We start from the raw sequence: 72,089 nt of genomic DNA on the forward strand, positions 1-72,089 counted from the left end.
ATGCGGTAGCGCTATGCATTGAAGTCATGCGACAGTGCTATGCGTTGATGGTCTGCGACGGCTTTGCTACACGAGATTGTGCAACCGAGGGCGTGCGATGGAGCGGCCTACGGTATGCGATCGAAGGTATGCGGCCGATGGTGTGCGCGTATGCAGCCAAGGGAATGCGTTAGTAGTAAGTGATGGCATGCACAATGGATACGTTGGATGCAGCGGCCTTGCTAAGGTATAAGCGATGCGATGGAACGAGCTAAGGTGGATGCATAGTGATTTGCCCTTGCGTTGCTAAGGCTTGCAATAACAAGGTAAATGAGGTGGGTTGCATTAGTTATAAGAGATGCGATGGTGTTAAATTGAGAACCAAGTCAACCCAAAGGTTTCTATGTGTTTGCTATGTGCTATGTGTTGGACATGTGCTATGCGTTGGACATCTGAAGGCACGTGGGGGTATAGAACAAGCTGGTAGTATGCATTAAAGGAGTGTTGGTCATTATCCTAGTTGAATGCATATGAAGTTGGATGAATGCATATGAAAGATGAACGCATATGAAGGATGGTCGCATTCAAGAACGTCATCCGAACATGTGGCTTGTTGGGAAGAAATCTTAAGCCTTAAGCAAATGAACTGGATGCATGAGAAGACATAAAAAGTTGAGGGCTATGCGTTGGTAAAAGGGGAGTAAGACATCTTGGGTTGCGCTGACGCAAGATTACGTTGATAGTGTAAGGAAAATACATTTGGACATGCAGCCAAGTAGGAGGTGTCGGCCTTAAAGCAATCTTAGACGCCTATAAATAGAGCCAAGGACTTTATATGAGAACTAAAATTCTCTTCAAAGGACATAAAGAATAGTGTATACTATGCGTTGGTAGCAAGACCATGCATTGGTCAAGTGGTTCTAAGAGGGGAGATGTTATCAGACAGAAAACATAGGAAGTAACATCAACTTGGGACAAGGAGTTCTCCTAAAATACTCATGCATTTTATGTGATTCTAAAGCCATTTGAAAGCTATGTGAGTCTAGTTTTCAGGGTAGGGCTGTCGGAGAAGAAGCTCCAAGGAATCGGGCTGGAGAATGAAGAAAAAATAGAGAGGTCGAGTTGTCGGGTAAGCTGGTCCAGTCTTGATGTTTTGATGTTTCCGGCCAAACCACGAGAATATCTGAGCTAATATTTTGGTCTTGAGACATTTTAGAGTATATTTGTAGAAGAAAGTATCTCGAGATAAAGCTTAGAACTATGAGTAATCTGAGCTTTAAATTGAATCCGGATCGTAGGGTTCAAAAGGGAGCCTGAGGTGACCAAAGAACTTCTAGAGAGGAAAATTCCTAAACGATCAAGGTGAGTGACTAAAATATTTTCAATGTTTTAAAAAACTATGTGCTAAAGAAAGATCTTTCAGATTATAGACATGTTTTCTAAGTTTTATAAAGAAAATCATTGTATGACTAGTTTTATTTTAAACTCGATACCGAAGGACGGTTGAGAAGGTATCCGAGTAGCTCGATACTGAATGACACAGTTGAGAAGGTATCTGAGCAAAAGTACCCAAGTATGGGGTAGTTCTTTTGATAAGAATCAGTTTTCTGGTCACTCAGCTAGCAAGCTCATCTCGGTTTTCAAATGTTTTTCTTCCCAGGTAGCGAAAGGTGAGGAGTTCCAGGGTGCTGCTAAGGTCAAGGTCTGCGACAAGCCACAGTTACACTCCCGGAGGGTTTTACAGTTGTTGTTGTAAACTTTTTAGTTAAATCTTGGAGTTATATAAACATTACATTGTTGTAATAAAATGGGCCTACCTAACCAGTTTCTATTATCTCCTTGACTTAATCAGTTGGTTGTTGAATTTGTTCATTGGTATCAGAGCTATTTCCGCAAGAGTTATTAGGCAGTAAGTGTCAACAAAATGGTTGATAACTGCTATAGTCACATCCTTTGCTAGGCTCAGAGGGTAGTTTAGGGCGAGGTGTGACAGTTTTAACGGAGAAATGTCCTCCAATTCTCAGCTCATCAGCAAACCAAAATGTTCGGGATGTCTATGATAGATGGGTAAGGGCAAATGAAAAGACCCAAACCTATATTTTAGCTAGCATATTTGATGTCTTGACTAAAAACACGAGAGCATGGTCACTGCTAAGGCAATCATGGATTCGTTGTAGACGATGTTCGGACAACTATCCACATCTATCAGACATTATGCTCTAAGGTTCGTTTACAACTGTCGCATGAAGGAAGGAACCTCTGTTAGAGAACATGTTCTAGATATCATAATTCACTTCAATGTGGCAGAGACAAACAACGTTGTCATAGAGGAAAAAGTCAAGTCAATTTCATCATGAAATCTCTTCCGTAGAGTTTCCTACAATTTCGTACGAATGCAATGATGAATAAAATTGAATATAATTTGACAACTCTTTTAAACGAGCACCAGACTTACCAATCTCTTATGAAGAGTAAGGGACATGAAGGAGAAGCAAATGTTGTTACCTCCAAAAAGTTCCAAAAGGGATTGTCCTCAAGAACAAAGTCTAGACCTTCCATTTCATAGAATAAGAGTATTTCAATGAAGAAGAAGGGTAAAGGGAAAAGAAAGGCTCCTGTAAAACACAAAGGCAAGAGAAAAGTTACAGACAAAGGAAAATGTTTCCACTACAACAAAGACAGGCACTGGAAAAGGAATTGCCTCAAATACCTTGCTGAGAAGAAAGCTGAAAAAGCAAAACAAGGTAAATATGATTTACTCGTTGTTGAAATATGTTTAGTAGAAAATGATAACTCTATTTGGATACTTGATTTAGTGGTCGTTAACCATATTTGTACTTTTATTCAAGAAACTAGTTCCTGGAGACAGTTTGTAGAAGGCGAGATGACTTTAAAGGTTGAAGCAGCAGAAGTTGTCTCAACTAAAGTAGTGGGAGGCCTAAAGTTATCTTTAGGAGATAGATACATTTTTCTTGAAAATATATTTTATGTTCCTAATATCAAAAGGAATGTAATAACTTTTTTTTTTTGTTAGAACTGAAGGACTGTGAGGTCTGATGTAGAAGCAATGATTGATCCTCATTTACAATTTCACAGTGAATTAAAATTCAGAAACATAAGTTATGCATTCTCACAATAAGAAAAACATAAGTTATGCATGCTCTATGTAATAAATTGGTAGTGAGGGAGAGGAAGGATTTTGAAAGAAAATAATTCTAGAGAGTGTTTTTGGGAGAGCTAAAACCTTACAGACACTCTGTGTCTTTTTGGGAGGAAGAAGACGATCATCATTGTAACCTCCCAATCTCCCACGTCCCTGATAAGAGAGAAACAAGGTGAGGGAGTTATATGTAATATCCCGAATTTCAGGAAAATTTAAGTTAATTATCTAAAATTATTGAGTTTAAATTTCCCTTTCATTTGAAAAATTGGGGTTAAATTGAAATAATTGAGAAACTTTTATTGGCTAAATTGAATTTAATTGATTAGATGAATTGATTATCTTGAAAATATTGAATTTTGCTTCCCTTTGATTTTGGATTTTAGGGCCAACTTAAAAAAAAACAAAAAAGAGATAATTAATTTCATGTGGTTTTGAATTGATTTAAATATTTGAAAAAAAAAATTAATTTGTATCAAATTGATGGATCATATGCCCTTTAATTTTGGTTTTTGAAGCCTAAATTAAGATAATTTGATAGAATCTTTGGAGATTTTGGAGATATTGTGATAAAATATTTTATTTATCTTTTCAAAATTTGAAAAAAATAAAAGAATTGAGATTTTTTCGAAATTAAATCAGAGTGAAAAGGGGTAAAAAAAAATTGGGGGAGAAAGCAATTCGATTTTTCAGTGACAGCTTCAACAAAATTGTCGATTGCTAGAGTTTGAACAGTTGGATCGTGCTCAAATTTGGTCAGCCTGTTCGAGACGTATAGAGTTTCATTTTTTACCAGTTGGATCGTTGTTTGAAGTTCTGGTTTGTTCATAAATGCTGCTAAATAAAATCTGTAAACTAGAAATTCCCCTTCTCTCCTACTCTCGTAAACCCTCCTCATACAAGACCCTCACTACCAGCCGCTAACCTAAACAATTTATGTCGTCCGACAGCAACACACGCTGAAGTTGACGCGCCATCGGCCGCCATTGCCTCGATCCTTGTCGGAATTTTGAGGAAAACCTTAGGTAAGACTTATTTTACCTTATAATTTGGGAGATGAAGTTCACCCTTTTGATTTTGGGTTAAATTAGTAACCTCTCTTTGGTGTGAAACTTAGATTCAAGATTTGGAAGTTTTGAGGCATTAACCATCAAACTAAAGACCATTTTGTTTTTCAGAAAATTGGTGAAGATAGGTAAGTTTTGTAAGTTGTTGGATGGTTATTCTTTTGGATTGAGAGTAATAGTGAAAAATTAAGTTATTTATTTTGGATTTAGTTCATAATCAAATTGACTAATTAAATCAAGTATTGGAATTTGTCTTGGACCAAGCCACAACTTTAGGTTGATTCAAGTGTGCTAAATAAGTTCTAAGGAGATTTTGTTTTGCGTTTTTTACCAAGTTGAGGTAAGTAATCTTACTACTGGAACCGCCTTTGTGCCGATAAATTTATGGTTTATGTTGGGGATTGTAAGACTAGTTACCAGGATAATTTTGACTATTCTGAGATTTAAAGGACTGTTTAGAAAAGATATATGAGCATGTGATAATATGTCTAAAGCATGTTAATGTATGTGCATGATTTAGAATTTTTTGAGATATATTAAAAGGACGATATGACCCTAAATTATGAGTTAAGCGACACTACTATGGGAATGTTTTAAAGTTAGGTAAAAGTTGGAGCATTTTGTTGATGTGCTTATTTATGTGATTTATTATGAAAGTGTGTAAGCTATATGATGTATTATGAAATTTCAAATGTTTGATTGTTTACATGAGTTAGTGCATGAAAGTGATGTACTAGAGTGGATCCATTAATACTAGATTAATTACGTATGTTGAGGTTAATTAACATGATCAAGACCTTGATCAAGAGATTTTAGAGAATTCATGATTATGTGAACGTTATATGTAATATGAAGTTAGATGCAATATCTTTTTCTTTTCAGACTATGTGACTGCATGAAAGTGATGCACGTCCAAGGACGTTAGTACATGAAAAAGATGTACTAGGGTTGGTGTGTATGAAAGTGATACATACCTAGAGGGTACTGGGGTATACGTAAGAGGTGCACATTCAATGGGTTATATGTATATGAAAGAGGTGTATACATGACCATGTGTATGAAAGAGATACGCATCCCTATATTTATAGAGAAGATCTGGGGTGTACGAAAGAGGTACATACTCAGTGGGTTATGAGTATACGAAAAAGGTATATACTTAGCCAGGTGTTCGAAAGAGGTACACATTCAGTAGGTTATGTGTATACGAAAGAGGTGTATACGTAACCATGTGTACGAAAGAGGTACACATTCAGTGGGTTATGTGTATACGAAAGAGGTGTATACGTAATCATGTGTACGAAAGAGGTACACATTAAATGGGATATGTGTATACAAAAGAGGTGTATGCATAACCATGCGTATGTAAGAGATTGTGTTTCCTTCAGGATTCACCAGAGGTTGTAGGTCCTACGGGTCTTACTAGAGGTAGTAGACATACTTAAATACAGTAGGATAGAAATAAGATTTTCATGTATTTATGTGTCCCATGAGGACTAGAGCAGTTTATATGTTCCACTAGAGGTAGGCATCTAGATGACATAGATGCCTAGCCTGACCCCAGTAGTGGGGTTACTTATTGAGTATTTTATACTCAACCTTTCTTTATTTATGTTTTTCAGGTAATGACAGGAACGGACCGACGGGTGACGAGAGGGACTTGTGATCGTGCCATATGGGACATGTAAATCGCTTCCGCTTAGTTTACATTTTCAAGCTATTTAAAAGTTTTGATTTGAAACCCAATGTTGGTCAAAATTTTATTTGTTTAAGTTATTTTTTTTTCATTATTTTAGGGGCTCCGAACAAAGGTTTTTCTTATTTGTTATTTATTTTGGAAAACTGTCTTTATTATTTTAATGAAATTTTATTTTCCTCAATGGTCAAAATGTTTTGAATCTAAATGTGTAATTATGTGTAACGACCCTTATCAGAGTACTCACTGACCCCAATATCATCTCCCACTTGCCCTAGACAAGATGTCGCATGTCCACAGACCCAGACTCTCCAGGTGACCCTTGAACACTTTAGTCGTGAGAACCTTTATAAAGTGATCAGCAACGTTGTACTCCGACACGATCTTCGTGACTATCACATCATCGCGATGCACAATCTCCCTAATCAAGTGGTATTTCCGCTCTATATGCTTTCCCCAACGATGACTCCAAGGCTCCTTCAAATATGCCACAGCTCCGCTGTTATCATAATACAGAGTGATAGACAAATCCATATTTGGAACAACTTCCAAATCTGAAAGGAATTTCCTCAGCCAAACAGCCTCTATAGCTGCTTCACAAGCTACTACGTATACAGCTTCCATAATGGAGTCTATGATGCATCCTTGCTTGATGCTTCGCCATACTACATCTCTTCCATTCAGAGTGAACACTGACTTCGATATCGATTTGCAAGTTCTCTATCGGTCTGAAAGTCAAAGTTTGTATATCCTGTAAAGATCAGATCCTTATCTCCATACACGAGCATGTAGTCCCTCGTTCTCTGAAGATACTTGAGGATCGTCTTGATCACTGTCTAGTGATCAAATCCTCAATTGGACTAATACCGACTGACAATCCCTACTGCATAGCAAATGTCGGGTCTATTACACAACATTGTATATATTAAGCTTCCTACAGCTGAAACATAAGGAATCCATCTCACCTCCTCAACTTCTTGAGGTGTCTTACGACATTGATCCTTAGACAAAACGATTCTACACCTGAAGGGTAATAAACCCCTCTTAGAATCTTGCATCCTATACCTAATCAACATTTGATTGATGTACGATGCATGAGACAAGGCTAACCTCTTGTTCTTACGATCCCGAATGATTTAGATCCCTATAACATACTGTGCCTCACCTAAATCATTCATTTGGAACTGCGCAGCTAGCCATTTCTTAATGTCAGTCAGATACCCTACATTATTCCCAATGAGTAGGATATCATCCACATACAGTACCAGGAAAGCTACTAAGTTGTTGATGATCTTCTTGTAAACACAAGGCTCATCAACGTTCTGATCAAAGCTAAATGACTTGACCACAGTGTCAAATCTTGATGGAACACGAGACAAACACAGCGGAATAAGGATCTAATTACACTTTAATTACTTTTAATCAAAAGGAATTTAGCATGCAAGATGAAGGAAAAACAGTAAATTAACTTACCTTTGAAGCTCCCAAAACGCTCTTCCTCGTTAAATCTTGACCTGAACTCTTTCGGACCACCACTAGAGTTGACCTACTATCCTTTGGACTCAGAACCGGGTTGTAGGACCGGATGGATGAAGAACACCGAGAGAGAGAAAGAGATGAAAAATAAGAATGAATATGGGTTTGGGTTTTATTTTTCCAGCAACATTTTGAAAACTAAATTGGCAAAAAGTCAAAAGTTTTTCAACCAAATTCAAAAGCCCATATTTATAGAAAAGGGTCATGCAATAATTGCATGAAATCAATTCATAAAAATCCAACACCTAGAATCCACTATCTAAGTGGGCTTAATGTCTCCACTATAAGCCAACACCTAGCCCATTATTTTGTTAGTGGAATAATCCAACAAAAGTTTGGATTTTCCCACTAACTTTTGTCAAAGGGAAAAATAGTCATTTGATCAAAGTCAAACTTTGACCAAAAAGTCAACATTTTGACTTTTTATGATTTTTTCCTGTTGACTAATTTTGACCTCCCGAGCATGAATCCGTAATTTTCTCGAAATTCAAATCACATTTGAATATAAGGTCGGTCAAAGTTTGACTTTTCAAAGTCAAAAGTCAACTCTTTGACTTTTTACATCTTTGACCATTTCCATTATTTTCGAGCTTCCGAATATGAACGTATTCATATTCTTGATATTTAAATCACATTTAAATATTAAAGCTGTATCTCTAAACTGAAAACCCAACCACTATATCACATATACTTGTCGGTTTCTTTCTCTTTATCTAATTCGAACAATTCGAATTATTCTATCATATTGTTCCAAGTTTATTCCATATGAGCTAGTAGGGGAACCTAACGAGCCTATAGATCATGGGCTCTAACGATCCGAGATTAGCTAGCTAAACACTTTAGACGGAGCTAATCAACATTTGTTAACTAACGGGTCATTCCACTATAGTTCCGTAGTTGCACTCCCCTCACTATAGATATATTTTTGTCCGTTTGATATAACCATGATTAGTAAGCTAATCCTTCACAGGTTGTTCGTAATCTTGGCTGGGTCATACAAACTGTTTTACCCCCAAGACTACATCTTGTTCCTTAAGTTCCACTGATACTCTAATGAACAATTGGTTTAAGGTCCAACCTATAAACCGAACCTCTCTCGGGCCAAGGAAAGGATGGGGCCCCTTGTTCAAGACCTGGATTCAGTACTAAAGGGAACAACCTATCTACTATCCCTATAACGAATAGGAGTGAATTTAATCTTGCACCCTACGTTCCCAGCTATCCGTCTGATCTTACCTCTGAAATAGGAGGCTTATTGGGCCAGCGAAGATGAGCTGCTCTCACCTATGTAGATCTAAGAATAATTTCGTGTGAACAGGAGTTCATAGTTAGCTCAGGATTAAGATTAAGTTACATAGGTCATCAATTAACGAAATAGTCAGTTTTATACATAAAACGGCATTTAGAACGTAAAAAGTGACTATTTCATGGTTCAAACTTATGCAAACTCATTTCATAGGATGCCCCCACTCACATATCTTTATATGAACGATTCAGGATCACATCGTTTGTACTAACTACAAAGTGGGCCGCAACCATAGTGTCCCCAGAACAAGGTGCCCAACCTTATTGATATACTATAAACCATTTTGGCTATATATTTGTACTTGATCCACCTTTATGTCACTATATAAAGTTCAAACTACATTAAATAGCCTCAGGACCTTAGTTTATTGGATTCAAGATTACAATTTTAATAACAACTTTATCGAAAAACAAAACAGAATATGTTTATTAATTTATAAACTACGCGTTTTAGGATATAAAATCCAACAAATCTAATGTTCCATGATCTAGATACTTGTTAGCCCATAAATGGACCTATTAAGTTTACAAACTTTTTGCTCTTGATCTGGAACTATGAACCCCTCTAATTGAGTCATATAGATGGTCTCCTCAAGATTGCCATTAAGAAAGGCAGTCTTGACGTCCATTTTCCATATTTTATAATCATAATGTGACTATGGATAGGAGTATCCTAATAGATTTGAACATGACAACAAGTGAGAAAGTTTCCTCATAGTCAACTTCCTTGACCTGGGTATAATCCTTTGCCATGAGTCAAGCCTTAAAGGTTTGCACATTTCCATCTACACCTCTTTCTCGCTTATAGATCCACTTACACCACATAAATCTTACCCCATCAAGCGAATCAAAAAGCTCCCAGACATTATTGAAGTACATAGACTCCATTTTTGGTTCATGGCTTTAATCCATTCATCCTTGTCAACAACTTCCATTTCTTTCTTAAAAGACAATGGATCCTCGACCCCATCATTAAAAATGACGTTTTAGGCTTCAATTAAACCCATGTAGCGATCTGGTGGGTTCATAACCCTCCCACTACATCGAGGCAGTCTCAACTCTTGAGTTGGTTGACTAGATACACCGACCTCAAAAACTCTTGTTGATCTGTTGGCCTGATCAACGACTCTTGTTGAAACTTCAATAGTCTTAGTCTCACTAGAAATCTCATGGAAAACGAGTTTACTCCATGCTTATGATCCTGGATGTGGTCTTCTTCCAAGAAGATAGCATTTGTAGAAACAAACACTTTGTTCTCACTCGAATCCTAGAAGTATCCACCCCTCGTTTCCTTTAGGGTAGCCTACAAAGAGGTAAACCTTCGAACGCGGTTCTAACTTTTTTGGGTTAGTCACAAGCACATGTGTTGTAAACTACCTTTACGGCTTCTTCATAGCTCAAAAGGTGTTTCAGAAAAACTTTCCGAGGGAACATTATATAGGATATCGCATGCAGCCTCCACTGCAAAACCCCAACATGAGTCTGGAAGATGGTCATAACTCATCATAGACTGAACCATGTCCAACAAGGTTCTGTTTCTCCTTTCTGATACACCATTCTGTTGAGGAGTACCTGGGGCCGAGAGTTGAGACGCAAGCCCACGTTCTATCATATAGTTATTGAATCGGAGGTCCATATACTCTCCATCAGGATTAGATCGTAGTGTTTTCATCTTCTTAACTAACAAGTTTTCAACTTCAGCCTTATACTCCTTGAACTTGTCAAGTGCTTCAGACTTACGTTGCATTAGGTAGAGATACCCATACCATGAATAATCATCTATGAAAGAGATGAAATATTCATACCCACCTCGAGCCCTAACATACATCGGACCATAAAGGTAAAAATATACAAGCTCCAGGCTTTCTTGGCTCCGTAACCTTTTCCAGTAAAAGGTCGTTTGGTCATCTTTGAAGGAACTCTTAATGAAGAGCATCCATGAGCACATTCAGATCTTTCCAATTTCACTGTGACTGAAATATAACATAAACATTCTATCAAACAGTTATGCAATTTACACTAATTAACGACATGCTTTGATAAATAAAAAACAAGGGAATGAGTTCACATACCAGTTGAAGACTCTCTTCAATTTCGAACTCAACACAGGAAGATCGTCTACGAGCTGTATCGCCCAGCAAAATAGTCGGCTACAGCAGCACAATCGTCTACACGAACGATAGCAACACGAACAAGCAAGAGCGGGGACGACACCACCACTTAGAGCCATTGGTATTCTCGGATTCAGAATCCAAAGTGTTGTCCTTGGTGAATTTGGTAGACGTCGGAAGAACAGGCTGATCGTGTAGACGATAAGCAAGTGTGAGAGAAAACTATCGTATAGCGGGCATGCTTATCGTTTAACAAAGCTACACGATCGTATAGGTAACCAAGCGATCGTCTAGTAATAGGTAAATGATCGTTTAGAAAATGCGGCACGCTAGGCGATCAGTTAGGAAAGCTAAGCGATTGTTTAGAGAAAAGCGTGCAATCGTTTAGATGCATGTGTGCGATCGTTTAAGCGATAAAGCTCTATCGTATAGGTTCTTAGCTAAGCGATCAAGACGTTTTCACACCGATTGCGAACTTTTACGAACTCTTTGCAAAATGAAACAAATTTTCATTTTATTCTTCAGTTACAATAACCGTATACGGATTCTCCCATTAACGCACGATTGAGGAGATATTTCCGGCCAATTATCACATAATTAACCAATTTCATTAATAAATGAATATAATCATATTATACTCTTACCCTATAGTTTGATATTATATATCTACTATAGTAATTTCTCCCCCACTTAATATAAATCATATTTATATCTAATTTCTTCCAGAGTAATGTATCTCATACATTTAATCAATTATATCATATATATAATTAACCAGTTCAATTATATCATATATAATCAAACTCCCTCTTGTCAATTTGAACATTTCAAACTGACCCAAAAACAGATTCTCAACTTTGTCCAAGCTACGTAGGGGACCTTATGGACCTATGGCTCGAAGCTCCAATGGTACGTGAATAGTTGACTCAACTCTTTAGCCACGAGATCCCCCATCCGTTAACTGCCAGGCATTCCACTAAAGACCAACAACTGAACTCTTCTTACCATAGATATATTTCTGTGTCCATTAGATATAACCAATCATGAGTACGATGACCCTTCACAGATGCTCGTAAGTACATTTGGGCCAATTTATCGTTTTGCCCTGTAGTTACATCTCACTCCTTAAGTACCACTGATTCCTCTAATGAACAATACAACATAGTCCAACTATGTGTGAACACCTCTCAGGCCAAAGAGAATGTGTTGTGGCGCTACCATCATTTAACGCCTGAAAATTTAGCCCTTAAGGGAGCTATCTATCTACTTGCCCCTGCCTCGGGGAAGAAAGTGAAATTTCATCTTGTGTAGCTAAGTTCCAGCCCAAATAAGACGAAACCCCAAAATGGTAGGTTTGAATCGGCGACCTGGCCACTCGCACTCATACAAATCAAAGGACTGCCCTCAATGTCAAGAGTTCCCAACTCACTCATGATTGAGGTCATGTTACCTATGGTCATCCTAGTGAAATGAAGTTTCTGTCATAAACGGTGTTATATAACGAGACGTTAACACTTCATGGTCAGGTCTTATACAAACTCTTTGTATAGGACGCCCCCGCTCGCATGTCCCCTACACAAATGATCAGGATCAGACCATCTGTGACAAGTCACAACACTTGTGACCATTCCACAAAGCGGGCTGCATTCGTAGCATTACCAGGGTAAGGTTTCCCTCCTATATCCATATACTACAGACCATTTTCGTTATCACTTAAGACATGATCCACTTGTATGTCACCACATACATGCTTAAGTTACATACAGATAACTAGGGATTTTATGTTTATTCATTGTAAAGTAAATAAAACATACAACTGAGCAAAATCAATATGTGAAGTAAATATCATATATTATACAATACAAGCGTTCATACAAACTGTTTACAAACTATAGGACACGAGACTTTAAGTCATCAACCGCACCACTTTATTATCAGAAAAGGAAATAGTATACCCTTGTTCAATGAAACAAGAAACCGAGATTAAATTCCCCTTAATATGAGGAACTACGAAAACATTATCCCGAACAGATAACGTTTCTTGTCAACAAATAAATTCAGCCTACCTACAACAACAGCTGAAACAACCTCACCAGTACCGACTCTAAGAGCCATCTTTCCCTGTGGCAACGTTTGCCAAGAACTGAATCCTTGGTAAGAGGTACTGACATGGTTGGTAGCACCCGAATCAAGGATCTAGGCAGAATCATCATTCTCTACCAAACACGTCTCCAAGACCAATAAATCAGATTTACTATCTGTCCTCCTCTTTTGGAGAATAGTGGGATCGATGTCAAAAAAACTGACAATACTGGTCTTGTCATCCATCCCTTTGTACTCGAAAAGTAAGAATTGGCGTTCAAAAAAATCTTGCAACGAGTTCATGATCTTGCGTGCAATCCATATTCTCAACCCTTTTGGCCAAAACATCAGGTATGCTAGCCAAAATGTAAAGTCGGGCCAATGAATTAGCCTTCATCCACACCTCATATGTCTTGCGAACATTTCGCGGTGCATCAAGGGTTGAGACTTGAGGACATTCCTCAACCATGACAAATTCGAGATCGTTTACCACGAAAAACATTTTACACGACTCTTTCCATTGAATGTAATCAGTCATATTAAAGGCAGTAAACGAAAATCCTAACGAGTTGCTGAAAAGAAAAAAATACATTGAACTACGTTAGGTTTTAAGCAAATACTCGTAAAACAAACAACATCAAATAAGGTTTTAGGAAAACTAATATGAACCCCGTGTGACATCTAGTTTCGCAATGACGCTTCAAAGGTTTAGGACAAAAGCCGCCAAATGGAGGTCAATTATCCTTCCTCTGAATTGAGGAATTCTCAACAGGTCATTAGTACTAGAACAACTCTTGTTCCTATAACGACTAACCATCATTGATTTGGTCAAGAGATCATTAACTTACTTAACAATCTCCTGTAAGTGTGACCCGCCATTTTAGGCCCTAGAGATCTGCCCCAAGCAACCAATCCGAAGGAAAAAATCCAATTGGGACAAAACCTAAAGCGACCCTATCCATTTTTGGAATTCACCTTGATATTGACCAATTTCACAAAACCTATCCAAAGGGGCACACTACCAGGGTGCCACGAAGGAGTACAGAATGATCTCACGGTATGAACCAATGATAGAGACCATAGGACGTGTTGACATACACCCTTCACCCACTTACTATAAACACTTTCTCCGTCTACCTTGATATTGACTCATGCAAACACCATCCGAAGGGGGATGCTCCCAGAGCACCACGAGGCCAAGCATGAATCTCACGGTGTGGACATTCAGGGAGAAACGTGAGTGGAACCATTGATATATCATATACATCTCTTCCTCCTACTGAGTATTTTATAATCTAGGGTTTAGTTTACTTAGAAAAAACACGGCTAAAAATTTTAACTAAGTGACTTTTTAGGTTTGCCCAAGAGTAACTTTTACCTTGGATAGTTAATCAACTTTTGATCATCATCCATTAAATTCTTCAACGAAGTCTTTGACCATTTGTCGCATGCTTGTAGAAAATCTATCTAATTCACCTTTCTAGGTAGGTTCCCAGGTAGGGATGTTCTATTTCCATCAGCTTAAGAACCCCAGCCTAGATAGAACCCGCCTTAGACAAAAGGTCCCTTATAGATAGATTTAAAACAAATTTAATCTTTTATGCCAATCAATTTAATCCTATTAAATCGATTTTAAAAGATTAATTTAGGTTACTAATCTTATTAGAACCAGTGAACTTAGGTCTATCTCAATCCAATTTTAAAACCCTTTTAAAAAACATGAGTTCACCCTAAGTCTGCATGCAACTATTTCTTATCGATTTTAGTTCTAATTTCCTTTATAATGCTTATAAACGGAAACAACCAAAACCACAACGCAAAGCTAAACACATACAAGGCATTCATAACTTTTATAAACAGGCTAAGTGTCATGTTCAATGCATTGTTCATTCATTGCTACCTTTTTATATAATGCTTATACAAACAAGCAACGAAACAAGCACAACATGCTTCCATACACTCTTATACTATGATGCTTATAATATAAAAATGATGCTTGATAATGCTTAATGCATGCAAAAATATAACTCTTATATTTCATAATGCATGCACATGCTTTCACGTAATTTTTTCATGCTAGATTATAACATGTATAATACATGATGCATGAATAATTGCACAACCTAAGGTGGGTTTCAAACTATATGTCAAACACTTTTCCATAAAAACATCATACATCACATGTATAATAAACAAATGTTGATGAACCGGGTAAAATTGCCTCAAATCCTTAAAACTAAAGCTAACTATTACAAAACAAGGAGTCACCGATTCAAACAAGCGAACTGGGTCTTGAACCGTCCGGGCAAAGCAACGCGTCTCCAACTGATCGTGCACCAAACACCCCGTGATCGTCTACATGAAAGAACAAATGCTTTGTTGTATCGTTTACCAATGCTCCCAGAGCTAAACGATCGTTTAGCAATGATCATGTACCTTTTACTATGCGATGAAGCATGAGGTAAAACCGCGATCTTCTATCGCGTTTCGCACAATGAAACTCTACACGATTGTCTAAACGATAACGATGCGGCTAAGACCATCGTCTAAATGATCGCTGAACTGAGCGCCTTCAATATCGTATACCACGTGATCGTGTAGGTAGAAACTATGCAATGAGGCATGCTAGCTACACGATCGTCTAACGTGTGCCTTTTTCTAAACGGTGAGCATCAAATGCTTCTACTACGGATCGTCTACCTTCTAATGTCTATGCGAATGGGCAACCAATGTTACGCGATAGAGTATACGATTTACCCAATTGTTTAGCTAGCTAAACGATTGTTTAGTAAATACTACACGATCATATAGAAAAATCTATACGATTCGTTTAGTTTAAATCCCAACGATCGTTTACCCGAGACTACACGACACGACCAACTTCTTGGTCTTCTTCCTCGCTGAGAACAACATCTTTCATGCTTTAAAACTTCATCACGAACAACTCGACTAACTCAAACTCTTACAATTATAGACTAATTGCATGTTAATTACAAGTAACAAAAAACACAGGGGCCCTTACAAATTAAACACTTTGTAATTGAAAGAAAGCTTTAAATAGAGGCAATTAAACCTATAAACAACCATCAATGCCCATCCACAAATGCATTTCATATTTAAACACAAATGCAGAAAACCCACCAAGACTGTAAAAGAAGTTCAAAACAGAAATAAAATTTGGAATATCAGAAACACCTGGCTTTGATACCAATTGAAGGAAATCGGACATGAGATTTCCGATGAGCAGTGGAAGGATCTTTCCAAATTTCAATCATATATAAACATACATAATTACAGTCACAAACGGAAAATAAATATGTTATGCATAATTGAAATTTCGACATGCTTTACTACACGATCAAGGAGACCATAACATTACTTTCAAGATTCATTCTCAAGATCCCTCGATCATGGAAAGCTCAAAAAATCAGCAACACTGTAACAATCGAACACTCGTACAACATACGGACTGCTACAAACTGTACGATCACAGATGAACTCGAACAAGCGATCACCAAGGTCACAAAACCCTGATACACCGCGAACGGCCTCCACAGAACCTCGACTGTGTCGAGTTAAGTATGACACTGCCAAAAAGTTTACCTCGGTATTCTTGGTGTGAGAATCTAGATTGTGGGCTCTGTGTGGACTTGGTTAGAGGCGAGAAACCGGAAGAAGAGAAATCGTGTAAACGATTGAGTAAGTGGGAGAAGATAAAGCCTATCATATAGGTCGATGCCCAATCGTTTAACAAAAGCTATGCGATCATCTAGCAAAAGCTATGCGATCGTTTAGCTCATTGCCTAGCTGAGTGTCTATCGTGTAAGAACATTCCACGATCGTGTAGTCTCTCCAAGCAGTCGTTTAGTAAATCTGATTTATTTGACAACTATTCTGTGAGTAATTTCCAAGATTGGAAATCTCAATTAACAACTTTTGCAAACCTTACTAAAATTAGGAAAACATTTTTCCTTTTATCTCACGGTTACCATAAAACCACCAATAACCTCCCACTCAATTGATTATTAGAGAAAAAGAGATAATTATCCAATAATTAATATTATTATAAATATAAATGATAACCAACTTACCATACTATATTTATAACCTATAGTTTTAATATTTCATCTCATGAAACATACAAACCATAGCTCTTTTTCTATTTCATGGCACTTAATGTAAATCTCATTTACATTAACCCTCCACTTGATGTATCTCATACACCACATGGATCATATCATATCTAATCGAATTACCTCTTATCAATTTAAACATTTCAAATCAACACCAAGAACTTATCCTCAACTTGAATCCATTGAGATACCAAGGGGACCTTCTGGACCTGTAGCTCGAAGCTCCAACGGTATGTGAATAACTGACTAAACTCTTTAGTCACGGGATCCACCATCCTTTAACTTCTAGGCACTTCACAAAAGACCGACAGCTGAACTCTCTTTACTACAGATATATTATGTGTCCATCTTAACCAATCAATAGTGCGACAACCTTTCACAGATCACTCGTAAGTACAGGTCGGCCAATAACCGTTATGCCCATGTAGCTACATCTAACTCCTTAAGTACAACTGATCCCTCTAATGAACGTAAGTCATAGTCTTACTATGATCGAGTCCTCTCTTCCAAAGAGAAGCTATGACCACTATGTTCAAGCTCCGGAATCAGTTTTTAAGGGAACAATCTATCTACTTACTTATGCTTCGGGGAAGGAGTGAATTCCATCTTGTGTAATTGAGTTCCCAGCTCCCAGATCAGACAAGTCCCCAAAAAGGTAGGCATATTGAGTTGGCAATCTGGTCAACCTCACCCATACTAATCAAAGGACCGCCCACAAATGGAGGAGTTCCCAAAATACTCAGGATTGAGGTCATGTCACCTATGGTCATTTAGGTGAGATTTAAGTCTCTAGTATCGACGGTGTTATACATAGAGTCTAGTCATCTCGTAGACCAGTCTTATACAAACTCTTTGTATAGGACACCCCCACTCACATGTCTCCACATGAATGGTCGGGATCTACCATATGTAGTAGTTTACAACACCTGCAAACCCCTACAAAACGGGTTATATCCGTTGTGTCACCAAGATCAGGTATCCCACCTAAATCCTTATACTACAGACTTATTTAAGTTATCACTTAAGGCATGATCCACTTGTATATCTCATATACATGCTTAAATTTAAATTAGATAACCATGGAACTTTGTTTATTGGATATGAATAAATGCGGAATGAAATAACACTTATTTTATTCATAAACAATGTGTATATTATAAACAACGAGACTCCGGGAGAATTAGGACACCAATCCCAACATGGAACAATTGCCACCATCAGCTCAAAAGGTTGTGACTAATCTGGCACCACCAGAATGGGTGCAGAATTTAACACATCCCTGAGTTTGTTGAATGCTTGAATGCAAGCGTCATCAAAGTTATATGGTCTATCTGCCTCTAAGAGCACACTTAAGGGGTGTGCGAATTGGGAGAATCCTTTGATGAATCTAATATAGAATCCCGTATGACCGATAAAACTTCTCAAGGTTTTAATATTTACAGGTGCAGGGAGTTTGGCGATTGTATCAATGTTCGCCACATCCACTTCAAGTCCTGCTTTGGGGATTTTATGTCCCATCATAATACTCTTCGTCACCATAGAATGGAATTTCTCCCAACTAAAGACAAGGTTGGTATCTTCACAACGCTTTAACAGTTTGCCCAAATTCTCAAGGCAAGTGTTGTATGTGTTACCAAAAACAAATAAATCATCCATTGTGCATTACAAAGCCCATAGGGCATGTGCCAGAATGCAAATGTGTCAAAGGGGCATATGAAAATAATTTTCTCTTGATCCTCTGGAGCAATTGCTATCTGATTATATCTGGAATATCCATCTAGAAAGTAGAAGAATTCGTTCCCCGCAAGCCAATCTAACATTTGGTCAATTAATGGTAGCGGGAAATGATACTTATTTATTTCCAGATTCGCATTTGATAATTTATACATATCCTCCGTTCAATCACAGTCCTCGTAGGAATTAGCTCATTCTTACTATTGGTTACAACCTTCATTCATCCTTTCTTTGGCACGCATTGCACTGGGCTTACCCAGTTGCTGTCAGAAATGGGGTAAATGACCCATAAGTTAAGCCATTTTATTATTTCTTTATTAACCACCTCAGGCATGGCTGGATTCAGCCTACACTATCTTTCCACATAGCCTTCCTTCCCTTCCTCTAACCGAATCTTGGCCAAGGTCTGTACGAGGGACTGATTCCCTGTATATTGGTCAAAGTCCATTCAATGGCCTTCCTATGCTTTCTCAACACCTACAGTAGGGTCATCTCATCATTTGCGCTTAATGCACCAAAGATAATGACTAGCAGAGTGTCGTTATCGACCAAGTATGCGTATTTGTGATGCACCGATAAAGTTTTCAACTACAGGGTAGGGGGCTCTTCCAATGATGATTTTATCTTTGTAGATTCTCTTTCACTTAAACTCAAAGACTCAAAAATAGGCTCAGTCTTAATCACCACGTGGAGTTTTTCTACAACCAACTCACTCTCCTCTTCTTCTCGCAATTCCTTCTCACTCAACTCCCAGTAGTTAACACCGAATATTCGACGCACTGACAGGTTTCCAACTTATCTAGGAATTTCAATGCGTTAAACACATTGAACTTGACTTGCTGATCACCTATTCTGATAGTTAATTCTCCTTTTTGTATGCTGATCAATGCTCGCTCAATTGACAGAAATGGGCACCTAAGGATGATTGGTATTTCCGTGTCAGCTTTGTAATCCAGAATAATAAAATATGTAGGAAAGATGAATTTATCAACTAGTACAAGAATATCTTCGATCTTTCCATTCGGGTATGTTATGGACCGTTCAGCTAGTTGTAAGGTCACGGTAGTAGGTCTCGCCTCACCAATGCCTAGCTTTTTAAAGATGGAAAGTGACATCAGGTTGATGTTGGCTCCTAGGTCTCATAACGCATGGCCAACCTCTTTCCCACCAATGGAGCACGATAAAGTGAAGCTTTCTAGGTCTTTCATCTTGATAGGAATATTATTCTTGAATAATGCGCAATACTCTTGAGTGAGTGCAACCGTTTCAAATTCGTTCAACCTGCACTTTTTGGAAAAAATGTCCTTTACAAATTTCATATAGCTTCGACTCTGTTCAAGAGCTTCAACTAACCAGATGTTGATATGTAGTTGTTTTAACACATCCAGAAATATCTTGAATTGTTGGCTATCGTCTTTCTTCTTCTATCTATTAGGAAAAGGAGGTGGCACTTGTAAGATTTCTCTTGTTTTGTTTTTCTCTTTCACCGCATCAGAAATTGCGATGACGATTTAGGACTTTTGCTTTTGGAGCTTCTATATTATCGAAGTTCAAGGTTGTTGAGGATTCATTAAATGGCCAAAAAAATTGAACTATGAAGATCTGTTGTCAATTCAAGGTTATTAGGGTCAATTGGAGTGATTTGAAGGAACTCGTTTACAAAAAGATCCATGAGCGGAAGCGGATCGTCCAAATTCAATTTAGATTGAAAACACAAATTTACAATAAACACAAACATATTATGCACTTTAACAAAAATTACAGCATGCTTTTTAAACAAAAAAAAAAAAAGGTTCAAGTGATTATACCTATGAAGAACTTTTTTTCGCGTAAACCCCTCAAACTTTCAGGAACTCTACAAACAGCAACAATAACTTGAAGACCCTCTTCAAGTAAATCACAAACCAAAAGGTTGAAGAAACTAAAACTTGGTATCCTCGGTATTCTCAGGGTGAGAACCTAGGAGTGGTGGATTTTGACTATTTTGGTTAGAAGGGAGTTTATGTGTTTGAAGGAGGAAGACGAATAAAGAAGAAAAACTATCGCATAGTAAGATTCTCCAATTGTGTAGTTCAAAACTTCTATCGTATAGGCTCTGTGTTTATTTTGTAGACTCGTTTTTGGATATTTTATTTATTCTATTTTCCATAAGAAATTGCTTAACCACCCACTAAGGTGGTTTGAAAGAAAAATGGATTAATTATCCAAAATAATAAATAATATAAATAAACATGATAACCAACTTATCATATTATATTTATAACCTATAGTTTTAATATTACTTCACATACAATATAAAATATAGTTCTTTTTCTCTATTTTATGTCATTTAATATAAATCATATTTATATTAAATTTAACAACTATGAATCTCATTCATAGAAAATATATTTGAATCACATTCAAATATTTATTCCTCCAATTAAACTATAATGTATCAAATACATTATGTTAATTATATCATATATAATTGAATCACTTTAATTATATCATACTGAAGGAGTATATCAGCATGCAGCGGAAATAACTATGATCAATAAGCATTATAATTCATTAATTTTGGCTGTAAATAAATCATGCTCATATAACAATAAGAATGTTTCAAGCAATACCTTTGTAGAACTTCTTTATTCTCGATTCTCAACTGCAAAACTTCTTCAAATCTCGTTGTGAACCACCTCAAGATATTCCCCACTATTCTCTTGGAGCTTTAGATTGAGTTGTGAGACTCAAAGTAAGCTTGAATGAAGGGAACTTGAATAAGAACTCACTACAACAACCCACTTGAAGAATAGCTTCTTCAACTCGAATTTTTCAGCAAAAACTCAATTGATGCATGCCTCAATTCCACTCTACTCTTCCCTATTTACTATAGGACATTCATGCAAAGAAGAAGGTTGCATGAGGTGCAGCTCATGCTTGGAGATTTGAAGCAAGACTTAAGTGGGTTTAGTGTGAGCTAGTTGAAGGTGTTAATGGAAAAAACCATAATTCTATTTTCTGTTTTTCAAACTTTTCAAATTTTACGAAATGATTCCAAAAATCAATTTGATTTCAAAATTGAAAATATTATTAATTTTACAAAATTAATTTCACAAATTAATTTTCTAATAATTAATAATTAATTGATTGATTAATTTAATATCCAATATTAAATTAAATTTACACAAATTCCACCTTCATGAATTTAATATTTAAATCATATTTAAATATTAATTAAATTCTTCAATTACGTTTAGTTCCAAAATTAAACGTGTACTAATTCCCTTAATTCTAATTTGAACGTTTCAAATTAACTTATCACGCTACTCTAAAGCTAATCTATTTACGAGCTAGTAGGGGTACCTCACGAACCTACAGATCATGAGCTCCAACGATTCAAGATTAATTGGCTAAACTCTTTAAACCGAATTAACCCCTATTCGTTAACTAATGGGTCACTCCACTAAAGCCCATAGTTGCACTTCCTTCACTGTAGATATATTATGTCCACCCAATATAACTATGATTAGTAAGTTAACCCTTCACAGGTTGTTCGTAATAACGGTTGGGTCAAATGTCTGTTTTACCCCCGAGATTACCTCTTGTTCCTTAAGTCTCACTGATCCTCTAATGAACAATTGATTTATGATCCGATCAACAAACCGAGTCCCTCTCGGGCCAGTGAGAGGGTGGGGCCCCATTCAAGACCCAGAGTCAGTACTTAAGGGAACAACCTCTCTACTATTCTTAAAAACGGGTAGGAGTGAATTTCATCTTGCACCCTATGTCCCAGCTATCTAACCGATCTTACCCTTGAAATAGAGGTTTATTGAGCTGGCGCTGTTGAGCCAACCACCGATGCAAATCTGAGGATAATCTCAAATAAATAGGAGTTCATAGTTAGCTCAGGATTAAGGTCAAGTTACCTAAGTCATCGCTTTGAATAGTCAGTCTTAAACAGTAAACAGTGTTATAAAGTAAGAGTGACTGATTTCGTGGTCTGATCTTGTACAAACCCATTGCACAAAATGCCCTCACTCCTCATGTCATAATATGTATGAATTAGGATCACATCGTCTGTAGCACTTTACAACTCCTTGTAACAACTATAGAGTGGGTCGCATCCAATAGTGTTACTAGAATAAGGCACCCAATCTCATTCATATACTATAGATCATTTTGACTATTTACTTGAACTGAATCCACTTTTATGTCTCCACATAAAGTTTAAGTACTCATGTAACAGTCATGGGTCTTTTTGTTTATTGGATTTCTAGTAAGCAATACATATTTTCTATAACAACTAATTGAATTTTCAGAATAAGTTTTATTGTTTACAAACCACGAGTTTTAGGACATAAAACCAAACACATATATAATTAAATTCCCTCTTCTTAATTTGAACAATTAAAATTAACCCAAAAACTAATTCTCAATTAAATCCTTTTGAATTACTAAGAGGACTTTATAGACCTATAGCTTGAAGCTCCAACGATACGTGAATAATTAATTTAACTCTTTAATTACATTATCCACCATCCGTTAATTGTGGGGTACTCCATTAAAGACTGACAGCTACACTCTTCGCACTACAGATATATTTCTATATCCATTGGATATAACCAATCAACAGTATGATGACCCTTCACAAACTACTCGTAAGTACAGCTGGGTCAAATTACTATTTTATCCTTATAGTTACATCTAACTCCTTAAATATCATTGATCCCTCTAATGAACATTAGATCATAGTCCTACTATGATTAAACCCCTCTCGGACTAAGAGAGGGTGTGGCGCTACATTGTTCAAGACCCGAAATCAACTCTTAAGGGAGCAATTTATCTACTTACCCCTGCTTTAGGAAGGAGTGAATTTCATCTTGTGTAGCTAAGTTCATAGCTCCCCAATCAGACGAATCCCTAAAATGGTAGGCATGTTAACTGGTGATCTGGCCACTCTCACCTATACAAATCAAAGGACCACTCTAATAGGCAGGAGTTCACAACTTACTCAGGATTAAAGTCATGTTACCTATGGTCATCCTAGTAAAATGAAAGTCTTTATTATGAACGGTGTTATATAAGGAGACTAAACATTTCGTGGTCTGGTCTTATACAAACTCCTTTGTATAGAATATCCCTGCTCGCATGTCTAATACATGAATGATCAGGATCAGATCATTTGTAGCACTTTACAACATTTGTAATACCTATAAAGCAGGTTGTACTCGTAGTGGCACTAGGATAAGGTACCCAGCCTTATCCATATACCACAGACCATTTACGTTACCACTTAAACATGATCCACCTGTATGTCTCCACATACATGTTTAAGTTACAACGATAACCTTGGATTTTAGATTATTGATTTGTGATTAATGCAACTAAAATATTACATATTTCATAGACCAAATGAATAAACATATCAAATATTATTAATTACATATAAGTTTGTTCATGCAAGATTTACAAACTATAGGACCTTACAAGATTTAGGGCATCGACCCCAATAGTTGGAGTCTTAATTTCTTATTCTCTTGGAGTCTATGGTTTCACCGGTTTCGTTGGTCTGATTTCTTAGGTCTCAGCAAAAAGCTTACACATTGTTCTCCTACTTCATAGTGTCACAACTTGACACTGTTCCTTTCCATTTCCACGAGGAGCCTCAGTGTTATTAGGTAGGGTGCCTGGTTGTCTTTTTTTGGATCATTGGCAATTTACCCTACTTGAACCTCTAGATTCCAAATTAAGGAGGCTTCAGACTAGATCAATGCGTCGTTTTTCTGAATGTATTCTTTGAGAAGCATTTCCAACGATGACAATGCATTCGAACTTGACACGTGATTGTAGTTGTAATGAGGTCGATTCTGGTTTTGCTAGTGGCCTTAGTTGTGCTAATTGAATCCATGTGGATTCCTTTTATGCGCTTGCTGCTTTTGATGCACATTATTCTGTCCAGACTGTTCTCGACTTCCTCCCCAAGAGAAATTATTAGAAATAACACCTTTAAGTTTTCACGTTACAAAACTAGCACCCCTTTGAAAACTCATTCAAATAGTTTTTCTCGATCCATCTCAAGCGAGATTAACCATCAAGGTTTAGTTTAAAAAATTAGCTTTTTCTATTGTTTTGGCCCTTTTGGACCCTTCTCAGTACATCTCGGAGATATTAGATTGAGATTCTAGTAATTTTAACAAAATATTATGTGATCTTCCTAAATCTTATACTAAATCTTATATATTATCAAGTTCGATTATATTTACCAAATATTATATCAAAATCTTACGTAATTTTTTAAATCTTTAGCCAAATTAAAATTTCCAATTTCCAATTCAAATTACCAATTATCCAAATGAATTTTTTTAGATGGATCACAAATGATTGATTTTGATTTTCAATTTTTTGGAAAGATTAATTTTTTCAAAAAAAAATGTAAAATATGGAAAATATATAAAATCTCGTATAAATCTCGGGCAGATTAACACCAAGATCAGTGAATTCTGGGACAAATTAATACCGAGATTTTATATCTTTTCCATATATTACCTTTTTTTTTTTTTTTTTGCAACATTTAATCTTTTCCAAAATTAAAAAAAAAAAAAATCAAAATGCAATCATCCATTTGAAAAAAATCTAATTGGTAAATTCATTTGGAAATTTAAAAATTCATATAGTCATGGAAACAGAAATTGGCCTAAAATAACATAAGAATTGAATATAATATTCGATAAAGATAACCGAATTTAGAGAAAATTTGAAAGTATATATGATTTGGTATACAATTTGAATAGATTATCTAATATTCGGAAAAATTACTAAAATCTCAACGTTTAACCCCTCCGAGATGTATCGAGAAAGGTCCAAAAGGGCCAAAACAATCCATAAGTTAGAAAAAGTAAAATTTTCAATTAAATCTCGATGGTCGATCTCGCTTGAGATCCACCCAGAAAAACTAAATTAACGACTTTTCAAAAAACATGCTAGTTTTGAAAAATGGAAAGTTAGGGTGCTAACAATCTCCCCAAAAGTGTTTGCTTAGAAATCTTAAACAAATAACAAAACCATTTGTTACCAAATGATATGAATTCTCTTACAGAAATCTAGATCACTCACCATCGATAAGAATAGTTAGAATTATGTTAGGGATCTTCAACGGTTGAAAATTTTGTCTATAAAGATTTGACAAATTATATTAGTAGAGATTAAAAGACTATTCCTTGCTAATCTTCAATTTTGGAACACCAATCAATTTTCAAAATGACCTTATGAAGAGTGGGGGTACAAACCACACGAATTTACTTAGTTTTACCCCTAAAATGACTTATATTAATGAATATGTTGTCTCTTACCATTTTTATAACCACGATCTTCTATTTGTTATAGAACTTCGTTTGCATTCTTCAACAATCTTCTTCTCGATCAAAAGATTGAGTCCTCTCAAATAGTTTTTATACCCGTATAAGTGTATGTTTATACTAAGAATTTCCTCATCAGGACTATTTTTTCTCTTTCTAACGTCTTTAAAGTTTATCCATTAAACTGAAATTAAAGTGGAATCAAATTCATAATTTAAGCACCCAAAAAAAACTATGAGAAGAAGAGAAGAGTAAATGCTAATATAATTAATAATTAAATTCCAATTTGGTTATTAATTTTGTTTTTTTTTTTTTCTCATTAAGTGGCACCCAACAAACCAATAAGACTCCGTCTTTTAATTCCTTTCGATTTTTAATTATAATTAATAGAATTAAACTAAATTCTCACTAACAGCTACTTGATTGACTTTGAGTTTCTATTTAAAGCCATTGATTTTCACTACACCTGGGTTAATTAAAGGAATAGAGATGTTTTAGAACTTAATTGGATTAAAAGAGTTGTTTTCAAACTATTTAGGAAAAATGGAGGAATTTTTCTCTTTATTTGAATGTGTCTCTTGATGAAACGCATTCAACATTATTTTATTAATTTTTTTTTATTAAAGAGACGTATTTAAATAATTAAATAAAGAAAGAAAGAAAAAGAAAAGGTGAATGCGTCTCATGAACAGACGCATTCTAACAAAGGCATTTACTTTGGTCGAAGTGCATGGACGCATTTAATAATATTTGGTGCATTTAATAGTATTTGGTCAAAGTGCATTTTCTTATTTGAATAATAAATTTGATTATAAGTACAATTTTCTTTATTCATGACCAGAATAAGATCCTCTATTACGTCTAGATCGATCATATTGAGTCACATAATGTCCACAATTGTCACGGCCTCTTACACTTGATGGTTAGCCCTCCTCTGTAAAGTATATACCCTTACCACGATGTCGGTATGTCATGTACTGATCATGGATCTGGATGACATGTGAAGTTTGCCCTTCTTCCATACTTGGTGTAGTAAGGGTTGTTGAAAAAAATTCAAATGTTGAGAGAGATGCCATCATGGAACTACGTGTAAAATGTCGAGTGAAGTTGCTGGATATTCATTCTGAACATTAAGTTGAATAAGAACATCCTGATGTCTTGTTGGATCACCTTATTCTTCCATTGATTGTGATCCTGACTCAGTCTTGCATACACACAGGAATGAGGGTCATTATACTGTGTAATTTCAAATTTGTCGTGTATTTTACCGCAAACAGCACGAAGTCTCCATGTGTAATTGTTGCCATATCTTTTATACCTAACATCCCATATTGTTTTCTTCGACTCAATGACTTCAAAATTTTGATGTCGAATGATTGAATAGCTCTTCATTGCATTTTTTTAAATCCAATTTCGTATTGAATATCATCCCCTTAAGCAAGGAATCAGACCTCATATTATTGTCTCCCTCCGTTGTCGAATCGAGTACTCGTTCAGGTCTATCTCAGTAAAAGTTTCAAGGATTTCATGAACACCATAAAATTCACCAGGTAGTTGATCTAGATCAATATCATCATCATCATCTATTTCAACTTCTTTGTCGTTTATGGCAATAGTTGGATCATAAGGCTCATCCTCCACATTTTGACTTTCCAACTCAATAGTAGTTTCAATTTCTCTCATTGAGATTGGACTTGAGACATTGGGTTGGGATATATACGGTTTCCAAAATCCAAGCTTCCAAAAACCCAATCTAAGGAGGCTAAGATTGTGCGGTGGGGATTTGTACGCGTTAGGGAGAAAAAAACGACTACTCATAAATTCAAGCTTCCAAAACCTGCACCACAAACATGAGCTTCAAAAATATAGACTTTCAAACCCTGTACCTCGAACACAGTCATTTGAAAGTCTCGGAAATTTGATTTCTAACCTGCACACAAAACGTCTCTTAAAAAACTTTCTTGTAGTTGAGCTCACTTTAGTGTCGTTAAAATGAAATTAAAACTAAACTATAAGTATGAAATTAATAATTTAAGCACCGGAAAAAGACTACGAGAAGAAAAGACAAGTAAACGCTAAATATAATTAATAATTTATAATTATATTCCAACTTGGTTATAAATTTTGTCTTCGTCTCATTAGGTCGCACCCAACAAACCATTGACATTGAGACTCCGTCGTTTGATTCCTTTTTATTTTTAATTATAATTAATAGAATTAAACTAAATTTTCATTAACAGCTATTTGGTTGACTTTTATTTTTCCTTTGACTCTGAGTTTCTATTTAAAGTAGTTGGTTTGCACTTCGGCTACACCAATTCCACTCTACTAAAAATGGAGTCTTCAACGACGTCGTTTAAAGACAATGAAAAGCCGACTGCCGCCTGTCCCACCCGAGGAACTGTATATCCTCCACCACCACACTACGGCGGCGGACACCCACCAGCAGGATACGCTCCGCCCCCGCCAATGCCGGGATACGGTGGACATCTGTCGCCACCACCACCGTACAGCCCGTTTCCACCGCCGTACAACATTGGGCCCTACACTCCACCTCCACAACCCTACGGTTATCCACATCATCCCCCGCCACCGCCGGCTTATGGTTATGCTCCGCCGCCAGGAAATCGGCCGGCGGGGAATGCTCCAACGAAGAAAAAGAAGTCAGGGATGAGTAAAATTCTCGGAATGGGAGCGGGGTTGGTCGGAGGGCTTTTGCTCGGCGAATTGGCGGCGGATGGTGGGGCGGTGACGCCATCGTTTGATTTATTTTCCGATCCGACAGGCGGCGGAGGACTGGATTACGATGCAAGCATGCAATCTATGTCTGATAGTATGGATTTGCTCGGTACCATTGGGTGATATATAACAATAATATCACAGAAATTGTGCTAATTTGTTTTTCATTTTCTAATTTTCCACGTGTTATTTTCTTTTTCTAATTTTGTGTTTGTTTGTGAAAATTGGTTTACGTATTATTTACGTCAGTGTTCGTGGATGGCTGAGCTATATGTTTGTTTCTTCGTCTATGTTTGTTCAAGTTTGATATTTAAATGTGATTTTTGTATCACGTTATTAGCTCATTTCTCACGTGTCGTAGAAAAAGAGAATTTTATTATAAATTAATATTTTTTCGGGGTATATATCAAATTTCATTCGGAACAAACTTTCAATATTGCCATTTTTAACACAAAGTATAGTAAAAATTGCTAATTATTCATCTATATTAATTTTAACACAAAGTATAGTAAAAACATTTGTAACTCACTAAGAAACACAAAATATGTTTTTAGTCCTAAGTTTGAAGAATACGCCTCCATTATTTGGTAAGTTATAAAAATATAATTTTGTTCTTGATAAGTTTAAGAGAGAGACAGAGAGAATCAAGAGAGATAGAGCCAAAAAAAATTGGAGATCCGTTTCTCAACTTTACATTGGGATGAAAGTATATTTAAATACACCGTCTAAAATAGATATAATTGACTTTTACGTCTAAAAGAAACATAACTAAATAATATCTAATAATATTGTGTAAAAACTATTATATATAATTTTAAGGCTCATTTTCGAGTTGATGCGATTTTTAAATAGTATTGTCAAACTTTCTTTTTGAAAAATCAATTGTGAAAATAAGTATAATAGTATTGGATAAATTTTAATTTTTAATAAAAAAAAACTAGCTACGGTGTTAGATAAATTAATACTAGATTAATATGATTCAATTATATGAACCGAAGTATACTTATTATTTTAATTATTTTCACATTGGAAATTAATTTATTATTATTATTTAATATGATTTGAATTTCAACTTAACTAACCTGCTTGATAAAAGTTTAAGAAAAATAATTGTTATAAAAAAATATTGAATAAATTAAAATATGAAATATATGTGAAAAAATATATTAATATATGAAAATATTATTATAATATAGTTATCTAAATGATTAAGAAATTAGCAGATTTTTAGTAAAACTGAATTTAAAGATTACTATTATCAACTTTCACACATTAGTTAGAATTTAGAAAATGATTCTTGGATATTAACTAGTAAGGAATACGTGTTACACACGTTTTAATTTAAAGTTTTAAAATAAAATTTTGTATGTGTAATAAATAAATAATATTTAAACTTAGTTTCTATAATAATAAACCTTTAATGGTAGTAAAAAGATTACACCAACGTATTTTATTATAAAAAATAACTTTAAAATAAAAATCGATTTTATATGTCTATCTACTTTTCGTCTATTTATAAAATTTGTGTCTCTTGTTTTCAACTTTTCGCTATAAAACTTCCTCATAATGTTTTTTTATTATTTCAAATTCTTTATGTTACTCTCATAACATTTTTTTTCCTTTAAATTTTTTGTTTCATTCTAACTTATTTTCTCTCTAAAATTGTTCTCATTCTCTAATTTTGTTTCTCACTTCCAATACTTTCTATTTGTCTTGCTAAATTTTTGTCTCAATAAAACTAATTTGTTTTTATGTTTTGTCATTTTTTTTTCTTGTGTGTATTTTCAAAGATATCATCAAAATTACTACTGATTTGGTACATTCTAACAAAACCTTTCAATCAAATATTAGTCTCAAAATATACTTAAGAAGACCAAGATGAGATTCAATAAATAGGAACAACACATAATAAATAAATTTTTATCACGAGCTATATAACCATATTAACTCGAAGAAATTGATGGAAGAATATGGAATTTTAGAGGGAAGTTAATGAACATACTTGTGAAGAACTTTTTGAATTTTCTTACATTCTAATAAACTTCAAGAGAACTTGAAAACCATTTGAAAGAATGTTATGATAATATATCATTATATGATACGATCACAGAAATTCGATACTTCATAGAATAGTACATGTGTTATAATTCTTAAGTTACAAATAATGAGGCGAAAATGAAGTCAAACATCAAAAGGGAAGAGGATCATGCAAGCAATATATGAAAATGCATAAATGTATCAATCACCCTAAGTGATTTAGTTTGTATTTTTTTTATATGGACACTTTTGATAGTTTTTTCAAATTTTCATATAACTTTTACGAGTCAATACATGGATCATACCCATAACAAATGGATTTATTGGATCGATGTGTCACCACCTAAAATCAATTGTACATAAGGAAGAGGTTTGTGTATTTTTCAATTTTCACCATTTGGTAAGTGAAGAGTGTAGAGTCGAGACCCCCAAGTCTAATAGTTTCCTCAAAAAACCTTCTTTTATGTTTATGTTCCTATGCACTCGGTTATTTCAACATTTAAGTTGCTTCTACCTATATTTTTTTCATTATGTTTCTTTTATATGTGTGTGTGTCTGTGCATAAGCTATTAGTTCTCTTTGTACAGAATATTTTCAGAAATGTCTCTAGACGAGCACGAAAGATTATGAGATTGGTTCTTCCCCAATTCGTCCCTACTAAGTATAGAAGTTTAGTTAGCTCATAAATTAAAATAAGCTTAATCATTGATTTTTGTTTCTTTTTCGTTTATAGTCTGTTGAGTATCAGTAATTGTTTTTCTAGGTGGGATTTTTTTGTTAATATGGGTGTTAATGATGGAATGGAGTTTTTGTGGGTTTTGAATGCATTTCTTAAGGTAAATGTAATGATATTAGCCCTTTCTAATGCTTTTCCTTCGGTATTTTCATATAGATTTCTTTCCTTAGCAATATTAGAGAAATGTTATTCTAATATAATATTGGAAACGGCAACACCCTCATATGATAAATAGGATAGTAGCAAACGGTTTGGAAGGGAACCTACAAAACAAAAGCTTGTTATAGGCTGAGTGACGGAGTTCGCTCTTTCTAAGACATTTCGCGGCTCTACCCAAGTGTGCAAGCAAGTCATGAATACTGTCACATCGTTTCCAAGATAAAAAAAAAAAAAAAAAAAAAAAAAAAAAAAAAAAACCAAAAAAACTCGATTGAAAATACACCGTTACCGATTGGAACACATACCTTTCTGACTGAATGCTCGAAAATGGAAAAAGAAGACAGAGGAGAGAGAATTGCGGGCGGGGATGGCCTAATAATATTACGCAACAATCCCCTACTTGAAAATTTAAACATAAGGAAAAACAAATTTTTCATCGAGAAGTTTCAGTCTATACAACATTGTGCATAAGCAAAGGTGTCTTATGACTTGAACATTTATGTAGTGTAGATGATTCAGAATATACTAGAGTAACCCTTGGTTATGAATTCTATCTCTAACAACATCTCACACATAGTGTCATTAAGGTGTAGTTCGAAATCCCGTGCTTTAAGGCCTAGCATGTGTATCCCGGTTTAGTGAACACTCTAGAGAGTTAACCTAAAAACTCCATAGGAAGCGGCCCTCACTTCCACATTCACATAGGTGAGTCTTTCAATAGTACTCCTATAGATAGGTACCCCACTTGTCATCAAGTATAGACCTCATTAAGAACAAAGTTCAACCTCTTTTATGCTTCAGTATATCATGCTCAAACTCTAAGTCATAGGAATGGAACTCTATGTTTGTTTTAGAATGATTCACTATATATCACTTGTGATCAGTTATTACCTGTTGAACCTATTTCTTGGGATCTCTAGTCTACTGGTTGGGTTTTCCTCACAGTGACTCATCTTTCTATAGGCAAGAGTCTCATCTTTTATGAGGTTCTAAAAACATCCTCTCTAGCTAGTCCTTTCGGAAGGAACTCTTAATCATAGTACCTACGAGCGGAAGCGGATCTTTCCAATTCATTGAGACAGAATTACCACATATACATTCCAACATATTAATATACATTCATAATGCTAAGAGATCAAGAGATCATACCAGTTGAAGATTTCTTCTTCACAACGAGTCTAAAATCCAACCGTCTACCACGAACAATCACCACTTGAACGAAGGAAACGAAGATGACACTACCACTCAGAGCCTTCAGTATTCTTGGAGTGAGAATCCAAAATGTGAGCTTTGTTCGAATTTGGTAGAGGGAATAAGGAAGAGAGACCGTACTTGGTTTTTCAAGCAAGTGGGAGATGAGATCGTCTATCATATAGACAAGATGCTTGATCGTTTAGGTGAAGTATACAATCGTGTAGGAAAAAGTCAACGATCGTGTAGGAAAGGGTAAGCGATTGTCTAGATCGTGTAGGAAAATGGTGAACGATCATCTAAATGATCGCGTAGGAAAAACTAGGTGATCGTCTATACAATCGTTTAGTAAATATCGGGAGCTAAACGATCGCTTAGAAAAAGGTAAACGATCGTTTAGTAAATAGCACGTGAAGGTGTAATCGGTAATCGATCGCTTAGCAATATCGTATATATAAGCAATCGTGCAGACACTATCATATAGGCACTGATTTTCTAAGCGATGACACTCTCTTTTACACAATGTCCGCGCATCTCATGCTTAACACACCGTCAGCTATTTATGTATCTCAAAGTGATCTTTCAATGCATTCATCCATTATTAGAACAGAAGAGACGCCGTCATATTTCCTTTATAACCATCCAATGAATATGATCTCATCATATTCATAACACATAAATTAATATCATATATTAATTATAATATTTTCCTCCACTAGATATAAATCATATTTATATTCAATTTCATCCAAATTAGTGTATCTCATACATAAAGTTAATTATATCATATTTAATTAACTCGTTCAATTATATCATATATAATCGAACTCCCTCTTGTCAATTTGAACATTTCAAACTGACTCTCAACTTGTATCCAAGCTACTAAGGGGACCTTATGGATCTATGGCTCAAAGCTCCAACAGTATGTGAATAACTGACTAAACTCTTTAATCACGATATCCACCATCCGTTAACTGCCAAGCATCCCACTAAAGAACGATAGTTGAACTCTTCTTGCAATAGATATATTTCTATGTCCATTGGATATAACCAATCATCAGTACGATGACCCTTCATAAATGTTCGTAATTACAGCAGACCAATTTATCGTTTTGCCGCTGTAATTATATCTTCCTCCTTAAGTACCACTGATCCCTCTAATGAACAATACAACATAGTCCTACTATGTGTGAACATCTCTCGGGCCATGAGAAGGTGCATGACGCCACATCGTTCAAGCCCCGGGATCAGCCCTTAAGAGAGCAATCTATCTACTTGCCTCTGCTTTGGGGAAGGAGTGAACTCCATCTTATGACGCTGAGTTTCCAGCTCCCAAATCAGACGAATTCCCAAAATGGTATTTTTGAGTCGGCGCTCTGGCCACTCGCACCCATGCAAATTAAAGAACCACCCTCAATGGTAGGAGTTCCCAACTCACTCAGGATTGAGGTCATGTTACCTATGATCATCCTAGTGAAGTGAAGTGAAGTCTCAGTCATGAACGGAGTTATATGATAAGACATTAACACTTCAAATTCAGGTCTTATACAAACTCTTTGTATAGGATGCCCCCGTTCGCATGTCCATTACATGAATGATCAAGATCAGACCATCTGTGACAAGTCACAACATTTGTAACAATTCCACAAAGCGGGCCACTTTCATAATGTTACCAGGATAAGGTTTCCCTCATATATCCATATACTACAAACTATTTTTGGTTGTCACTTAAGACATGATCCACTTGTATGTCACTACATACATACTTAAGTTATATAAAGAAAATCAGGGATATTAAGTTTTTTGGTTTATGGTAAAATAAAAAACATCTAAATGTGCAAAGTTAATAAGTGAAGTAAATATCATATATATTATACATCATAAATGTTTGTACAAAGTTATTTACAAACTATAGGACATGAGACTTTAAGGCACATACCCCAACAATTTCCCACTTGTTCTAAAGAGAAGTGGGGAGTACAAGTAAAAATATACAAAATAATGAACTAGGGCATAAAAACCCAGTGCAACAAAATCTCCCACTTGCCCTAGTCCAGCCATGGGCGGTCCCATAGTCTCATGCTCTGAAGATGACCCTAAAACACTGTAGTCGTGAGAGCCTTCGTAAACGGATCAACAATGTTTTGCTCTGAGGCAATCTTCGTGACGATCACGTCTCCTTGATGCACTATCCCACGGATCAAATGATACTTCCACTCTATGTGTTTTCCGCTCCTATGACTCTTGGGCTCCTTGGAGTTCGCCAAAGCACCACTATTGTACAATAGAAGGTGATGGGCCTAGACATATCTAGAACAACTTCCAGCTCTGTCAAGAACTTTCTGAGCCAGACAGCCTCTTTAGCAGCTTCACAAGCCACTACGTACTCGGCCTCCATAGTGGAGTCGATGATGCACCCTTGCTTAGTGCTCCGCCACACTACAGCTCCTCCATTAAGAGTAAATACTGACTCTGAAGTGGACTTTCGAGAGTCTTTATCAGTCTGAAAGTCAGAATCTATGTATCCAGTAAGGATCAAATCCCTAGACCTATATACGAGCATGTAGTCCCTCGTTCTCCAAAGATACTTGAGGATGTTCTTACATGCGGTCCAGTGACCCTGGCCTGGGTTAGACTGATACCTACTGACTATTCCTATAGCATAACAGATGTCTGACCTAGTGTAGATCATCGCATACATTAAACTGCCAATGGCAGATGCATATGAGACCTGTCTCATGTCCTCAACCTCTTGAGGTGTCTTAGGACACATGTCTTTAGACAAAGTGACTCCATGCCTGAATGGTAGTAGGCCCTTTTTGGAGTTCACCTCCTCCCTCTGGTTCTGCTTCTAGCTTCCTTCTCAATCCTTAGCCAGGTGATGAGACTCTCCAAGGAAAACTCCTTGGTCTTATGCTTCAACATGTTCTTAAAATCCTTCTACAAATGAGGCAGTTTATCAATAATGACAGCAACTTGGAATTGTTCGTCTAAAGGCATACCTTTAGTTATTATCTCATGGGCTATCTTCTGCAATTCGTGGGACGAGACGATTGGTTTATCCCTGATACATGCATCAACAACTTTCTTGACGGTAAAAAAAAACAGCATCTTTTTCTTCCATCTTTTGAAATTTGCTCATTCGAACCGAAATGAACGATTGAGGTCGGATGTCATAATGTCGTTATTTCTGGTGAGGGTCATTAGTGAATTGGCAAAAAACCGTCTTAAAATTATTGGAAATGGAAACATCCTCAGACGATGAATAGGATAGCAGCAAATGGTCTAGACTGGAACCTACAAAACGAAAACTCGTTATAGCTGAGTCACGGAGCTCGCTCTCTTTAAGACATTTCTGGCTCTTTCCAAGTGTGCAAGCAAGTCAGAAATACTGCCACATCGTCCCTAGGATAAAACAACCCAAAAAAACTCGATCGAAAATGCAATGTTATCGACTGGAACACACACCGTTCTGACTAAATGCTCGAAAACAGGAAAAGAAAAAATAGGAGAGCGATGGAGAATGAAATGAATGTTCTGTATTGAGAACTGCAGGTTGAAGATGCGGGTGGGGAAGTTTAAGAAGGCCAACGGCTAACAAAAAAATTTATGTTTAATAAACAAATAACCAAAATAAAAAATAATGGGAAAGATAATATTTTTATTAGCGACACGTGTGTGGGACCTTCACCAAACCCACATTAATCTATCTCTTCACTCCCTCCAAAACATGGGTACTTCTTGTGGCCCAAACCCATAGTCAAAGGTTAGAGTACAAAAAGAAGACTCCCGTTTCAAAATTTATCAATGTGGAATTCTCAACTAAAGGTTAATTCCCTTTAATTTTTCCCTTTTTAAAAAAAAAAACAAAATTAAATTTTCACCCAACATATATATTCATCAATTGTACATAAAACATTCTCAATTGTTGTTGCTGCTTTGATTTCTCTAACCTCCAATTATTCTTTTAATTTTGTTTGTTGCCATTTTTCATATTTATTTGTTTATGTATTTTAGAGAGAAGAAAGAAATGGAAGGTTTTTTCACCAATCCAAAAATTTTGCTCACCAACTGCTTGATGAAAAGTGGGGCTTGCAGTTTTGTGTAAAATTTTGGTGTGAATCTCAACTGATTTATTTCGAATACTAATGTTTTACATATTTTGCTTAAGCCCAAAAATCATTTTTTTCATTGAATTTTTGGCATTTTTAAGTACGACGAATTCTCTAAGTTCTATTATATCACTTAATGATAAACAAATCTATTGTATGTACAATACAATATCTCATTCTCATGTTTTTTGTGAACTAGTTTTAAGTTATAGAAAAGTGTAATGGTTGGAAGGTGTGTTTCTTTTCCCATATTAGTTGATCACCAAAAACCCCAAACCTCTGCAAGCTCTTTATGTTTAATACATAATCACACCATTTTAAGCCGAGGTCAAATAATGTCCCCTAGTTATTGCACTAATATCAATAGCAATAATTAATGATATATATGTGTGTGATATAACCTTTCGTGTAGGCATGAGTTATATAAAGAACATAGTTGTAGATAGGAAGCCAAGTAGTACATGTTTTTTGTTGGTTAACACCTCATTCTATATATAGTTTCCAATTTATCGATTACAATGTGATCGCTTACAAACACTAAACGATCACTTACATTTACTACACGATCACTTATAAACTCTACACGATCGCTTACTAATGCTATACGATCGCTTACACACACTATGTGATCGCTTACCGTAACTACACGATCACTGAGGCTCTTCTACACGATCGCTTAGTAGATGAAGTAGGCGATGAGCGGCACTCCTCGACTGATTCTACACGATAGACTATCCCGAACTCCCACCTTCGAGAGCTCACTTCCCTTATTCAAGATATTCAATTTTCCATGCCTTCTCTTTCGATTTCTTCCTTCTTTTAAACCCCAACTTCTCCCAACAGAATTGAAAGAAGTTTAGCTGTGGTCCCCAACCTCTTTAACTGACTCAACCGCTAATTTTCTCCTATTTCCTCTATTCTTCCTTCTTTGGTATTGCAGTATAATTGGCGACCTATCACAATGCAGGGGCTTGTCTTTAACAATCACAGTGGTAAGATACTTGTTACCAAATTTAAGATACTTATTGTTGTTTTCTTTTGCTGGCTTTTCTTTTTCTTCTTTTTTGAAAATACAACTTAGAAAGTGTACATCTAGTTGAACTTGCTATAAATATATGAGTTTTTTTTTCCTTTTTGGAGAGTTTTAATTATACAATTGAGGTAGGATTACACACATATATATGAAATTAGCATCCCATCCTTTTGAGTTCATATTATAAGTTAGTATGATTTATTATGAATTGGGTAGGCAGGATTTTTATTTGAACTAGTTAACTCTGCTTTATATATTCATATTTCTTATTCCTTTGCCTCATTTCTTCTATCATTTATTGTTTCTCTCATTATACAGTCCAAGAAGTTCCAAGACGATGGTTAATTTGAAAAGGGTAATTACAATTGGTAGTATTTTTAGGAATAATAACCATGTGTATAACATCATTTTAAAAAAATTGCAAATATAGCCAAGTCTATCAGCGATAGACCTCTATCGTTGATAAACTCTTACCAGTGATATAATTGTGGTTATGGCTAGTGTCTTTTATTGTGTTCCAAACTAAACATAATTTTTAGTATTAATCAATTTTATGATATATATGTGTGTGCCTTTCTGTATGTATGTATATGTATATTCTCTTTTGACCTTCTAAAAAAGTTTTAATAAGTAGGTATATCTATTTAGTATTTTACTTCTTTATTTCAATAATTTTACTTAACTTTTATTACTTAATGACTTTTTGTAGGTTGGACTATCAATGATGCAAAACAATGTCTAGATGACTAACATAACTTAAGTTGGAGTTATTTTGATTTTTTTCATCAACGTATTTTGTACTTTATAGGAGTTAATGTATTGTTTCATCTCTAAATGTTTGATACTCATTACTACATGTTTTTTTTTTGTTGGGCAATACAAATCTTCTATAGATGCTTATTTAGATATATACATTTTGATATTGTGGATAGAAATATTTTTTTCATTTAACTTTTAATGTGTAGCAAGGTATAAAACACAATAATAACAATATGAACATATATGAGAAGTTATAAATGATCAATTATAGGCATCCATTAAAACTATAAATAGTTTATAAAAGATATAAAAAGAAAAATAAAATGTGAAGCTTATTACTTTCATTAAATAAATGCTATAATAGACAAATAGCTTTTTTTTTCTGTAAAAATAGGTCTATAGCTTTTCAAAAATTCTCTTTTATTTTACAAAGATCAAATATGGTATTTAAAGATTGTCTTTATAACATTTACAAAAATACTATGAAAAAGTTGGATTTTTTCTAGCATGGACTATCAAAATTTTACAGAAAACGCTATAAAAGACTTATTATAGCTTTTTGTCTAAGCTATCGCAGGGTTGTTTTCCTGTAGTGATAGCTATGATTCTTGTTTTAATAAAATTTATTATTTTATCATTTATCATGAGTTAAATTCTCTAAGAGGTTCAGTTACATCAATACCTTAGGATTTTATGGCTTGAACAATGTTTATGTTTCATACCTCTTTGACTTTTACATTTCCTTTGTTGAGTTTATGGATAAATATTGTTAAGTTAAATTGATTACTTAATTTAGCAATCTAGTGGAGTCTTAATATTGAGAAGGTTAGGATATAAAATGATGTCACAAAGGAATAGGGACTAGGAGCCTAGGAGTAGGAGGGTCAGTCGCCTTAAGGATAAGGGACGTCGTAGGATAAAGAACCTAAGCTTGAATTAATCTAAGATTCAATTACCTATGGGAACGTTTGGTAGTAGCTGTTTATGAAGGAATTAAATTCTCGAAGCAGAAGCAAATGATCGCCTCGTGTGTTAGAATTTTTTTCTTACAGAACTCAATAAAATAGAAGACAAAAACAAGATAAACATATAAGTTGCAAAGCATGTTTTTTACATATACTTCAAAGATGAAAAAGAGGGAAATTGAATACTAACTCTTCAAGAATCAATTCTTCATGTATTTCCTCTCCAACAACAAGAACATGATCTTCTCCCATTCACAGCAACACAACGAACACGACAACGAGGACACCACTACAATGTTAACCTTGTTATTCTCAAGGTGAAAATCGCTGAGAGTTGTGGACTTCTGATTAATTTTGATAAAGGGAAAGGAGAATGTGTTCTTGAGAGGAAAAGAATGTAGAGGGATGGAGAGTAAATCTTGAGAGGACTATTTTGCCCAAAATTGGATTTTCACATTTAAAATGTATCTTACCCTTCCTACGTATCACGTTTGTTTAGAGAAGTAAGGGAGTTACATAACTCCCTCCATAACTTGAAAATAACTCCCTAGGGGTTAATTTTTAAAAATTTAATTAATAATATTAACTAGTTAATATTATCAAAATTTAATCATATATATCCCATATAATATAAATTCGTAGTTTATATTATATCGCATATAATATAACCTATAGTCTATATTCTTTCATATAACCTATAGTATTAATATGAATCATATTCATATTAATCTTAACCTATAGTCTATATATGAATCATATTCATCTAATTGATATTTGAATCACATTCAAATATTTATTTCTCTCATTAACCTTTATATTATAATATATTGTATCACATACAATTAAATCCCTTTAATTAATTTGAACAATTCAAATTAATATAAAATTAATTTAATTCTCATTAATTCTTATTGAGCTAACAAGAGGACCTTATGGACCTACAGATTGAAGCTCCAATGATACAAGATTAATTAATTAAACTTTTTAATTAAATTAATCCTCATTCATTAACTGTCAATCACTCTACTAAAGACTGACAGTTGCACCCTTTGCAATGTATATATGTTTCTATTCTATTGTATATAACCAGTCAACTGTGCATTGATCCTTTACAAATTGCTTGTAAGTACAGTTGGGTCAAAATTACTATTTTACCTCTATAGTTATATCTAACTCCTTAAGTACCACTGATCCCTCTAATGAACAATTGGTCATAGTCCAACTATAACTGAAACCCTATCGGGCTAGGAGAGGGAGAGATACCTCATTGTTCAAGACTCAGAATCAGCTCCTAGGGGAGAAATTTATCTACTTACCCTAACAATAGGAATGAGTGAATTTATTCTTGTGTAGCTGTGTTCCCAACTCCCAATCAGATGAGTCCCTAAAAGGTAGGCATATTGAGTTGGCGAATCAGGTCACTCTCACCCATGTAGATAAAAGGACCGCCCTCATAAGCAGGAGTTCACAACTCATTTAGGATTAAGGTCAAGTCACCTATGGTCATCATAGTGAAAGGTAAGTCTCTTCTAGTAACAGTAAAGTCTCTTCTAGTAACAGTATTATAAAGAGAGACTAATAATTTTGTAGCTCAGTCTTATACAACCTCTTCGTATAGGAAACCTTTGCTCATATGTCTCCACATGGATTATCAAAATCAGATCATTTGTAATACGTTACAACAATTGTAACAACTACAAAGTGGATTGTATTCGTGGTATCACTAGGATAAGATACCAAGTCTTATCCATCTACTATAAATCATTTAGGTTATTACTTAAATATGATCCACTTGTATGTCTCTACATACATGTTTAAGTTACATCGAATTTTATGGATTTTGAATATCCCAAAGTTGAAGCAATCAAATGCATTTGTCTCTAAATTCATTTTACAGAACATTCAAATTACAGGAGGACAGAAACCAAGGATAAACAAATTAATCTAAGCATGTTTCTATTGTGAAAATAGAGAAGAGAGAAATGGATATCACATACCCTTAAAATAGCGTCTTCTCATTTCCTCTCCACAGCACAAAATTCAATGCTTCTCTCGATCTCCCGAACCTGACACCACAAACATAACGTACAGTGACAAGGAAAGGGACACCACCACAAAATCTTCCTTGTTATTCTCAAGGTGAGAATCATGTAGAGTTTTGTGAGCTTGCATTTAACTTTAGTGAAAGGAAGAGAAATCAAGACAAAATTCCTTCTTCTTTTTCAAAGGAGTTCTTGGTTGAGAGAGTTATTCAATTTTGCAAAGAGAAGAAGATGATGAGGTTCTGTGCGGAGAAAAACAACTTTTCACCTTCTCCTACAACTCAAGTAATTGAGAGAATAAGGGAAACAACTTCCCTCTAAAATCAAAATAACTCTCTAAGGAGAGATGTTTTTAAATTCAAAATTTAAAAATAACTTTAATTTAATTATATTAACCACCTAATATGATTAAACTATATATTATATCTCATATGATATATATAACCTATAGTTTATTATACACATATAATATAACATTTAGTTTATTATTCTTTCATATAAACTATAGTATTAATATGAATCATATTCATATTAATTTTAACATATAGTTTTATACGAATCACATTCATATAATTAATATTTGAATCATATTCGAATATTTATTTCTCTCATAAAACTATATAGATTTAATATGAATCATATTCACATTAATTTTAGCATATAGTTTCAATATAAATCATATTCTTAGAATTAATATTTGAATCATATTCAAATATTTATTTCTCTCATTAAACTATATAGATTTCGTATGAATCATATTCACTTTAATTTAAACATATAGTTTTTATATTAGTTATATTCATATAATTAAATTTGAATCACATTCAAATGTTTATTTCTCTTATAAAACTATATAGATTTAATATGAATCATATTCATATTAATTTTAACATATAGTTTTTACATGAATCCTATTCTTATAATAAGTACTTGAATCATATTCAAATACTTATTTCTCTCACTAAAAACTATCAACATACATCAAATTAATTGTATCACATACAATTAATTCCCTTTAAATAATTTGAACGATTCAAATTAAACCTAAATTAATTTGATTCTCATTAATCCTTATTGAGCTAACAAGAGGACCTTATGGACCTATAAATTGAAGCTCTAATGATACTTGATTAATTAATTAAACTCTTTAATTAAATTAATCAACCTTCATTAACTGATGGTCACTCCACTAAAGACCGACAGCTGCACTCTTCGCACTATAGATATATTTCTATGTCCATTGGATATAACCTATCAATAATGCGTTGACCCTTCACAAATTGCTCATAAGTACAATTAGGTCAGAAATTATTATTTTACCCTTGTAGTTACATCTAACTAATCCCTTTAATGAACAATTAGTCATAGTTCAACTATAACTTAACCCCTCTTAGGCCAGGAGAGGATGAGGTGCCTCATTGTTTAAGCCCCAGAATCAGGCCTTAAGGGAGCAATTTATCTACTTAGCTTAACAATTAGGAATGAGTGGATTTCTTTTTCTGTAGCTGTGTTCCCAACTCCACAGTTGACGAATATCCAAAATGATAGGTATATTGAGTCAGCGAATCTAGTACTCTTACCCATGCAGATCAAAGCACTGCTTGAAGGAACTATGAAGTTCCACAGTGGAAGTAGGGATCGTTTCCAATTTTTTATTTTCACAGAAAAAATTTTACAAAAAAAAATTTTCAAAAAAAAATTATGCAAAAACATTTAATTTACAACATGCAAAATAGGGGAAAAAGAAATTAGGCTTTAGAGAATACAACCTTGAAAAACCGATGCCTTCATGAATTTCCTCTTTACTGGTCAAGAACAACCACGAACAATTAATCTTCCACAAACTTACAGTAAACCAAGAAAGGCACCACCACAAGTGAGACCTTCATATTCTCTGTAGGGGATGAGAATCACAAGAGTATGTGGGCTTTGGAAAATTTGGGAAGAAGGATTGAGATTTTCTAGAGAGGATTTTTTTTTTTTTTTGCAAGGAAATTTCTTCTAGTTGTTCTCACTATGGCTTTCTGTGAAGAAGTCGAAGTAATCGTCAAAAAAAAAAAAATCGAACCATTCCCTTCCACGATTTGATAAGAGAATTAAGGGGGAGTGAGTTACAAGTCTCTCCCAATATTAAATTCAAATATATAATAAATTTAATTATTTAACAAATATATATATAATAACTACCTCATCATATATTATATATATTGAACTATATGTTATATCAAATATAATACATAACCTGTAGTTTCTATATTGTATCTGTTCACACGAGGTTTCCGGAGAAACATGTTTCGTAGAGTTGAACTTGAGTTGGTGTTGATGTTAGAGTTGATTTGATGAGATGTGGTTCAATCTCTAATACTTGATCCTCTGATTCTCTCTCAGCTGGGTGAATATGCTTGACTTGGAGAAGGAAAGCACCAAACGTTCTTGAAGTAGAAGTCTTGGAAGCTTGGAGTAGAAGTCTTGGAAGAGTATTTGTGTCTTCAAAAGGCTTTCTGCCTTATAGGAGTGCAGCTTCAGGAGTCTTGGAAGTTTGAAGTAGAAGTCTTTGAAGAGTATTTGTATCTTCAAAGGTCTTCTACCTTATAGGAGTGCAGCTTCAGGAGTCTTGGAAGCTTGAAGTAGAAGTCTTGGAAGAGTATTTGTTGTCTTCAAAGGTCTTCTACCTTATAGGAGTGCAGTTTCATGAGTCTTGGGAGTCCTCTGCTTGTTAGTGAATTTCTCTCTGGGTTTTCTGAGTGTAGAAAAATGTTGCCTTTACAAATGAAGAAACTTCTCTATTTGTAGAGTTCTCAGGTGGGCTTCGTGGGTTAGTTGGTTCATGGGCCTGACCCTTAGGCCCAATTAGTTGGTTTTGGGCCTGATTTGGAACTTTGGTCCAATTTAACTTTTTTTTGTAGTTTGGACTTTAAGCCCAAATAGTAATATCAAATTGGACCAATTTAATCTCATCTGATTCATCTGTGTGACGTCATCGAAACTTGTCTTCAATTCAATTCGGGACATGTGTCAACTTCTAATTGGACCTAAAGTCAATGATTTAGAAATTCGTCGTTAATTTAGCAAACGACGTGGTGACTTGTGATTGGTCCAAAACTTCTCATTCAACAGTATCAAATACAATATAAATTATAGTTTATTTGTCTTTTAATAATGCATGTCATTTAATATAAATCACATTTATACTAAATTTTATTATATGAATCTCATCCATATAATTAATATTTGAATCATATTCAAATATATTATTCCTCTCAAATAAAATTTATATTATAATATACCAAATACATTATATTAATTATATCACATATAATTAATTTAAATGAATATCATATATAATTAATTCCCTTAATTAATTTGAACAATTCAAGTTAATCCAAAATTAATTCTCATTAATCCCTGTTGAGCTATAGAGAGGACCTTATGGACCTATAGATTGAAGTTCCAATGGTACTTGAATAATTAATTAAACTTCTTTAATTAAATTATTCAACATCCATTAACTGCTGGTCACTCCATTAAAAACCGACAGTTGCACTCTTCGCACTACAGATATATTTTATGTGTCCATTGGATATAACGATTCAACAATGCCATGACCCTTCACAAATTGCTCGTAAGTACAGCTGGGTCAAAATTACATTTGCCTTGTAGTTACATCTAACTTCATAAGTATCATTAATCCCTCTAATGAACAATAAGTCATAGTCCAACTATAACCAAACCCCTTTGGTGCCAAGAGAGAGTGTGGCGCCACATTGTTTAAGCCTCGGAATCAGTTCTTAATGGAGCAATTTATCTGTTTACCCATAACTTGGGGAATGAGTGAATTTCGTCTTGTGTAGCTATGTTCCTAACTCCCAAATCAGACGAATCCATAGACTTATTGAGTCGACAATCTGACCACTCTCACCCATACAAATCAAAGGACAATCTTTATAGGCAGAGTTCACAACTCACTCAGAATTTTAGTCATATCACCTATGGTCATCCTGATGAAATATAAGTCTCTATTATCAACGATGTTATATAATGAGACTAATCATCTCGTGGTCTGGTCTTATACAAACCCTTTTGTATAGAATACTCCCGCTCACATATCTCTACATGAATGATCATGATCAAATCATTTGTAGCACTTTACAACAATTGTAACATCTACAAAGTGAGCCATATTCGTAGTGTCACTAGGATAAGGTATCCAGCTTTATCCATCTACCACAGACCATTTAAGTTATCACTTAAACATGATCCACTCATATGTCTTTACATACATGTTTAAGCTACAGATGATAACTTTTGATGTTAGTTTATTGGTTTTGTAGATTAATGCTACTAAATGATAAATAAAATATCTCATATTTTATTAAATAAATAAAATTGTTTGTACACTACAATTACAAACTATAGGATCCACGAGATTTAGGGCATCAGCCTCAACATTGCCCTCATAGGTAGAAGTTCACAACTCACTCAGGATTAAGCTCAAGTCACTTATGGTCATCCTGGTGAAATGTTAGTCTCGTCTAGCAACAACGTTATAAAGAGAGACTCAACATTTCGTGGTCCGATCTTATACAAACTTTTTGTATAGGATACCTACGTCACATGTCTCCACATGAATTATCGGGATCAAATCATTTCGAACACTTTACAAGAATTATAACAATTTCAAAATGGGTCATATCAGAAGTGTTATCAGGATAAAGCACTCAACCTTATCCATATACTATAGACCTTATATGTTATTACTGATCCACCTGTATGTCAATCGTATACATGTATAAGTTAGATAATATAACCTTGAATCTTTTTTTAATGGATTATTGCATATAAAACTAATCAACCAATTGATTCAAATAATATATAACTACGAGGCTTTAGGGCATTCATCCAAACACGAAAAACCTTAGATCTTAGTTTATTGGTTTTGGGTTGATGCAACTAAATGTCAAATAAAATAACACTTATTTTATTAAATAAATAATATGTTTGTACAAATAAAATTTACAAACTACAAGACCAAGAGATTTAGGCACGAACCCCAACAATTTAGACCTCCTAAAGGAATTAGACACCAGACTGAATAGGAGTAGTTTTATGTTTATGCATATTTCACTGTCTTGGAATGATGTGGTCGCATCATTTGCAGTATAGAACCAAAAGTTTGGAACATAACGGCATCTCTGTTCAACATTTTTGTTTATTGTTTTTGTCAACATTCAACCCCAAAATCACTCATTTTATTGGTAACCTCTTGATTACATTGAAAAGCTCTTTCTTAGAAAAATTGAGTTCGTGAGATTCAACTTTTGGAATACTTCAAGATTCATTACTTCATCAACCGTGTATGTTTGCACTAGACCATATTTATTCTCATTTTCATCACTCATACACATTTGGTCGATCAGTAACTTAGGATGCACCAATAAATTTTGGTAATTTAAACCTAAAGTTTTAAATTAATTTACAATAAAAAAAAAAAAAAAAAGTCAAACTCGTTATTTAAACACATCACAACATCTCAAACATCCCCACAATACAAAGTTCAAACAATAAAATAAAAAAGACACCTAAAATACAATACAAGTAGTAATAAATTAGACAAGGGAATATAATCAACGTAAGTGGCATCCCTTATAGCAGAAGGATCTGGAAACGTATTAATGAACGATAAATCTTGCGGGGCATAGCCTGAGGGATCCGGTATTTGAAATCCCGCCGTTAAATCGGAGAATTCCGGCGCCGGCGCCGACGGGAGCTCCAATGACGACGACGACGCTACGCCGGAGAAAACTCCGACTGCAACCGCACCGGCCACCCCCAACGCTGATCCCCATACCGATTTTTTCTTCTTTGGCACCGATCGTTGCTCAACTGGAGCCGCACGTGCCTGCACGTGACTTGGGTGTGGTGGATATGAATGTGCATGCGGCGGCGCTGCTGATGGTCCGACGTTGTACGGCGGATACAGCGATGGCGGCATGTAGTGAGATGGCGGCGCTGCTGATTGTCCGACGTTATATGGTGGATATGCTGGCGTTGACGTGTAGTGCGACGGTGGTGGCGCCGCTGCCAATGGCCCGACTTTGTACGGTGGATATTGCAGTGGCGTGTAGTGAGATGGTGATGGTGATGGATATGGATCCGACGACTGTAGTGATGGTGGTGGTGGTGGTGGATAGCCACCATGTCCTGCCGCTGGTGGTGGGGGGTAACCGCCGTATCCTGTTGCTGGTGGTGGGGGGTAACCGCCGTATCCTGTTGCTGGTGGTGGTGGAGGATGGTTATATCCTTGTGGTGGATATACTCCCATGCTTCTGGTTAATGAAGAGTGATAACAACACTTTTATATTTTCAATATATTTAAATTGTGAATTATAAATTTGAAAATGCAAAACTTTGATGAATGCAGCACTTTGTGTAATAAACCCATTCTGTTTTTATTTAATTAAAATACGTATAATATGAGATATTATAAATTAATTTGTTAGAGTGTATAATTTTTTATGAAAGAGTAATATAAAAATATATGAATATAACATAAAACATTTTCATAAATTTAATGTATTAAACAAATTAATTAATAAGGAGATTCGAATCATACCTCATAATCATTAACACAATTGTATGTCATGTCAATCGAAATATACTCTCTGATTAAACTAATTAATTACCATTTTAATTTTATAATTAAAAGAATCATTATTTAAATTTGGATTCAATTTCTATATTTATCGTCAAAACACATAATCTGAAAAATACTAAAAAAACCACCTTTTTTTAATTATTAAAATCTTTCTCTTAAAATTTCTCTGTGTAAATCACTAACCTGACAGCTAACACTCCCTGATTTGTTTGAAAATAATTACTTTTTTGGTCTCCGAGACTTTCGGATAATAGATTCATTTGGTCCATAGTATAAATCTTATACTTCAGTCCCTAAAATTTAACAATATTCAGTTTTAGTCCATGGATGTAGGTTTTCCTTAACTACTTTATTAATAGAAGTACAGCGGCATTTTTAAATTAAATTTTTAAAAAATATATTTAGATATAGTCCGACCTTATCTATCTTATATGTAGCCGAACCTGCATCTAATATAAAATTGTCAAGTGACAATTTTATTTTTTTAAAAAGATAAAAATTTTCATAATTTTTTTCTGATAAAGAAGTGAAAAGCATAAAATTGTACTTAATCATTGCTCTTAAATTTAAAGTTGATTTGTCTATTTTCTTAATTTAGAAAAAAGAACGAAATAATTTTTTTTTTTGGAGAAAATTACCCTTCTAGTCCTCAAAATTTGAAGAATATGCATGTTTAGTTCTGAGTTTTAAAAATGTATATTTTTAGTCCACAGATTTATAGAATAGACCCATTTGATCATTGAGTTTTCAAAATGTACTTTTTAATCCTTGAATTTTTAAAGAATTTTTAAACATAAATTTAAAAAGTCCCTCAAATAATTCTATACTATTATTTTAAATAATATATTACATTTTAAATTAGAAAAATAATTTTTAAAAATCACATCCTCTTTAAAACTATTTTTTCTAATTTTAAATATCATATAATTATTTTCAAAAAATAAACCGAAAATACTTCAAGACCTTTTAAACCTATTTTTATAAACCTTAGACCAAAAAGGTATATTTTAAAAATTCAATGACCAAATAAACCTATTTTTATAAACTTGGAGACTAAATAAAGTATATTTTTTAAAATTCAGAGACGAAATGCACATATTCTTCAAAATTTTGGAATTAAGAAGATAACTTTTTTATATATTTTTTTCTCTTCAATTTTTATCAAAATAGCATAAATCAACCAATTGGTACTGGTGAAAGAATAGAATCTCTTACTTCGAGATTGAAGTTGACTTATGATTTAGGAGACAAGTAATAACTTGAATTTCAAATCGAAACTGAACTACCAACGATAATAAAAAAAATAAACATAAAACAAATTTCAAATTTCATATCAAACAACAATTTGATTTCAATATGTAAACATTATAAATAAATAAATCAATCAATCAAATTTCTCATACTCTAAAATGGAAATCATTACCAAACAGTGTATGTATTTTAAAAGTTTCAGAACTTTATCTGTAAATAAAGACGTTTCAGTTGTAATTATTTTTGTGGATCTTATAAATGGAATTCATCGATCATTTTCTACCTGCTGGTGGCGAAACCAGCCGCCGGAGCATCATTCATCGGAGAACCACCAAATTTGTACTGGAAATTCAGCAAGGCCACCGACTCCCCCGACGGGTCTCTAACCGGATACGAAACGGCGGCGTATGATCCCATGGAGTTTCCATCTTCAGCAGACTTCAACAGCTCAGCAACCGACACGTGGACTTCACCTAAATCTTTATGTCCTTTCTCATCCTCGCACTTAAGAGCAAAAACAATACGAGCTTTCAGATCCTGTTTTAAACCTTCCACGTCGAATTTCACCGGAAAGTTCCACGTAGGATTTCCGCCACCGTGTCGGTCCACGTCGGTTTTAGCACTGATCTGCTCCTTGACGGCGTCGCCGGTGATTGAAACGACGACGTATATCTTCGTGTTGGGTGTAGGGTCAATTCTTGTAAGGCGCCTGGCTGAAGCAACAATAATTTCTAAAGCCATCGAATTTTGTATTTTGAAGAAGATAGAAAGAAAATGATAATTAGTGTGTGGAATATGATTGAGTTCGTTTGGAAATTCCTTTTAAAAGCGAAGGAAGGCATCAGACTTTTTCAATTACGTACATTTCAATCCAAATCAAGTTGGCCTTAAAAATTGATTGTGGTTAAAATATAGGGAAATTTTAGTCTATTACATATTACTAAAATTTTGGTAAATAATTTTCCTATTTTCTAGTTTTTGAAAATCCCTTAAAATATATCAACTTTATTTATATTAAAAAATTTCTACAATTATTATTATTTTATGAACTTGTGGGACCCAGAGATAAGAAGTTGATACACAATAAGAGGTCATTTGGTTTAAGGTTTTATATATGGCGTGAAAATAAAATATGTCTAAGAATAGGATGTTTGGAGATCAAATATGAAATATGATTGTGTTTAGTTGTACATGAGAAATGCTATCAGAATTTTTTAAATAAAAATTATCTTTGGGTTTAAGCTTTTATATATGTCCCGAGAATAAAATATATCTGAGAATGGGATATTTGGAAATCAAATATGACTTGTTTAGTTGTACATAAAAAAATACTATCAGAATTTTATGAATAAAAATTATGTTTATATTTAATTTATGAAATTAAGTATGATAGTATTATATAATTTTAATAGATTAATTAACTAAAAAATAAATATCATTCAATATATTGATAAAAATTAATTGATTAAGAATCAATAATAATTTTAACTATAACTATTTGAAAATTGAGTAATTTTAATAAGTAAAAGTAATCAATTAATATATTTAATGAATGGCATTTTTATTACAATCTAATACTTAATCATTTTTAATTAATTTTAATTAATTAATATGAGAAAATATATTCTAATAAAAAAATATATTATAATAAAAAGTGAAAAAAAATGAGATAAAAATATGATATGCCAACAAAAATGATAGAAAAAAATTATAAGTTTGATATGTTAACAATGAATAAAGTAATAAAACTTAATCACAATAAATAATTAAATGATTATAAATAATAAATAATGATCCTATCTTCATAATGAACGATTAAACTAAAATTAATCTCAACAAAATAATTGTTTTGTTATTAAAAAAAAAAGTAATCAATTGTTATTATTGAAAAATAAATTTTTGTACTGACTAAATTTAACCAAACTTAGTTTACTAATTAAATAGTTAAATTAACATTAATCAATTAATTATATTCAAAATAAAATTATATATAAAACAAAAAAATAGAAATGAAAAGACTCACAGATTTGGATGGGAAAGAAAATACTTGTGAGAAATGAGGATGCTTAGGAATGAGCAATTTTAAAATATGTGTAAAAATATGAGTTTTGTATGTTTGCGTCAATTACCATCAAGAAAACTCTCCAACCAAAACATTCCTAAAATGAATGTTTTTTACAAGTGGGAACGACAAACTCTTTTGACCAATCAAGAAGTTGATTTCACAACTCCTACTTTCCAACTCTACTTCTCAATTTCTTTACCAAACATATCATTAATAGATTATAGTTTAAATAAAATTTCTAATTTGATTAGATCCTAACACGGTGAGCTTATTAAAACAAAATTGTTTTTCATTTCTTTTTCTTTTGTTATTAGTCTTATTTCTTTCTTTAGTTGTGTGAACTTCGTTATTAGAACCATGGACAGTGAAAAATTGCTGTTCAATAAATGAACAGATTTCAGTGATGAATACTCTTAATAGAGAATGAAGTTATTTACCTCTACATTTGAAGGGGGAATTAGTTTCATCTCCTTTAGATTGTAATTGACTCCCTCACTTATTGGAAACATAAACCGATCTTCACATTATGGTAACAAGATTCATTATTTCGTGGACTCTTTGCATGATCTACATCTTAAGCGAAATAATCAATAGGTTCTCCTATATTAATCCCAACTACAATTTTGTGACGCATGAACTTACTATTCATAACATTGGAAGACATCGATTTGATTTGAAAATTACCCTCCAGATGTGAATTTCGTACTAAACATTGATCGGTGTTATTTCTAATTTGTCGATTTTTGTTATGCTATTGTCTTTCTATAAAAAAAATAATAAAATAATTCATTACTAGATTTAAGATTTATTGAAATTAAAAAATTAAATAGAATGTAGACTAAAATAATATTTTAACATAAGTTGGTCATGTTGGTGGTGATAAGACAATTAAGACTAAAACTACATTAATTAGTTCAAAAGGACCTAGTCTTAATGTTTTTCTTTTTCCCACTAAATTGTTTATATTATATTTAACGACTATTTCTTAAGGGTTGGACTTAGTGTTTTACACTTAATTTAAATTTCGTTGGTGGGTCGTGATAATGACAATTAAGACTTTCCTAAAAAAACAAAAGACAAAAAACAATGAAGACATTTTAAAAAACAAATTAAGCTGAGACCACATTAGTTTTAAGGAACCCGTTCTAAAATATATTTTTTTCATTTTTTTACGAGAATTTAAACTTTTGACTTAAAAAAATGAGTAGATGTCAATTACTGCTGAAAATTATGACTATAATTTATATTATATTTAACTACAATTTTTAAGAACAATTATAAAATTGATGGTTTGGAAGATCAAACATTCTACACTTCTCGAGTCACTCAAGATGACACATACTAATCGAAGATAATTGTTCTCACTTATATACTATGGATATCTCTCTTTCTTAATTAATATGAAATTTTTATTTGTACCTAACAATTATCCGTAATCTTCTCTTACAAATATGGTGAAATTTTGGTTACATTTCCAACATCTTTAAGTTTAAATATTTTAGTTTTCTTTATTACATAGCTCACTTTAATTTTATATAAACCTAAATTCAGTTAACCTAAATATTATTATTATTATTATTATTATTATTATTATTATTATTATTATTATTATTGGGAACCAAACTTAATAAAGCAATTACAAAGGATTAGAAGCTAAATCCGTTTCTACTAAATGACAAAATCGAATTAGGAAGTTATCTTTACTAGCAATGAGATTGATATCTATTTATTGGTGATCGAACCAATCCATCTACCACCACATTTTGACAGTGTCAAATGTAAATTTAATTAGTTAAACTATTGCATAAAAAATCGACAAATAATTATATATAAAAAAGAGGTCATCCATGTAAGAATACGATATTATTTTTTTTTAATAGAAAAATGATATTGCCGCGTAGTCTCAATGAAGGTTTACCTCTCACACTATTTCATTCTTTATTATTATTATTATTTTAATATAATCAACGAGAATTTTAATTTAAAATATTTATTCCACATCCGAAGTGTGGGATATGGAACCGATATTTCACAAGCAAAAGCATTTCCTTCCATCAAAAGAAAAAAAAAAATCCTATCCAAGTTTGTTAGGCCTGTTTGGTAAGAATTTTTTTAAAAATAAAAATTAAAAACAAATATGTGTTTGATATTATATTTATAAATCATAATACTAGTTTGACTATAAACTATTATTAATTAAATTATGATTATGTTTTATACGTAAAAAAAATTATATAATTATTATTCTGTAATATTATATAATTTATAACACATTACATCATACTTATTTTAATTTAAAGAAGATGAATTGAGTTCATATCATTGTGTACTATAATTCTACCTTTTAAATTTTAAATTTCAAAACCTGGATATTTTGAACACGTAAAGATATTATTAGCATTATTTACACAGTTTGGATCACATAATTCGTTAACAATTTTTATAAACAAAATTCAGTCAAACACATATTTGTTGAACTTAATGAATTCAATAGCATAAAACATAATATAAATTGTCAACTAAAACAAATCCTTAATTTTAGGGCTTCTTGTAGGTTTGGTAAATTAAGTTTTAAAAATTAGGTCTATTGTCCAAGCTTATTAATTTTGCAAAAATGATGAAAAATAAGCCCAACCCACGAAATGTAAAAAAAGTATGGATACATCTGATACACCTGATACAATTGATACTCCTTGATACACTTGATACAGATGTATCCTTGATACACTCACACTTGTACCCTTATACAATACTAATATAAATCTGATACACTACTGATGTACATTTGATACACCTGATACAAAATATTAAGATCGACAACTGGACAATACCAATAGTCTTGGTGTCGTCGAACAGAGAAACCAGAATGACACTACCGAGAAACAACTCCATGATAAAACTCAAATGGCTCGATGTAGGCCTATTAGCCTAAATACACTCAAACTGGCAACGACGGAGGTGAATGGTGGTTGGGCAATGGTCGCCGACTTCAACAAAGACGGGGCGATGGTCGGCTGACGACTTCTTGTGCGACGGACGGTCATGAGAGAAAGATGGAGATTTGTTTGAGAACTGACGACTTCCAATGACTGGTCCATCCATTGGCGATCGATAGTAGGCTTACGGTGTGGACGCGGCAGCAGCTACGACACTCGGCGGCGGAGGCGGCGTGTTTGGTTGAAGACTGGCGAATCTGGGCGACAGCGATGTCTTCAACCGGCTAGGTCTAGAGTGAGGCGGCGTCGATGGAGTCTGCATTTGGCGTTGTTCACGCAAGAAAGAAATGCAAGGGAGCTGCTTCACGTGCATGCGAGGAAGAAAAAACAAATAAATAGGAAAAAAAAAAAAAACACACGGAAGAGATTAAAATGAGATAAAATCATGCATGATTTTTGCTATAGATGCAAAGTGTAAAAAGTGAAGCTATAGTTGGTAATATATAATTATGTTTTGCCACAAAATACAATTTCCCTTAATTTTAACTATAGGGCTAAGTTAGAAACATAAAAAAAATAAATAAAATAAATAAGTCGATATTTTGAACAGGTAAAAGCCTATTTAAGAGATAATATGTGATGTTTTACCACGTCGACTAAATTAAAATGGTGCCCAAACCATATGACTATATTAAAAAAATCATAGGAACCAAAATTTAAAGTATATACTTCACATCATATGAACTAAATCTATAATTCAACTTAGTCTAAAATTAATAAATTTATAGCATATCAAACTAAAAAAAATAATAAAAGAAAACATTGAGTCAACTTTTCTTTGTTAGGTTATAAGCTATTAGGGTTGGTAACGGGGCGGGGGGAGGGGGACTCCCCGTCCCCATCCTCGTAGGGGGTATTTCCCCCATCCCCGCTAATTGAAGGCGGGGACGGAGACGAGGATTCCCTATCGGGAAACGGGTCACTACAAGAAATCTGACTTCTCCCGACGTCACAATTTGTCGGAAAAGTGTGGAAAACGCGTCGGAAGAGCTTCTCCCGACGAATAAAGGGTCGTCGGGAGAAACCCATCGGGAGAGGAACTCCCAATGCACTTTAAAACGGCGTTGAGAGTTTCCCGACTAACTCCCGATGCCATTTTAAAGTATGTCGGGAGTTTTGAAACTCCGGAGTTCCCAAACTCCCGACAGTTGTTCTATGCGTCCGGAGTTCCAAAACTCCCGACGCAGTAATATATACATGAGGAGTTCATTCATTAATTGAAAATTGTCTATCAAATATTTTTAATCTATCGTTTGTAATTTTTTAAAATTTGATCTAAATAACCTGTAAAACATAATAAACCAAATAAAGATTCACATAATTAAACAACGAAAACGAAGTCTATATTATAACAAGTAAATAAAAAATTACAATATCCAAACGAAGTCGATACTAGAAGTTCATAAACATTCATATCACAAATACATAAAAGAAATAAAATGAAAACAACGTCTAGAACATGTTTGGAACACAGAATATTCAACAACTGTCCCAGCTCATCTTCGAACAACATTCTACAATAAAACAAAAACATTCAAATGTCATATTGGTAAACATCCACAACACGTTCAAACTTCAATACGAGTGGTAATGAAACTCTACCCACCCCCATGACAAACATGTAACCTCCCGAACATAAAAAACACACAAAACGAGTAAACAATGACCAACAAACATAAAATTCAAACTTTGTCCCCAAAATGATTTTAACCCAATCTCAACCCACCCCCCAACAACACATTAAAACTTCGTAAACATTCATAAACACACAAGAACTCCAAGTTCAAGGACAAGACAGGTGTAATGAAACTCTACCCACCAACAACACATTTGTATCAAAGTTGATATTATTGAAATCTAGTGAAATTGACACAATCTTTTACATTGTCTTTTTTTATTAGTGGGTTAATTAATTGTAATATTTATCAAAGTTGAGGTCTAATTTGATTAAATTGAAAGTTTAGAATAGAAATGGATACAAACATACAAGTAGAAAAAATGTGAAATATGAGGTCTCTTAAGAATTGGAAAGTTCTACATTTGAATGAGCATGATTTGTACAAAAGAATGTGAAATAATGATTTAAATAAATATACAAGAGAAAATAAAATGAGAAGATTACCAGCAACGGCGGCGGGCGGTTGAAGGCGGTGACTGAATGAGACGAGGAGATGATGGCAGCGGCGGGCAGTTGATTGTAGCTGCTAACTGAAGGGAGAAGCGGCGGCAGCTGAAAAAAAGGGGGAAAATGGGAGAGGGAGGGAGAAGAGTGGGGGAGGGCGGCAGGGAAGGAAGGGAAAAATGGAGAGGGATGGAGAGGAGAGGCGCGGGGAAGGAAGGGAAAAAAATGGAGGCGGCGGCGCGGATTAGGGTTAGGGAAGAAATGGGGAAAAATGAGGAAGAATGGGGAAGAAGGGATCTGGTTTAAACCAGATCCCATCTCCCGACTCCCGATGCCAAACTTAAAAAAACGGGCTAACGTATGTGTGCGGGTGAGTGTCCCAAAGAACTCTCGATGTCTATTTTTAATAGTTCCTCAGGAACTCCCGACGGGCCTTTACAGCGTCGGGAAAGACAGTCTCTCCCGACGACCAAACTCCTGACGCTTGATTATGGCATCGAAAGAATCATTTTTCTTGTTAGTGGTCCTAGCGGAGATCCATCCCCGACTTTTTTTTTTTAATATTCATAAAATAAAAATATATAAGGGATACCCTCCCCGGGACCCGGTTAGGATACCGGTCAAACCGGGGATTCCTCGTCCCAATTGGGGCAAGGACCCACGGGGACCGACCCCGCGGAAAATTTCACCGACCCTATAAGCTACAACAATAGAGACTTCACGGTAGGGATCAATAGAGTGAAGCGAACTTTCTAAAATTTTTATTATTGTTGTTGTTATTATTATTTAATATAATAATTGCGAGATAGGAGATCGAATCTTCAACCTATAATTTGAAAGGACATGCTAATTACCATTGAGTTAAGTACGTTTATTTTGGTGAGTGGACTTTCTAAACTACAAAAAAATTAAAATATATCATGTGTGACAACTCAAAATACCTAGTAAGTAAGGGCATGTTTGATAATGTTCACATTTCCTACTTTTTCTTTACATTTTTTTTTTAACAAATAAACCTTGTTTGATAATTCTATCATGTTTATTCCAAAATTTAAAAAATGTTTCTAAAATTGGGATTGAATTTTAGTAATTACACAAAAATAATTATATACATATGAATATTAAAATATTATTGTTAATTTAGAATTCAAAATTTTTTCGATTTTGTATTTTAATTTTGAAATATACAATTTTTTAATTAAAGTACATTTAATCTCACTTTAATGTTTTACAACTAGAAAATTATGAAAACAATATAATTAAGTTGTTGAGTTGTTATCGTTTAGTTGAATAAATCGAGTGATGAATAACATGCATATCAAATTTGGACAACATTTGAAGGATGAAAATAATTGTATTATTGTTTTTAATTTTTCATTAGAACTTCTCTGTATTAGATGATATACACTTTTGATTATTGTATTTCATATATTTAAATGTATTAATATTTTTTATATTACACAATTAAATCATATTTAAACTATAAAAAATGTAATAAAAAAAGATATTAGAAATGAGAAACCAAAATATTTATCAAACAAGTTTTTGTTTTCTTTTTCTTTTTTAAGAAATAAGAATCAAGAATAAGTTCATATTTCTAGTTTTTAAAAAATAAGAAAAAAAAAAACAAAAACGAAAAATGTAAAGATTATCAAATGGGCGTTAAACTAAAACCAAAGGGCAAACGTGTATTTTTATTTAAGATCGAATTAAATCTTATGGCTATTTTTATTTTAATTCACTCAACCAGTAACTTTTTTATAGTACGGAAAGAGACTGTAATTTTTAGAAGGTAAATTCGCCATATATGCTTTTAACTTTCATGATAATCTAACCTATAATTATTTTTTTTTTTTTTTAAATTACATTATTAGAAATACCCCATGCAAAAAAAAAAAACATATGCACATCCCAACACTTGTTCTAAAAAATTTATAATACATATTTCAACTTTCAAATAACAAAATAATTAAGTTTCCTTGTTTTTTTCATTACTAATAAAATTAATTTTAAAAGTATACTTCGTAATTATTTTAAATCAAATCTTAAAGATAAAATTATAATTATATTTTGAAATTTAATACTAAAATTGCTTCAAAACTTAAGGTTAAAGATGGAACATGAAACATTTGGAAACTTAAGAACTAAATAAAAATTAAACTCAAAATATAAGTGTAAACTAGGTATTTTTTCCATTATTTCTTTTACAATAACCCCATTTGGCGCCATTTATTCAAGAGAGAAAGAATGTCTAAAGAGGTCGAATACAATAAGAGTAAAATCGTACTTTAACTTGTCGATGTAAAATAAGAATTATGTTTCATTATGAACAATAATTAGGCTAAACCTATTCACAAACCTTCATTTATAAAATAATAATTCAATTTTTAAAAGTTAAAATTATCCACCAACGATATAGTAACGCAAAGATAGATATAACACAAGAAACAACAATGTATTTTTCCTTTACAAAAATTCGATTGGGCGCCATTAGTGGAGAGAGAAAGAAACTCCCTGAGAGGAAACGAGTTGGTCTCCATTCTCAATTTCCAGAAAGCCAAAGAAAGAAATTAAGAATCTACGGACTCATCCATTAGCGTTGTTTGTGAATAAAAATAATGGTGTCTTCAAAGAGAACCCACAGCCAGAAATGAAGAACAAGTCGGATGATGACGATTAAGGAAGAAAGATGTTTATAAATGTGAATCTTATAGGTAGCAGTGGCCCTATTCGATTCTTTGTCGGTCAAAATCAAACGGCCGAGTCCGTCATTGAAACTGCCGCTGAGACCTTCGCTCAAGGGTCATCTAGAAAAACTTGGTTGTTTCCTTTAATGTAACTATCTTGGTGCATCCCAAGTATAGTCCAATGAAATGCTATCACGTGACATTTTTATTTTGTAAAAGAATATATGGAAATTTATGAAATTAATGTGGAAGGAACAAACAAAACTCTAAGGTATCTAAAATATGTGTTTGTAGGTTTTTTTAATCTTCAGTTTTGTGACATGATAAGTTATTTATGGATTGCATATCAATATTTCTAACTAAGTCTATGTAAAAATAATTGTTCCGATCATATTCAAATCGAAACTATATTAATGTGAAGTTTGATAGAAGGAGATTAGTAACATTTTATCATGCACTAAATGAACTATGCGATTTTTTCTCAAGTATTTTTAAAATTTAATTTGAAAATAGTTCAAACATATGGTTCATTTTATCGTGTATTTTCAGACAGGATTTTTAAATTCTTTTTCATAAAGTTTAGGGATTTTGAAAGTATATTTTACAAAATAGTTTGGTGGATTAAAATATTTACATAATTAAGTTTACGATAATACATTATTTTGAAAATATTTTAATATAGGTATCAGTAGTACTTACGTTTGCAGTTTAAGAGTTTAAGAATATTTGAACATGGTTTGAGAATCTTAAGACGTTGATATAATAAAATTTACCATATTTCATTCGGTTGAGAAAATGTATGAAGTTAACTTTACATACAGTTGTGACTACTTTGTAAATCCTATATATAAAGATATTAGCTTTAGATTTAAAACTATAGAAAAGAAAAGAAGTGTAAGCCACTTATCTGTACTTTTGCTTCCAATCTTTGCAATAAATAAAATTACTCAGCTCCTCTGTGGATGTAGGCCTCTATTGTCGAACCACGTTAAAACCTTGGTATTTCTTCTTCCTCCTCATCTTTGCTCTTCATGCACAGCTCGATAGTCTTCTTCTTCATCTGCTTCCTACATAAAATTTGATAGAGTTTCCCTTTGTTATTTCTTTCTCTCGTTCTCTCTCTAAACTGATAATGAAAAAAATGAAGAATTGATCAGATTGAGGGCAATCAGATAGAGGTCCAACACATCCATTCTTAATATGTAGTACAGAACTATGTCACTAATTTCTTTTGTTGTTTTGAGAAGTGTTAGTATAATTAAATTTATAGTATAACATTATCTATCCGCTCGAGTTTTTGCAGTTTTAGAAACCCTTGGATTGGAAGGTCGCTGGAATTTTAGGTTATGCAAGAAGCCATCAGCAGCCACAACAAATAATTGTGATACAACCACTAAAAAAAGTGGCCTTATGAAGAAATTGGATGATGAAGAAGGTGGAAGGAAGATGTTTATCAATGTGAATCTTGTGGGTAGCAGGGGCCCGTTGGATTCTATGTCAGTCAAAATCAGACGGTTGATTCCGTCATTGAAACCGCCCTTCAGACCTTCGCTCGACAGGGTCGTCCTCCAGTTTTGTGTTGCAAGCCCCATCAGTTTGCCCTCTATTGCTCCACCAATTCTGAATGGCAAGGTAACATATCATATCATTCTTTCTCTACATAAATCCATATTTATTGGCTAGAATTTACAAAATAATAATAATAAATAAATAAATAAATAAAACCCTCGAGTTTCTAAAGTCCGTGTTTGGACTGCATGATTAGGTTTGGTTGGCTAGAATAAAAAAAACTCAACTTTTTTTTAGACTATATGTTTCTATAGTAGGATTATTGGTCTAACGCCTCATTTGGTAATTTTTTATTTTTAAAAATTAAGTCTATGGACACACTACTTCTATCTCCAAATTTCGTTTAAAAAATTAAGCCAAAATTTGATAACTAAAAAAATCTAGCTTTGAAAAAGTTGTTTTTAGAATTTGGCTAAGAATTCAATCATTGTACTTAAGAAAGATGCAAATTGTTGTAAGTCTTTTGAATGAAATAGACCTAATTTTCAAAAATAAAAACTAAAAACCAAATGATTACCAAACGGAACCTCATGGTTTTAAAGTTTTTGTTTGGACGTTAGAATAAGAATGGGTTGGTTGATTGCTCATTATTAGTTTTTTCTTTTTTGGTTTTTTCCCTTTTTGTATTTTTTTTTTTTTAATCTCGAATTTTGTGACTTGATAAGTTATTTTTGCATTATTGCATATCAATATTTTAGACACTACTCTCACCTTCAAATTTATTATTTTGTTATGTACTTTTTGATAATGGTTAAAAAATCAAGCTAAAATTTTAAAATTTAGAAAAATATAGCTTTTAAAAATTTATTTTTGTTTTTAGAATTTGACCAAGAATTCAATTATTGTACTTAAAATATGGAAGCAAATCATTATAAGAAATGAGGAGTAAATATATCTAATTTTCAGAGCCTAAAAACAAAAAACGAAATGATTACTAAATGGGACTTTAATAACCAAGATTTTGTGAACGGTAATTGTCCTAACCAAAATCAACTTAACATTATGCATGTAGTTGAATGAACTATGTATTTCTGTTTTCAAGATTTTTTTAAATATTACTTTAAAAATGGTTCGAGCATGTGGTTTATTTCAGTCTTTTTTGCAAGAGGTTTTTAATTTTTTTTTTCATCAACTTTAGGGATTTTAGTACATTTTTAAATATTTATATAATTAAATTCATAGTATCCAATCCTTTTGAGAATCTAGTATAGTATCAAGACTTACGTGAACATTGGATATAGTTAAATTTACAACATTCCATCATTTTTCGTCATTTTCTTATTGATATGAAGTGTTAGTATAATTGAAAATCTACAATAATATTATCTATCTGCTTAAGCTTTTGGATATCTAGCATGTGGTATTGTATCTACCTTTGATATAGTTAAATTTATCATATTTTTCATCATTTCTTGTCTTTTTTTATTGACGTGAAGTGTTGATATAATTAAATTTAAAGTAATATTATCTATCCGTCCATGCTTCTGAATATTTAGTATATGATACCGTATCTACGTTTGTAGCTTTGGAATCATTAGAAGTCATTAGATTGGAAGGCAGTCGGAATTTTAAGCTATGCAAGAAGCCATTAGCCACAACAAATGATTGTGCGACAACCACTAGAAAAAGTGGCCCAATGAACTTCAAATCTTGGTTTTGCACCATCTAACCCTAGCTTCTTTAATTAATCTCTTTAATTTGGGTTGGCCTATGATAAGAATTGAGTATAATTTCTTTGTTATTAATTAGAATAAAATGCTACATATTAGGGAAAATGTTATTAATTAGGAAAAATGGAATGTTTTTTTTACTTTATTTTTTGTTCCTTTACAAAGACATAGAGCGCACACACAACGCAATCCTAACTATTTCGTTGTTCTGGATACTTCAAGAAATCTTTTCAAAATGAGGAATTTGTTATTGGTTTTGGAAAAGCTTTAAAACTTGTTGGATATTTACTTAAAGCAATGGTGGGATAATAATTCACTTAGGAGATGATCTAGACCATTTAAATTGTAAATATAAAGTCCTAACCTTGGAAAGAAAGGGACGGAAAAAGCTACCTCCGTCGTGATTGGTTAGAGTCACGCTTGAGTATTTCATAGGCAAAGGAGGAACTACTTTGGATAAGGACTCCTACAATGAATGTGTGAGAACTACTATCTAAACAAAAAAAGCTACCTTAATTTTGATCAATTAGAGTCACTTTTGCGTAAGCAGAAGAAAAAAAGAAGAAAAAAAAAAAAAAAAAAAAAAAAAACTGTCGTGAGTAAGGACTCCTACAACAGATGAGTGAAAGCTAATGTTTGGAAGAAAGAGTTACCTCTGTTGTGATCAGTTAGAGTCACTCTTGAGTAAGTCAAGTTTGCATATTAAAATTCTATGGGTAAGGACTCCTGCGATGGATGAGTGAAAGCTGTTGAAAAATCAGAGTAATTTTGATATCACTGTTGAAAAAAATCAAAATTGCTCTGATACTACTGTTGAGAAAATGAAATTGATGGGAAAAAATAAATGTTGCGAAAGCAAATTAATATCTTAATGTTTATTAAACAAAGAGAAGAAAAATGAAAATGAGAGTAAAATTCAAACTTCTTATTGAAGTAGGAAAAAAAATTGGTGATACACAAAATTTGGTACTCAAAAGGTGGTACTCAAAATGTAGTACACAAAATTGTGATAGTCTCAATACATGGTAGTTCACCCTTATATAGGACAATGATTGAAGCTAATTAATACTACTAACTTACAATTTAAAACAATATTAAAAAGAGAAACTCACAAAACATTAAAAGTTTAAAAATAACAAACAACTTAAATCTTAGATCTGACATATACATCAAACCGAAAATTAAATATAACAATAAATTTAAGAAAGTTTTCTTTTTATAAAGGCCAAAATAAATTAAAAATTGATATTTAATGAAGAAAAGCTCAAATCTCAACACTCCTTGAGGTTTTTCTTTGTCACACCCAGCTTTTGGTGTGGAAATATAAATTGCATATGTGGTAGAGCTTTGTGAGAGTGCTGAAAAATTGTTTAATGATTTCACTTTCTTTTATCTTTCTTTCTCCGCTCCTTTCAATAAATAAAATCTTGACTTTAATGTGTCTTATTCTTCCATTTTGTAATAAATTGAAGATACTAGCAACCAACTCAAGTCTTTCTTTTAGATAAGATAAATTGTGCATCTTCCCACCTTGAAAATTGTTGCCAATTTGATCAATAGAGATAAATGTGAAAATATTATCATCCATGTTAGAAGAAGACAACATTTTCTTTGTCAAAAGCATTGATACCACCTTTTGCTTTCTTCTATTTTGGCACTAAAAGCATGATGACACGATGAGTCACCACTTAAAACAAATGCACTTTTTACCATTTTGACCCTTGCAATTTCTGCTCCTTGATGAATGACACAAGCTTGGTCTTTGAAAATCACAGGAATTTGATTATACAACAATTGAGTAATACTAAGCAAGTTTTTGAGATACCATTGGAACATATAACACATTGGATATTTTATGTTCACCTTGCTTAATATGCATGACAACAGTATCTTTGCCTTCCGTTAGTACTATCTCGTCATGTCCAAGAACCATTTGACTATAGAGATCTGTCAATATGGCTAAAAATATTTACATCTTTGACCATATGGGAAGTGCATCCGTTGTAAAACAAAAAAAACAAAAAAACAAAAAAAAAGCCATGAGTTTGACACTTCGTCATCAAAATGAGATGCCATAAACAAAAAATTTGTTTCTTCATTGTAATTTGCGCAATTTGCTAGTTGTTGGGAATTTTGGATTTGGTTTTGTTTATTATAACAAAACTTTTTCGTATGACCGTCCTTGTTGCAATAGTTGCAATGGTAGACTTGCTTGTTTTTTAACCAACAATTCTTTTCAACATGATTAGTCTTTTTACAAAAACAACAAGAAGTAAATTTTTCTTCTTCCAACGCTCATCCTTTTTTCCATACTCACATGATTTTTAGTTGCATGTCTATCATCTTCTCCTACAAGTTTCTTGTCTTTAAACTTTGTATGGAATGCACCCTCAACTTGCTCCCCATGACCATTATACCCCTTTATTCATGGGCACCCTCAACTTTGTATGGAATGCACCCTCAATTTGCTAATTAATTCAACTATAGAGAGAGTTGCTAGATCAGAAGATTCCTCTATGGCTAAGATCTTTGACTCAAGTTTATCAGGAACACTAACCATTATTTTTTCCACGACTCTTTGATCTAGAAAATTTTCACCAGCTAATCTTATCTGGCTTACAATGATCATCATTTTTGTTGTGAAATCCCTCACAGTATCTGATCCTTCATTTTTAGCATATCAAACTCTCTCTTGTGAGTCAACAATTTGACAGCTTTCACCCTTGTACTTCCTTTAAATTCCTCATACAATTTATCTCAAACTTATTTTGTCGCTTTACAATCAATAATCCTAGAAAATATAGAATTTGATAAAGCGGCGTGAATCATATAAGCTTTTGGCTTCTTTAATTTCTCCTCTTCATGTCGTATGATCTAATTCAATTTTGGATTTTCTCCCAATGATTGAGGATTAGCATCACTTGAAACTAATTCCCAAAGGCTAAGTGCCTTGAGATAGGATTGCATTTTAACAACCCAAAACTTATAGCTTTCACCATTAAAATGTGGAGGAGGGGAAACATCGAAATTAGAAGACATTTTTCAAATAGAAAAAAATGGAAAATTTTACTCTCAAATAAAATCACAGGCCTTTAAATATAAGGATTTGATACCACTGTTGAAAAAAAAAAAATCAAAGTTGCTTTGATGCTACTGTTGAGAAAATGGAATTGATGAAAAAAATAAATGTTGCGGAAGCAAATCAGTATCTCAATGTTTGTTAAAACAAAGAGATAAAAAATGAAAATGAAAGTGAAATTCAAACTTCTTCTTGAAGTAGGAAAAAAAATAGTGATACACAAAATGTGGTACTCAAAATGTATTACACAAAATCGTAACATTCTCAATACATGGTAGCTCACTCTTATATAAGACAAGGATATGAACCTAATTAATATTACTAACTTACAATTTAAAACAATATTAAAAAGAGAAACTCACAAAACATAAAAGCTTAAAAATAACAAACAACTTAAATTTTAGATCTAACATAGACATCAAACTAAAAAGTAAATATAAGAAACTTAAAAATTGATATTTAAGGAAGAAAAACCTCAAATCTCAACAAAAGCTAGTCCCTTATATACATATGATCATCCCTTATTTAACACCGATACTGTCCACTTTGGGCATAAAACTTAATGATTTTGTTTTTGGTTTCATCCTAAAAGGTCTCGTACTAGTGGAGATAGTTATTCTCTCTTATATACCTATGATCATCCCCTTATTTAATCAATGTGGAATTTTGATCGCATTTTCAACCTTTGGGGATTACATTCATGAAGTCCTAATGATTCAAGTGTGTTATTATTCCGCTTGCGTGGTGCGTAAATTGAAGATTTAAAGTCTATTTGAAATTAAGGCAAGTTTCAATTTACTTCAATCACCTTTGAGTTGAAGAATAGCATGATAGGAAGGATAGTGCGCACACACACATGTTTGGAACCTTAAATGAAGCGAAAATTGTTCCTATTTCATTCCTTAAGATTTTGCATTTTTACCCTTTTATTTTTACATTTTTATTCTTTGAGGCCAGCCTTTTTTTCAACCCTTCCCAGTAACAATATGTATTTTATCATTGGCCAACAATATCAGGTTGGATAATTTTTAATAAAATTTTGGGATTGGTTATTTTATTTTTCACTGTATCTTTTGGTGTTATCTTGCTTTCTTTTTTCTCTTTAATTTCATTTGCAATTATTTATAGTAATTTGAGTGTATGTGAGTGAATGAGAGGCCCATACACCGAACGCCAAAAGAAACAAATTATGTTTTTGTATTAAAATGATATAAATTGTAATTAATTATTATAAATAATAACTTATTCATGTATCAAATAAACTATTATATTATACTAAAAGAAATAAACTATTATTATATTTGTGAATGGTTAGGGATGATTTTAGAATTGTTTAAATCACTTTTATCACATTCTAAATCATTCTAAAATACTTCTTAATAACTCAAATTTAATTTAATATATAAATTATACACTTTAAATGTTATTTCATATCATTAAAACTTGTTACTGCAATGTGATTGGCTGATATTATCATAAGATTGTTGTGTGGTTGGCTGATTTTATTACAAGCAAAACTCGAGCAACATGTTGTGCAACATGTCAAAGACATTGTCGTAAATATTGTTATATGATTTCCGTATCTGTCTTCCCTATTTTTCTGCATAGAATATTTTATTCACTCAAGAAATATTTTCTCATAGCTAGTCTTATTTATATTACGCTCTTATTCATTTTTAGGGTTAGTTGCCTTATTAGAAAAGTGTGTATTGAGAGTTTTGAGCTTAGGGTTTGTCTAAGCCTTAACCTCTATATATTGTTATTGAAAATCTTTGTATCTGTCGTTGAGAATTTTGATTCAGCAGCCATTGTAAAACTCAGAAGGAGTTTGATTTGATATTGTATTTAGGGGGAGCCTAAGTATGTTGAAGATGATGAAAATTCATATTTAAGGGGAGCCTAAATATGATGAATGTAAAGGGATCTCACTCTTAGGGGGAGCCTAAGTATGTTGTATTAAGAGAATCACATGCAAAGCTTGAAGAATCATTATTGTGGAAGTGAGGGGAGCTCAAACTTAGGAGGAGCCTAAGTTGAACCTGGAGAGGAATCTATACATAAGTCACTGAAGAGGGAGTCTGTCTAAGTTAAACCTGAAGAGGAATCTATACATAAGTCACTGAAGAGGGATTCTATCTGATAAGTATTCTTGTTGTAATTGCTAAACTCTTTATAGTGAAGTTTCGTTCTATTGGGCACACTGCCCTCTAGACGTAGGTGTTTTTGCACCAAACTAGGTGATCAATCTCTGTGTCGTTTGTTCATTCACTTCGTGATGCGAGCTTGGGAGTGTATTGTGTGAGAAAATTGAAAAAATAGGGTGCAAATATGAATGATGCGTTAAGGGACGCGTGACACTCCTCTTTATGCATTCAAATTTTCCTGAATCAGATCCAAGTATAAATCCAATTCAGGTTCCTGGTAAGTCCAAGGTCGAACTCAATGATTTAGATTAAAGCTAACACAATACTTGCATTGTAGCTAATGTAAAAGTATCCTAAATGAATACGAAAGGAGTTATCTACACTAAGTTTGCTGTGTGCGTGCAAGAAGGTACAAAAAGGTCAAGTAGAGAACAAGGGGTCGTGTGAAAACGGTGTTCAGTGCAAGTGGTATGCATCGATCTAAGTGAAATGTACACGTACAAGAATGTGATGCAGATGGAAATGACTTTACTTATTTATCTCTATAAATGCGTTAGATTTATGCTTACTTTCTATTCATCACTTCTGAATGCGAATGCCATACAATTTCTTATCTCTAGGATGTATGCGTTAATCACAGAATGCAATAAAACACTAGTGCTTCTATCTCTAGATGTACCAAGTGTTTTTAACTTAATGTTTGCTTGCTTACTCTCTCAAATAATTCAAGCTAAAGTAGCTTTTACCAAGTGATTCAGATGCATGAAGTTATAGATACATCTAACCTAAAGCAAGAAATACACAGTGGTGAGGTGTAGTAGATCAAATATGTGTATTCATAAAGAAACAGATTGTCTTTATAAGATCAATACTCAATCAAATGAGATGAAGAGAATTAGAATTGAGATGAAAAGAAAAGAGTCAAGCCACAGAGTACAATCTCTTGTCCTCTTTGGCTCAATTTAAATTCATGTACAACCAACTTGTAGAAGAAATGGAAGAAAATTCTCTCTCGAGCTAAGCTTTCTCCACTCCTTGATTGACAGTGGGGGTGGATCTCTTCCTTCTTGTGTTCTTGTCATAGCAGCACAGCTCTAAGTCTCTAAATTTCAAAATTATACAAAATGAGCTAATCTTTTCTTCTGGTGGGATTTCTTCTATTTATAGGCGTTGTTCTTCATCAGCTTGATGATGGGGCAGCATTAAATTCCATACCCTGGTCAGCCGCCTGACACTCAGACACTTTTTCAGACACCGCTAGTTGCAGATGCCCATGCTTGCAAGTGGTGATTTGACACAAATAGCCTGAATCAATGAACCTTTGTTGCGTTCAAATCCCTCCGACACATGCCCATACATTGACGTGCCTGCGACACTTAGAATCTTTGTTGAAATCCCGCAATATTATGCATTAGTGACGCAACTTTTCAGCAATAAACACTCTTTTATATGAGTTTAGTAGTGTTTGAGTAATTCCATGCATTTTCTCTAAGAATGATGAGATTTTATCATTAAAAACCCTAATTATTCCAACTTTTGAGAGACAATAACTTGTATTTCTACAAGTTATCATCGTTATTTTTCTGTTTGCTTTCATGTTACCCACTTGTCATACATATTTTTATGATATCATGCTTGACATTGTATTTTGTGGTAGATCCATCCTCTATTTTCCAATTAGAATTAGAGCGGGTTGACTGCTAATTCTTTAAGTATCCAATGGAGTCGTCAGAGAAGGTGGATCAACTACTCATCCTCCTGTTTTAGATTGAATGAATTACTCATACTGGAAAGCTCAGATGATTGCTTTTCTCAAATTTATTGATAGTAAGTTATAGAAGTCTGTTGTGACTAGATGGTCTCCTCCTCAAGTTGTTGATAAGAATGGAGTTGTCAATCCAAAACTTGAAAGAGATTGGATAGAGGTTGAAGATGAATCATTGTTAGGAAAATCTCGTGCCCTGAATGTAATCTTCAATCGAGTGGATAAGAACATATTCAGATTGATCAATTATCGTGTTTCAACAAAGGAGGTTTGGGATATACTTGCTATTACTCATGAAGGAACTTCTAAGGTAAAGGCTTGGGATATACTAGATTGATCAATTTCGTGCATGCTATCAGAAGTTTTAATCTTTTCAGTTTCATGCATACTATTAATCGAAGAAGGCATAGAAACATATACATTCTCGTAATTAAATGTTCTAACTAATTCACTTTTTGTCGTTATCATTGGAAATATATGCTCAAAAGATTCGACATCTCTATATTCATATATGAATCTATCAGTCAAGTACATAAATCTATATGCAACACAAGCATAACCATAATCAAAAGTTATAGACCCTATCGTAGGTTTCTTGAGAGCAGAATATGATACCTTAATCAAACATCCCCATACCCTCAGGTAATTGAGGTTAGGTGCATAACCTTTCCGCAGTTCGTAAGGCGTCTTATCCAGTTTTTTGTGAGATACCCTATTAATAATAAAATAGACTTAAAGCACTGCTTCCATCGACATACTATCAAATAAACCAGAACTTACCAACATAGAATTCATCATTTCTTTTAGTATTCTATTTTTTCATTCAACTATACCATTCTATTGAGGAGAATAAGGTGCAGATGTTTCATATATAATTCCATTCAATTCAGAAAATTATTTTAGTGAATTATTATTATATTCTCCTCATCTATCTGATCTTAACCTTTTAATTCTTTTATCTTATTGATTTTCTACTTCAGCCTTATATTTAAAAAACATGGTACCTACCTCATCTTTTTTTTTCAACAAATAAAATTTAATATACCTAGAAAAATCATCAACAAATATGATGCAATATTTTCTTCCACCTTTATTAATAGTATTTTTTTCAAATCACCAAGTCTGTATGAACTAATTCAAGTAACTTTATACATTTGTAAACTTAGCTTCTACACATACAGACCATTTACTAGTTTCATGTGTTTCAGATGCATTGATAAATTTTAGTCCTATTATGACTGAATCCTCTCTTCTAAAAAAAAGAAGTTGTGGCCACTATGTTCAAGCCCTGGAATCAGCCCTTAATGGAGCAATCTATCTACTTATCCCTGCTTCAGGAAAGAAGTGAATTTCATCTTATGGATTGAGTTCCCAGCTCCCAGATCAGACAAGTCCTCAAAAAAGTAGGCATGTTGAGTTGGCAATTGGGTCACTCTCACCCATACTAATCAAAGAACCGCCCTCAAAGGCAAGAGTTCCCAAATCACTCAGGATTGAGGTCATATCATCTTTGATCATTTAGGTTAGATGTAAGTCTCTAGTACAATGGCGTTATATACAGACTCTAGTCATCCCGTGGTCCGGTCTTATACAAACTCTTTGTATAGGACACCCCCGCTCGCACATCTCAACATGAATGGTCAGGATCTACCATCTGTAGTAGTTTACAACACTTGCAAACCTCTACAAAGCGAGTCGTATCCGTAGCGTTACCAAGATAAAGTATCTTACCTTAATTCTTATACTACAGAGCTTTTTAGGTTGTATAAAAGTTCCTTCAAATAGTGTTCAAAACGAAAAGTCCATCAGCTAAGTACCCCTTACCAACAAAGTTATTGTTTTTTGTGAGGATAATCATGTTAGTTTCTAGTACAATTTTAAGCCCAGCCCAATTCAATAAACTTCCTAGCAGTAAGTTCCTACATAAGGAAGGTACATACAACACATTACTTAAGGATAAAATTTTTCCAAAAGTTAATTTTAAAAGAACCTTCCTTTCCAAGTACTCCTGACATGGCAGAATTACCCATGAATATATACTCTCCTTCAATGATCTCAAGGAGAGGAATTGAATTTCTCGTGAAAGCATGTGAACGCCGCACTATTGACATTCAATTTTGGAAACTCCAAAATATAGAGAAGAAAACATACAAATTTTCCAAGATAAACAATTTAA

At 33.6% G+C, this 72,089-nt stretch overlaps 2 protein-coding genes across 2 annotated transcripts; one reads left to right on the plus strand and one right to left on the minus strand.

Moving 5' to 3' along the window:
* The first annotated feature begins 28,471 nt into the window (after nt 1-28,471).
* Nucleotides 28,472-28,999, plus strand: LOC120067599 (formin-like protein 20). Its single transcript, XM_039019144.1, has one exon. It carries the CDS (start codon nt 28,472-28,474, stop codon nt 28,997-28,999), a length of 528 nt encoding a protein of 175 aa, XP_038875072.1.
* A 6,826-nt stretch (nt 29,000-35,825) lies between these two features.
* Nucleotides 35,826-50,559, minus strand: LOC120067600 (protein SRC2-like). The gene is made up of 3 exons (XM_039019145.1): nt 50,100-50,559; nt 47,504-48,236; nt 35,826-35,939 (listed from the first exon to the last, which is right to left on the minus strand). The coding sequence occupies exons 1-3, from the start codon at nt 50,555-50,557 to the stop codon at nt 35,826-35,828; spliced, it is 1,305 nt and encodes a 434-aa protein (XP_038875073.1). The 5' UTR covers nt 50,558-50,559.
* Between the last annotated feature and the right edge of the window lie 21,530 nt (nt 50,560-72,089).

Source organism: Benincasa hispida, chromosome 12 (assembly GCF_009727055.1).
Source record: "Benincasa hispida cultivar B227 chromosome 12, ASM972705v1, whole genome shotgun sequence".
Taxonomy (NCBI): Eukaryota; Viridiplantae; Streptophyta; class Magnoliopsida; order Cucurbitales; family Cucurbitaceae; genus Benincasa; species Benincasa hispida.

What these genes read in the sequence shown, in the direction of transcription:
- LOC120067599 (XM_039019144.1), top strand. Translation starts at nt 28,472, where the DNA reads ATGGAGTCTTCAACGACGTCGTTTAAAGACAATGAAAAGCCGACTGCC.
- LOC120067600 (XM_039019145.1), bottom strand. Translation starts at nt 50,557, where the DNA reads ATGGCTTTAGAAATTATTGTTGCTTCAGCCAGGCGCCTTACAAGAATT. An exon ending in GCTGGTTTCGCCACCAGCAG is followed by an intron (nt 48,237 to 50,099) that starts GTAGAAAATGAT and finishes TTCATTAACCAG; the next exon opens with AAGCATGGGAGTATATCCAC. An exon ending in TGTCTAATTTATTACTACTT is followed by an intron (nt 35,940 to 47,503) that starts GTATTGTATTTT and finishes CCTCATTTGTAG; the next exon opens with AAGGATTTTAAGAACATGTT.